This window comes from Equus caballus, chromosome 20, assembly GCF_041296265.1.
Source record: "Equus caballus isolate H_3958 breed thoroughbred chromosome 20, TB-T2T, whole genome shotgun sequence".
NCBI lineage: Eukaryota > Metazoa > Chordata > Mammalia > Perissodactyla > Equidae > Equus > Equus caballus.
In genome coordinates this window covers 54,075,640-54,146,785 of record NC_091703.1, presented here as the reverse complement: position 1 = coordinate 54,146,785, position 71,146 = coordinate 54,075,640, and the positions used below count along the sequence as shown (strand labels likewise).

The window sequence follows — 71,146 nt, the reverse complement described above, 5'->3', positions numbered from 1 at the left end:
ATCTTGCTGTCATCATCATTGTCTTCGATGCTGAAAAAAGACAGGAGGTGAATAGATTATTGGCTCAGTCTACAAACATGGAACTCAGAAACTGATTTTTCATACTACTTTCAAATCTGCTTTAGGAAAAGTCATCTAAAAGTAAACTTACTGCTTTTTTTTGGTGGGATAAAAGTTTATTCTGCTTTGCAAGTCTTTGAAGGCAAAGGCTTCAGCAATTTTAATTCCCACCCAGAAGGAATTAGAATTTTTGGATACAACTGTTGAGATTTAACTAATTAATTTTATTATAAAGTAGAGATTTCCTCAGTTAGTGAAAAAGATAATTTCAAATGACTTAAAAAAATCTTAGGTAAATATATTCTTTTAGGTGACCATAATCTCTTCAAACTGGTTAAAAAATCAAATATACAGATGTCATCTGAGGTACTTACCAAGGGGTTTCTAACAGATGTGCCTTATCATACTACCTTTAGAGAGGAAAACACGTAATTTCAAAAATCTTAGCAGGGTCCACAAATCTTCTATCAATATAAACGAATGTGCAGTTAAGAGTTCTAGAAAAATATCTGGCTTTCCATTTTGCTGAAAGTAACCTTAAGAATGATCAGACTTACAAAAAGGCTTGGATGGGGATGAAGTCAGAAAACCAGGAAGGGCTTATTTTAACACAACAAAGGGCAAGCGTGGCTGAGGTTACTCAGCCAACACTTTACAGAAGGCAAAAAACAGCACAGAAACCTCAGGGATCATTAGATCTGATAAGAAAAAAGACTGTAAGAACTTTCATAGCATCTGGGTTCATATAAAGGGATGGGAGAGAAAAAAAACGCTTCTTGAATGTTGTAGTATAAGCTTTCTTGACAGCACCTGGCATCTATTTATAAACTGGGTGAAAACTGGGTCTAAACGACTCTACTCAAATTTAAAGACGGCTTAGAAAGAGCCAAAGTGATTCCTTTTGAGTATGAACTACCTCACAGTTAAATCTAATTTGGTGAACAATACTATTAGCCTAAAAGTTCAAACGGGCAATTAATACTGTTTCACTAGGATGTTTTTAGCATGGCTTATCCAAGGCTTAAGTGGTAATACTATAAGCAGTTAAAATACACTGGCATTAAGGGGCTGGCCCAGTGGCCGAGTGGTTAAGTTCACGCGCTCCGCTGCAGGCGGCCCAGTGTTTCGTTGGTCTGGATCCTGGGCGCGGACATGGCACTGCTCATCAAACCACGCTGAGGCAGCGTCCCACATGCCACAACTAGAGGGACCCACAACAAAGAATATACAACTATGTACGGGGGGCTTTGGGGGAGAAATAGGAAAAAATAAAAAAATCTTTAAAAAAAAATACACTGGCATTAAGCATAAGTTACTAATAAAGGTAACTTCTTAATTATTTCAGGACAGAGGTAATATAATAGCTAATATAATACCTCATTACCCAAATTCTATTTTTCTATGTATTGCTCATTTTAAACGTGACATTGTCTCATGGGTACAGACTCCCTTTCCTTCTAACATCAGCAAATTGGGCGTTTGGGGATAGAGGGATTAAGCCAAAACAATTTTATAATTGTCTTGCAAATAGTTTCAAAAGTATTGGTTTAAAAATAAGTTCTCTTGCTTTTTGTCTTCAAACCATCAATGCTACTTCATGACTTTGATGCAAGTGGCATCCATACAAGAAAACATGGTTTCTTTTAGGAGTTGCTTATATCCTGAAGCTGTGCTTTTAAATAAACCATCAGAGTCTTAAACAACAAGGTCTTGTTATAGTTCAGTTATATTTTCCTAATAAAATGGAAAGTCCTTTTTTTTAAAAAAATGTAGTTTCAAACATATATAAAAGGAGAAATACTAGTGTAATGAAACCCCATGTACCCATCATCCAATTTCAACCATTATTAACATTTTTCTACTTTGGCCTATATTTTAATAGTTTTGACTTTAAATAGGTTTCAGAAAGTTGAAATGTGTCCTTTAATTTACTCCAATAATCACTGCTTTTATTAAACTCTTTCATTACTTTATTTTTATGTCTATTTAAAATATGCACGTCTATATTTTAATCTTTGCACATCTATGTTTTAATCTTAAAATTTCCCTAATTAAAAAATTTCCACAACTTCATAAACAAGTCTTTATACTAAAGACTATATAACTTAACAGAATTAGCACCATCTTCTCATCATGTTAAGAGTCAACAGGACACAGACGCTGAACTTTAACAAGCTCTATGTATTACCGTCTATCAAATTATATACTCACTAGCTGTTTCCAACGCCATCACCATCTGGAGACCGGGTATAAGTAATCTTGAACTCTATATCAGGTACAAGTTGCATAGCCCTACGATAAAACTTGATGGCTAAAAGAAGAAATAAAGCTAAATTAGCTATGACCACACATTTTTGTCATTTCCTTTGATTACCCTTAACTGTGGCTTGCTTTGGTAACTTTCTTTACAAATAGGCAAATTCCCTTTTTCTACATGCAACAGTAGTTCAGCAAACAAACATTTCCAAACCTTACTACTCAGAGATAATCTTTCTTTTTTTCTAAAGCTAACATGTTGTAAAGGTTAAGATGTTGTGTTTTACCCTTCTCGTTCAGCCCTTCCCATCGTTTTCCTCAGCCTCTTATGCATTGTCACAAGTGAGCTTATACAGTTATCTTTCTTCAGGCTTTGAAAATGCTACTGTAGCCACAACAAAAACATTTCTAGGCAAGCCTTTCTTTCCAGGACACAACTGAGGAAAATCAAATGCATCCTACTGGGTGGAATAAACAGAAGAGTTTTTTGGAATTTATCCTTCAAATCCAACTTCCTTTAGTCCCGCAGCCTCTTATTTAGCTAAATAGCCTTTAACATCATTTTTTTCCCCATAAAGCTGGCCAGGTGGTTTAGAGCCATAACATTTATTAACGTCTCCCACAGACCTCGGGGCTGCAGAGGCCCATTAGTCCTTCTGCCCCTAGATGAAGTCAAGTCAATACATTCTGCCATGTTCTATTACTCTGGTGAATTACTGTACAGTAAGTGGAGATGGGAATCTCACAAACTAAAGAAGACTGGAGGAATTTCACCATTTGGCCCCTTTCAATATCTCAGAGTAAAAATACCACCAGCAGGAACTTGCAAATAAATGCCGTTAATTCTGCAAATGTTATTTCAGGGCATTTTCAAATGATTCAAGCACAAGCATTTTTCCCATGCCCCAACTATTAGCTTCACTATCACAAAATGAAAGCCTAATTACAAACCTAATATTTTCTAAAGAGCCCCATCACCTTGTTTACGTATGCATTTCTACTGGGTTAATAAGAGACAATTAAAGCTGAAGGGTTTCCTTTTCATAAAACGTATATTAGAACTTAGAAAACATATACACGTTCCTCAATCTTTCCTTTATATTCCCCACTTCTGAAGTAATTTTCACCTATAAAAGGAGCATGCCCTATTTTTAAACTAGTAACAATATTTTTAATATTTTAACAGTGAAAAATTCATAAATACTAAACCTAAGTGTAGAAAAAGGTTATTTTACTCATCCTACTAATATGATGTTTCCCAGCAATAGTTTTTGGAAAGAGACAGGTTATACAGAAATATCATTTTTATGTTAGGTTTTTTAAAAAACAACTTCAAATATAGGGAGGCATGTTCTATTCCAAATATATTCTAGCAAAAAAAAAAAAAACAAAAAAACAACTGGTCAATAACAGAGTGGTTACTCAGAAATGTCATGACAATAGAAGCTGGGCCCTGAGTTTTTACCTTCATACAGAGCTCCATTTTGTTCTTCTTCTACCGCTTTTAGGAAGAGTTCTCGAGCCTATAAAAATAAACAATGAAAAACAATTTTTGAAAATCTGTATTAAAAACGAGTACTGGTGGTGGGAGGACAGCCTTTTCAACAAACGCCGCTAGAACAATTGGACATCCATAGCCAAAATAATCAACCTTGACCTAAACCTCACATCTCACATAAAAATTAACTCAAAGATGGATCATGGACTTAAATGTAAAATGTGAAACATAAAACTTTCAGAAAAAAAAATAAAGAAAATCTTGAAGACCTAGGACCTGGCAAAGAGTTTTTCTACCTGGCACCAAAAGCAGAATCCATGAAAGAAAAAGTTGATAAATTGGACCTCATCAAAATTAAAAACTTTTGCTCTGTGAAATACCTTGTTAAGAGGACGAAAAGACAAGCTGCAAACTGAGAGGAAGAATTTACAGGAAGAATATGAACGTACAGTCAACGAAGGGCTTGGATTTAGAGTACATAAAGAACTCTCAAAACTCAACGGTAAAACATAAGCAATTCAATTAGAGAAGAAACAAACATTTCAGAGAGGATATAAACATGAAAAGATATTCAACATCATTAGCCATTAGGGAAGAACAAATTAAAATCACAATGAAGTATCACTACACACCTATCAGAATGGCTAAAATTAAACAGTAAGGACAACACCAAATGCTGACGGGGATGTGGAGACGCTCGATCACTCATACACTGCTGGAGGGAACAGAAGATAATGTGGACGCTCTGGAAAACAGTTTGGCAGTCTCTTTTAACCACATATAAACTTACCACATAACCAGCAATTGCACTCTTAGGCCAGAAATGAAAACCTACGTTCATGCAAAAACCTGCACATGAATCTTCATAGCAGCTCTATTAACAATAGCCAAAAACTGGAAACGACCCAAATGTCCTTCAATCGGTGAATAGTTAAACCAATCGGGGTACATCCTTACCATGCAATGCTACTGAGTAATAAAAAGGACCAAACTACTGATACACACGACCACCTTGATGTATCTCAAGGTTGTTATGCAGAATGAACAAAGCCAATCTCAAAAGTTTACGTGCTTTATGATTCCATTTATACAACATCTTTGGAATAACATAATTAGAGCAACGGAGAACAGATTAGTGGTTGCCAGTGGTCAGGAACGGCCGGGGAGGGCGGAAATGGGGGAGCACAACTGTGAAGGTGCAGCAAGAGGGAGCCTCGAGGTGACACAGCAGTTGTGCATCTTGACGGTGTGGTGGTTACGTGAAGCTACACGTGAATTAAGGCTGCAGAGAACTCTTTATGTAACATACACACCAAAAAGCACTGGGAAATCTGAATAAGCTCTGTGCATTGTACCAATGTCTATTTCCTAGTTTTTAACATTGTACTACAGCTATGCAAGATGTCACCATCGAGGCAGGATGGCTGAAGGGTACACGGGACTTCCCTGTATCTGTGAATCTGTAATTGTCTCAAAATACAAATCAAGATTAAACAAAATGAATATGGAAGATTTTAGTTATCATGGTAATGTCAATTATTTAATGGGAAATTGTTTCTAAACAAAATCTTGGATCTGATGGTATAAAGAGGACCATGGAATGGGATGAATAAGGAAAAGTAAAATGGTGTGCTGTGCCTACTTCCTGTGAGAAGGAATTAGGAAAGAGGTGAACAATTGGATAGCATTCAAAATTTTTTCAGCATGAGTACTTTCAAAATTTTTCAGAGTAACAAAATGATTAATGCATCATTATAAATTTGTTCAACTCAAAATGTAACAAAACATCGCATTAAGACATTCAGAAAGGTGTTAATCCTTGAACAACTTTTTTCCTCTTTTGGGCTTCTGTTAATAAATCCAGAAGCATCAATCTTTTAGAGACCAAGTGAATCTCAAGAATCTATAAATTACCAAAGAGAGTTCCATGAAGACAGGTACCTGTAGGAAAGAAGCCCATGAGGATGGTGGTACCATCCAAAGTACCTAGAAGTAGTGAGGGATGGATAAACTGGCACACTTGTCAAAATTTTTCCAATACCACGCCCATAATACTTAACTTTTCTTCTTTTGCCAGTTCTTGCTTTCCTTTGGTGTCTGCTGCTTTCAGTAAAGAGCCCCTTGCTGGTCTGCAAGGTCGAGTTTCTAAATTGCTGGAGCCTACACCTGGGGCAAGTTCAAACATCCACTGAGCTCGGAACATCTGGAGTTGGGCCTAGGGGACAAAGTGTGTTTGGACTCATCACAGAAGAGCAGCTCAACTCTGGAACATTTATCAATAGGTCCAACATCAATTTCCATATAGATGCTTACTCTAAGACCAAAAACACTGTCTCTTAAATTACTAAATTAATATCCATTAAACACCTATTATCTTCTAAAATAATTTTCTGCTGAAAACATTAAAGAAATCATGAAAATCTGCCTAAAATAAGTTTGTCTATACAGGAAAAATCTAATGGTATTGGAAAACTAAATTTTAATTAGAGTTGAAAATATTAGCTATCAGTTAAGGACTCAACTTAGAAGCTTCCTGACATTTGTTTACTTGGAACACGTCATCCAGTGGATGTTAAGACAGCTGCTAAAAATCCTGCAGGGGAGCCCTAAGTCTTTCTTTTAATAATCATTCTCTTTTTTAAAAATATTTTTTCTAATAAACTTATTTTTTTTAAGATTTTATTTTTTCCTTTTTCTCCCAAAGCCCCCCGTACATAGTTGTGTATTTTTAGTTTTGGGTCCTTCTAGTTGTGGCATGTGGGATGCTGCCCCAGCGCAGCCTGATGAGCAGTGCTATGTCCATGCCCAGGATTGGAACCAGTGAAACCTTGGGCCTCTGAAGCAGAGCGAGCGAACTTAACTACTTGGCCGCCGGGCCGGCCCTCATAATACACATAATTTAAAAGTTATACGTATAATGAAAAAATTAATTTTTACATGTGGACAAACTGAAGTCCCCATGTGTGCTGGGCTCTGCTCTGCTGCCCAGGTTCCCTCTTCAGGAAGAGAGCACTGACCAGCCCAACTGCTGGAGTGCTGCGGAGAAACAGCCCCCAACAACTGTCAGCCAGCCGGGGCTGACCACGCCCCCTTCCCAGGCGGTCCCTATGCAAGGACTCATTGGTGACTGACAAAGGCCGCTCTGAAAGGTTACTCCACCCCCAGAATTCCCACAGGCCTGGCTAAGGCGGTCCATTCAGACTGCACAGCAGCTCGCTTTCTCCCTCTGCCCACTCCGCCTGCCTCCCTCCCTGCCTGCCTTCCCCAGATGTTGAACCCAAGAGCACACCCTAATAAACCTCCCACGTGGTAATTAATCTCCACCTTGGAGTTGGCTCTCCAGGGAACCAACCTGGGAAACCCTTCCTCCCAAAGAAGACCACTGCCAACAGGACTGTGTATATATTAGTCCTGGCTTTTTAAAAAAGGCATATGGAAAATAGTAAGTATTAAAAATAATTTTCTGTACATTTTTACACTGCTTTGGTTTCCACCCTTCTACTTCTAAAACAAAACACATATACCTCTGACATACAGAATTTTCAGCCGCTCTCAATGTCTACCAGAGGACGCACTCCAAACAAACACTCATTATAAAGCTTATAAATTCAGTAAGATGCGCTTAACTAATTACAATGAGTATTTTTCTATTTCCATGCACAAAGATCTACCTCATCCTTTTAAATGGCTGCAGCGTATTTACTGTATGGATGCACCATTATTTAATACAAGTGACAGATATTTAGGTTGAATTCCATTTTCCCATATAAATAATGCTACAACAAAGATTTTCGTACATGTATATTTATTCACTTTCCTCATTATTTCCTGAGGATTAATTTCCTGGAAGGAGAATTACTGGATCAAAGGGAACGTGTTTTTCATTTTGATCCACATTGCTAGTCTGCCCTCCAAAAAAGCTGCAGCAATTTATACTTTCAGGTACCCTGCATAGGTGTTCTTATAGCCCGGACAGCAATGGGCATCATTCACCAATTTGATTGTTTAAAAAAAAATTTCATTGTAGATTTAATTTATACTTTTTAAATTATTATTATTATTTTTTTAAAGATTTTATTTTTTCCTTTTTCTCCCCAAAGCCCCCGGTATATAGTTGTATATTCTTCGTTGTGGGTTCTTCTAGCTGTGGCATGTGGGACGCTGGCTCAGCGTGGTTTGACGAGCAGTTCCATGTCCGCGCCCAGGATTCGAACCAACGAAACACTGGGCCGCCTGCAGCGGAGCGCGCGAACCCAACCACTCGGCCACGGGGCCAGCCCTGTACTTTTTAAATTATTAATGAGGCTAATTATCTTTTCAAATGTTTAATAGCCATTTATATTATTTTTTTCCATTAGTTGTCTGTTCATATCTATCTTGTGTTCCTCTGACTAATGTATAAGAATGTCCTATATACCGAGGATCTCAATCCTCTGCCCATAGATGGTAAATAGTTTTTCCAGCTGATTATTCTCTTCATTTATGATGTCTTTTGCTATTTTTAAACTTTTAGGTGCTCAAATCTGTCGATCTTTTCCTTTAAAGTGATGGGTTTTGTGTCATGCTCAAGCCTTGGTTTGACTACTTTAAGCCCATATAGTGAACTACATAGCAGGAATTATTGATATTTCTTTTTACAGAAAAAGAAATCCATAACACAGAATTCATTATTCTATAAATAAGCATGAAAATACAGTTAAATACAATGCAAATAAAAACTTACAAATCTTCATAATTATGACCCATTTCTGCTCATGTATGGAAAGCATGGAATAGGAATTAAATATACAACTGCAGAAACCTGCCTGTAGGTCGGTCTCAGCAGGGCTTTCATTTTCAGCATCTCCTCCTGCTCTGACAGTATCAGAATGACAATCTTCCTCAGCTTCTGCCTGGGGGGAAACCCAAAATAAGGATCAGGAATATGCAAACATCAGTGTCCCACTGTAATCTACATCTCCTATTCAGCTATTTGGCCAATGAAACACATAGTTGCTTCTCTAGATATCTTCTTCACAGGTAAATTTAAGGATTTCAATCAGACAAAATTTGATACTTTAGTTTTTTAATACTGTAGAATAAACAACTTCACTGGGCTCCAGTTTAAAACGTTTGGGTAGGTTAAAAAAGAACTTTGCTTCATAAAATAACATTTAGTTGCGGTACAGAGTTCAGCAAACAGTTTTTGTTTCACAGACCACCGAAAAGATCATATATAATCCATATATGGATGTCACTCCTTTTACACAACTGGCATGTTATTAATATGCAAACAAGACTTCTGTTTAATATTTTAAATGTACTAAGAAAGCCCATAGTGAATGTTTTTGTAAAGAAGCCCCTTCTATTTGTTTCATAAGTCCAGGTTTTTATATATTCAATTGATTAAAGTGGAACACAGCTGGACTGGAATTACTGTGCCAGGCTTGGGGCTTAACAGGTCTCAGGTCAGATTCCTTCCATTTTATCCTTTTATTCTCAATAAATGTTGGCTAAATGAAACTGAATCCTACCTTCCAGTGAAATGAGATGTTGCCTCAGTTCAGTCTGTTAGCTAACAGACTTATTAGCAAATGGGACTTGCTCAACATTTAATATGTTCAGTCCTATAAAGATATGTGGCAATCAGGGAAATGACCTTGAAGGTTAGTTAGAAATAAAAATAATAAAACCTATTTAATTTTACTCATTCCAAAGATGGTAAGTTTTATAATTACAAATTTTAGTTGTAGTTTGCTTCTAGCACATAAATGTACTAACACAAATTTCTGAATGCAGCAACCAGATGCGCTTGCACCACTTTACAGCACAACATAAACAAGCCTCACTTCCTATCTTATCTCTGGCAGCCAGACTTAGAGCAGGGGTGCCTCTAAGACTTGAACTAGTTAGAAAATGCTAAAGTGCTCAGCACACTGTGGAGGCTGAATCGGTGAAGAAAGAAATGAGAGGCCAAGACTCTGGATGAATTCCCAGAAAAGTGGAAAATTTAAGCATTAGTGCATTGTCAAATACATTCCTTTTGTGAGTCTCTTTAAGCGGGTGCTTTTCCTACTAAGAACATCACTAATATGAGGATACATAATAAAGGACTATGAATTTATAGATTGCATCGAGAAGTGTATTCTTCTCTCTTCTCAAATAAAAGTCTGCTTTACACAGCAAACTCTAAGTATAGCTCATGGGAGGGACCTGAGGTCCCTAAGGTAGCCTCTTAGTGACAGCCTTCTGACTCTTGCCTGGGAGTCAGTCTATAGTGACTTCATTTAAAGAGCTGGCCCTGCTCTCTCCACCAGTGGACTCTTGCACCTGCTGCATGCTCTCTCCATCTGGAATGACTTCTTCCTCATGCGGCTACGTCTACCCATCCTTCAAGATTCAGTTCAGGGATCATCCCAGTAAGAAGCATTTTTTGATCCTTTTAATTGCTGCCTTTGTTTTCCGATAACACTTGTGCTGTGTTACAGCACTTAAGACTCTGCTGAAATTCTTTTTGTCTTCTTCGCTAGAGCTGGTGCATTGGGAACAAGGATCACATTTCAGCTATCTCTATAAACTTGGGGGGGGGGGTGACGCTCCCTGGTGGTCTAGTGGTTAGGATTCGGCGCTCTCTCTATAAACTTAGAGCCAAACACATTGCTTGATTCGTAGTAAAGAACAGTCCAGGCCTCAGCTGCCTCATCTATACCAGGGTGATGGATTTGATGACCTCTTATGTCCATTTTCATACGTGACATTCTATGATTAAGAGTGTACCATAAGTCACCTTAGAGGGTGGTTATACTGAAGCTCCAGTACTGTACCAGGGTCTAGCACTATGCCAGGATAACAGATGCTCAAAAAAAACAGGTGAATTAACAAGTAAAATGCCATGTGGATATCTAATGCATATCTCAAGGACGAGGAAAGGAAATATGAAATCTATAATACAGACAGCATCTTTCTTCTCCCCTGAGTTCCTATGTTATAAGAGTCATAACCCACTATTGCTTTGATTTTGACGGTATGATGACAAAAACAAGAGACTATCAAATTTGGGGTTTTACTACATTTTTGTCAACTCAAATACCACTTGAAATAACTAGGTCCTGGGCCGTCACCCAGAGATTTTCACTTTATTTTTCACAATTGAGTTTGACCTAAACGTCACTTTTCTTTTGTGGAGCTCATGTCATCATTTTATTCCTGTTTTACACATGGGATTAATGAAATAGAAAAAGTTAGGTGCTTAATCCCGGTCAGAGAACTACTTCTGAAAGTTTAGGGGCGTAGTCAACTAGTGCTTTCTCTATCCTCCGGATTAATTCATTCTGCGTTCATTTCTTCGATAAATATTTGAGTGTCTACTACGAGTTAATTAGTTTGGTACCATTCTACCCCTTGATTCATGCAACCCTAGCCGAAGAAAGGCGGTATAGGGCAGAGACTACACATTCCAGCATGCAATGGTCTCATGGAATTTGCGTTGTCAATGTCTGCCACTTAGCTCAGTGCCTCCATTTGGACCGCAGACGCTGCTCAGGCCCTCACTGCCGGGGAAATGAGACATAATCCCTCCAACCCCAAGCCGCCAGGACAGCCTGCCAACATCCTACCCAGGGCACTGACGCATCCCGGGGCAGGTGCGTCCTAAACCCAGGACTCCTTAAGGAGCCACAACGGCCTCTCCGTGGGCACGGCTTTCCAAAGGGGGAGCAATCAACAAGTGTCTCCGCGGGCCACGGCTCCCTCCCGATTTCACATGCTGCGACGGCTCACCTCCATCTATGCTCACTGCTTTTGATAAAATCCCTTGAGGGGGCGAGACTGGTTCAACATCCTCAGCAAGCTACGAAGAGGCATTTTTCTCCGCGCTCCTGCACACCCGCTCTCCTCCATCGAGTCCCGGCTGAGGGGTTCAGCGGGAAGGAACCCGGGGAGCGATCAAGGCTGGCACCCCTTCCACTGCCTCTCAGGCCAGGGGTCCCATAATGGGTGGCGGCCGCGCAGCTCCCACTCCTGTCTCCACTCCCCGCTCTCTCGGGGCCCCCCTGGCCTGGCCCCTCCTGCGCCCCACGCCCCCGCCTCGCAGTGTCCCCGGGCCCCCTCCCAGGTTACCATGCTGGCGGGGTGGCCGGCCGCGATCGAGGGGCTCTCCGCGCCCTCCGCACCGCCCCCCAAGGAGGTGTGCGGGTATCCGGTGTCTACTCCTGCCCGTCTGCCGCAGCGGGGCTTAGCAGAGTTCTCGGTCGGAGAAGCGCACCAGGCAGCGGCAGTAACTGCGGGCCCGGCGTACGGCGGCCATCTTCGCGGGGCAGGGGGCCAGACTGGGGCGCGCTGGAGCGGCGGCCGGGGACTCGCGGAGCGGAGGAGCGCCCGCTGCCAGCCGAGGCCGAAGACTGTGCGAACACCGGAGTATCGGCCCAGCTGGAGACCCCAGACGCCGCTGCGGAGCTGCCCCCTTCTGGCCGGGAACCTGCGCAAGCGCACCGAGCATGCGCAGTGCCGACCCCGCCGTCCGCCTGCGCACACAACTCGTCGGCTCCGGTGAGGCCCAGTGGAGGGCGAGGGGGCGTGGCCCGCTGTGTGTGTGTGGGTCGCGACGGCGGGTGAGGCCGCGGATTCGCCGAACCCTAAGCTCAGCTGACGTATTCGGCTCAGTGAACACTTATGCAAACTTGAACAAGCGTTCTCTCAAAAATGTTTGTAACACATTTAGAGTTGAGACCCTAAGGCAAGCAGTCCTAAGCAGCATCGAACTGGGCGCTCGGGACCGTCCTCGGCGACTCTGGCTAGAGTCCCAGGCCAGGAATGCAGGGAATCAGTGAAACTCCACTACAGTCACAGGATGTTATAAAGACTAAAGTTTTTTAAAGCACGGTCTAGAGGTTGAGGAAAAGATGCGTTTAGGAGAACAGCAAGAGGTAAGAAAACTCAGGTAACCCAGGGTTTGTCTCACTACAGATCCCATCATGCAACGGGGAAACCCGGACGTTGAGGCTCCCAAACCCAGAAATCCGAGTCCTTCTGAGAGGGCGGCCGCGAGGCGCTCTGGGATTTGTAGTCTACTGTTGCGCCTAGAGCGCCGGAATTTACACACGGTCCTCGCCCCACCTCTTAAAGCCCCAAACACCTGATTTCACTTTCACAGAAGGCGCTCATATTTATCGGGCGATGTGTTATTTTTCCACACTTTAGATTGTTTTGAATACTGAATTTTACATGCTCTGTGAAAACGTACAATCTTATAGCCTCATTCAGCAAACATTTACGTAGTTTCTAAAATTTCTGCTAGGTGCCAGGTACTGATAGTCATCAGGATTCCAAGACCCTACGTTCAACGAGTTTGCAGAGCTAAATCTCTCATCCATTATTTTATTCTGGAGACCTTAGAAATGCAGTACGTCTTTGGCAGGAAAATAGAGGCAAAAAAAGGGGAGTAGGGGCAGAATGGTGAGCTACAATGAGGAAGCCCAAATGCTGTCTTTTAATGTTAGGATCCACCTTCAGATGGCTGTGTTTGTTTTTGCACCCTGAATAGTTACCTATAAAAACTACCTTCGCGTTTAACGGAGGCCAAAGATTTAGCAGTTTTTAGTTTTTAAAAGGAAACTCTAGGGCTTAGGTCTTTTGAGGATGATTTTCCTCCCAATGACCTCTTTAAAATTGGATTTTGAAATGTAAATGGAGAGAAAATTTAGATGTAAGGATTTATAATAGGAGAAAATGATACATGTGACTAATGAATACAAAAGATCAGTTTTGGGGCCGGCCGGTGGTTAAGTTGGCATGCTCCACTTTGCTGGCCTGGGGTTTGTGAGTTTGGATCCAGTGGGCAGACCCAGTGCCCCTTGTTGAGCCATGTTGTGGCAGCATCCCACATACCCAGAAAACTAGAATGATATACAACTATGTACCGGGGCTTCAGGGAGAAAAAAAAGAAAGATGGGCAGGAGATGTTAGCTCAAGGCCAATCTTCCTCACCGAAAAAGAAAAGATCAGTTTTGCAAATGAAAAATGAGGTATTGAAATATTTTCAGGATTCCTCTATTGCGTTAAATATGTTGAATGCTAATTTGATATGTTGGTCAATTAGCACAGATGATTTCTATCCTAGCAAACAAGCTTAATAAAATAATAATTAGATTTGTAACGATAAATTGAGCACCTATTTTATTAAAATGCTATGTTTCATAGCTGCTAATTTTCTAATTTAGATCAGTATACACTAGACCTCTTTACAGGGTTGTATTATGTCATGTTTTATTTACAGAGTTATAATTTTCCCGAGGCTAGAGTTACTGCCCTAAGCCGTTTACCAGCTCGGTGGACCCTTGTTAAAGGTTGACCAAGACAGTCCCTCTACCGGGCCGGGTAGACTTGCTTAGACAACCAATTAAAAATCTCTTTTCTTGGGAATAGTGTAAGATTTGTTAGACTCCCTCTTGTCTCCTTATCTTTTCATTGTCAATGACTTTCAATTTTCACTTGCCATATGGTTTGAATGTTATATAGATAAACACAAAGGTAGATAAATGTTATACATTTGCCAAGTGGCCAGATGACCCTTTCCTATTTGGCACAGAAAGTCTAAGGAAGCTTGACTGTCTTGGTATGTTGCAATTTTCTTCAACAGAAGCAAGAAGAGAGAGGGATTCAGTCCTTTTGTACAGATTCTTTTAGGGAAAAACAATCTCTCTTCAGTCCTTAGAATTCAAAAATAAAAATAGTGAGAGTAAATGGATATGGTGATGAGCTGGAGAATTTAAACTCAGAGAAAGATCCAGAATGTGTAAAAAGGTTACTGCTTTATTAATTAAAATGGGGTTTCTTAGGGCAGTGGTTCCCCTGACCAGCAGCATCAGCACCAGGATTCTGAGGATGAGGCCCAGCATCTGCTTTAACAAGCCCTCCATGTGATTCTGAGGTCTCCAACCAAAGTTTGAGAACCGATGGCTTGGGGCAATTATGTAAATTCAACTCAAGGACCTTGAAGCAATTTTTGTTTAAAAGCACTTCAGAGCCAGTCTCTTCTATGGATGATTTAAGCTAATGTATAATTTGTGACACAAGTGAGTGTGTTTAAAAGGTGTTGTGTTAGATTTCGTGTAACTAGTTACACATAGAGGACAATTGTGTAGCGCATCTCTAGTCAATTTCCCACCCAGATAACAATCCAGTCTTTCAAACCAAAGTTGCCAACAATATAAAACCTCTAAGTTCAAATGGATGCTAACAGGCAATCAGTTGCGTTTTTATGTTAAATATTTTTATTGTGGTAAAATATATTTAACACAATTTGCCCTTTTTGAGCATACCACTCAGTGGCATTGATTTCATTCACAATGTCGTGCAAGCTCAGTTACATCTTCTAAACTCAGGAAAATGTTTTCACCAAGATTATCTTTAATGAAATGTTCTCAGAACCTGCATCTACGGCCTCCATTTCTAAATCCTAATCCCTGATGCAGCCGGTCTGCCATAAGGCGTGCGCTGTGGGGAGCTGGAGGTCGCCTTGGTGGTCAGCTCGGCGCAGGGATCCCTGGGCTGGGTCGCGCCTCCCGCCGAGAGCGGCGCGCGGTGGCTGGGCGCCCCCGGGAGGGCCGGCCGAGGTGCAGGGACGCGCAGGGCCAGCGAGGGGAGCTGCAGGGTAACTTTTCCCAGGGAAGGCGGCCGGTCGTCCCCGCGAGCAGCCGCCTGCCTTTTGTTTGTTTTCCTGCCGGAGGCTGGAGAGCGGCCGGGTCCCTGCTGCTCTGCCATGCGCCGCGCGGCCCGTGCGACTCGCCGGACCTCCCGGGCGTCCCTGCACGGACCCCTCGGCCTGTCCTAGCAGGGATCGTCCCGGTCCCCAGAGCCCGAGCGGGCTGCTGCGCCCCACTCGCCGAGGAGCTGAGCTCACCGCAGGGGCGGGCCCCGCCTGTGTTCGCGGCGCCAGTAAGTGGGGTTAGGGGTTTAGGGGCTTCCGCCGGGCGACCTTGTCACTCGGGGTGATGGGCTGGAGCTGCGGAGTGACCCCTGTCCGGTGGCCCCGCGAGCGATCAGAGGGGGAGGGAGAGGCTAGCGGGCTGTAGTTTCCCTTCTCAGTCATGTGGGTCTCTCCCTGTTGGCGTGAAAACTCCCGTCTCCTCGGAGTCTGGAAGATTGTGATGGCTGTTTACCTTTTAGTGTTAAAGAGGGAAAGATCCTGGCCTGATTGGAAGCCCCTGTCGTGGCATGCGGAGGACTTGCTTTTGGAATTTTCCTGACTAGGCCTTTGGCTGTCCCGCAAGGATCTGAGCAAGAATCCTCACATTTCTGTGCAACCATTTTTCACTGGGTTTCTTTCTGCCCTGATTTCTTTCTTACTGTTCCGAGTAGATGTAATGAGAGGGGTGTTGAAGCGTTTTCCAGAACAACCGTATCTTTTGTAACGTACCTTTTAAAGTTTGGCTTGGACACTAACATTGAGGGCTTTTACTTTTACTTTTAAATGTAAAAGTAGTTTAATGCCTCATTCTGCAGAAAAGAGCATTCGTTTCCACTTATAACCGAATAAAGTTCTGCTTCTCCTAAAATTGGACCATGCTGAGAGAATACCACCCTGAAGTGTGCAGGCAGGGCTGGGTTTCTCTGAGGTATTGCCTCTTGGGTCTTTGATTGGGGATTGGAGCGCTCCTTGTAGCAGTAGAAGTTTGATGGCTACAGCTTTCCTTTTTCACATTTTCCAGCAAGGGGGCTTTCCAATGTGCCTCCCAAAGTGAATCGCACCATTGCTGAGTATAAAATTAAAAATAAGCTTTAAAGATTTGTAGTTAACATGTGAATTATTAAGAATTTGTGTGTCCTCGACCATGCTAGCTGTGGCGGGAGTTAATGTATTCATAAATATGCACATTTGAAATAGTTTCTGAACAAAGCGCTGGGATCTGGTAAAGAATCTTCAAGGCCTTGCTGTCTGTTTGAGGACCAGTAACTGTAAAACGCTAGGAAGTGGGTGTAGAAATGAGAGCAGAGCTGGGAGTCTTTATTTAAAATGATTTCCTGAACCACTGCCCCCTCCCTAAGGTCCAGCGTTCGTCAGTGACCCTGCCCACTTTCTATTTCCCTCTGTCCACGTTGCCTTGTCCCCCTTCCCCGAAGTCAGAACTGGGGGCTGGGCAGGAGTGGGTAGCCACGTTTCTACATGAGATCGGTTTGGTTTTAGGTCACGGAGGGATGTGCTGGAGGGTGGATGAAGCTCTGTCCTCCCTGTCCAGGGAGCTCAGCATTTCTTCCAAGCAAGGGTTTTTCTCACTGAAGATTCTCACCTCCAGACTATATGTAAATGAGCTGCCAGGATCAAGAACAGACCTTTGGGGAGTTCATTTGTTAACTGTTCTACATCTTCAAGGCCTTTTTTTATACTTTCATTGTTTCCTTTATTCTCATTGCTTTTGAGGTTCCTGGTAAAGGTGGAAGTCAAGTCAGTCTTGGACCTTTGGAGTTATCTTTAACCATGTTCTACTTCATTTCCTTCATCCTTTCTATCAGTGAGTCATCGAGACCTTTGAAATGTGATGTGTATAGATCCTGCCCTCCACGTTCTAGTCCGGAAACTCACCCTTCCTCTCCTGCAGACTGGAGCAGCCTCTCAGCTAGCCTCCCGAGGCTGGCTCCTCGTAAGTCCTCAGGAAATGCTTGATGAATGAATGAATGAGTGAATGAATGAGCCACTTCCCCTTCTGGTCTCTTCAGCATGCCTTGCTGTCTAATCTTCTTAGACTATCACTTCCTCATGTCTCTCCTTGCCTTGCAGCCTCCACTGCATTCCATTCTCTACTATCTCAAGTCGAAAATAATTTGCCTGACCTTTTAAGGCCTTTCATAACCAGGCCTCACCTCCCCATCTGAATGCTGTTTTCAGTTGAGCTTATATCTTTGTGTTCTATGTGGTTTGGTCCCCTTGCCCTCCCGCGAAGGGGGCCAGGCTCGCGTCCACTGCAGTGTCACTGCTCAGATTGCTCTCCCACGAAACTCGCTCCCTTCTCTCCACTCTCCTGTACAGATCTTACCCGTCCTCCGAGGAGGATCCTGGGTCCTGCTTCTTTCCTAATGTCTTTTCTAACTACTCATTTCTCTCCTCCTTCTTTACCGTCTTAAGATCCTTGCTTGCTGGCCCTTCATTGTCTTGGCTGTATCGATCTCTAATTGGTTTAGGTTATTTTAAGCCTCTTTAGGGCAGGAGCCATGTTTTATGCATGGGGATGTGGTGTCGTGGGCTTTGGAGGCAGGCAGAATTGAGGTCAGGGCTGACTCCACTTATTACTCATGTGGTCTCATGGAAGCCTCCTGGCATTAGTCCTGTCACGTGTGAAATAGGGGACGTGCTTCCCCCAGCCGGTTGTGTTGTGAAGATGGTCTCCAGTGTCTAAGCAGGGCCTGGCATACCCCTGACAAAGGTCTGCTCATCCCTGGACAGTGACTCACAGGGGCCTGAACATGTAGCAGATATTTGGCAGATGTTTGTTGACTGACTTGTAGTAGGCCACAAGTCATGGCTCAGCCTGGAGGCCCAGAGGACAGGGCAACCAGGCAGTGGATCTTCAGTGAGTGTTATCCTGCCTCTACTTAAAATGGCTCGGGCTTCGGTTATTCCTGGCTACAGCTCTGCTTCTGGGATCTGTTGCTGTTTTTCCATCTGAACCTTGCCAGGAACAGTACTGCCTTTTAATTTTTTTTTTTTCACTGCTTCTCTTGCGGCGAGCTCCTCCATTTCATTCTGCAGGATCTTGCTGAGTTGGAGCTGTACCTAACCCTTCTATTTTTCTGCTTGTGGGGTGTGTGTGAATGTGTGTATTTATGGCAGGACTACTTGCCTAGCAGTTTCTTGGCAGAATTCCGGGTACAGTGACCTTTCTGTGTGTGATGATCTGTCAGCCTGTGAAGAGTGTCTCACTTCACTCTTGGTTCTCTCATCAGCAGTCTTTGATGACCACGGTGTTCTGAGAAGGGCCTATGACTTGAGTGTCAGAAATCTGTGGACCTCAGTGTTTGTGGTTGATTGGGAGAATGTGCAAACAGAGGTGTGTGCTGGGTGACTTATGGGGGTTATAGTGTAACCGTGTCTGAGGCTGTGGTCGTGCTTACCTTGGAACACAGTTTTAACCTCCTTATCAATACAGTCAACCATTGCTTAACGGCGGGGATATATTCTGAGAAATGCATCATTCGGCGACTTCATCGTTGTGCGAACATCATCGAGTGACTTACACAAACCTAGACGGTGTAGCCTACGTAAAGTATATGGGACCACCGTTGTATATGCAGCCCGTCATTGACCAAAATGTCGTTATGCAATGCATGACTATATACGTGTTCTAGAAAATTACCTTAAAAAGGATTTTGGTAAAGCAAATCATTTTCTGGGCAAATTGCGTTAAAATGCTAAGAAAGTGTTGTGGCAGGAAGAAATCAGAGATGCCTTTATTCGCAGCCAAAGAAGAATGAAAAGAAGCGGTGCAGGTTCCCCTCGAGATGGTAATGAAGGTTGATGTGGGCATTCACGCTCAGTCTCTGCTCCCCATGAGGTGCTCTCTGATGTTAGGAAAGTGTTACTGCTCAACAGATCCTAGAGAAATGCTCAATCCGAGCGGAAAGCTTCCACTCCTTATTTCCTTCCAAGGAAACAGAAGCGTCCTTACACCTTGAGTAAGTGCCTGACTCTTTGCACTTTGAAAGTTGAAACCTTCATAGAAAGAGTGTCTTGTGGTCACGCTCACCTGTGTAGTGGGAATCAATCCTAAAGGCATTGGCTTGTAAAGTGGTCTCAAGAGTTTGAAGAAAGCACGTCTTTAGTGATCTGCTCCTTTTTTTTTTGTATATGTGTTCAGGATTAGCGATATGTTCATATACTTTTTGCCAAAGGGCAAGAGGGGAGCATGTGACACATATTTTCTAGACTTTTAAAACATTTCTTATAATAGACTATTAAAACATTTCTTAAATTCACACATTAAAAAATATACTACTCTGGGGCCACCCAGTGTCACAGCGGTTAAGTTTGCACGTTCTGCTTCAGTGGCCTGGGGTGCACCAGTTTGGATCCCAGGTGTGGACCTACACACGGCTTGTCCAGCCATGCTGTGGCAGGCGTCCCACGTATAAAGTAGAGGAAGATGGGCATGGATGTTAGCTCAGGGCCAGTCTTCCTCAGCAAAAAAGAGGAGGATTGGCAGCAAATGTTAGCTCAGGGCTAATCTTCCTCAAACAAAAGAAAAAAGCTACTCTGAAGATAACAAGGATCCTGTTCCTACTAGTTGGGTCTCTGGATCTCATTTGTAAAGTGAGGGTGTTGGATAATCATTAAGGTCCTTTACAGGAAAAAAAAAATCTAATTCTGTAGTCTGAATTCAACATTAACATTAAGCTATGCCTATGTTGAAACTGGGTCCTGCTGAACTTAGCATTCAATCTGTACTAATTAGCATTAGGTTATATATTATCTTACTTTAAATTTTTCCTAGATTTTAACTTTGTCATCCTAACTCAGTTTTTTAAAATGAAAGGGCCACAGTACTGCCTCCTGTTTCCTTTGGTGCATTTTCCACTGTGCTGGGGGCTCTTACTAGCCACTTGATAAATGTACGGTGACAGCCAGGAGCTTGTGAGAGCCACGTATTTTTGAGGAAAGATCAATGTGAATCATTTTTCACCTTTCTATAGGTGTAGTATGACCTGTGATAAAGGGCTGATGATGTATGACTGCCCTTGTGGTGACTATAAAAGATAATGGCCCAGAACCAGAAAGATAAAGTATTAGGGTGTAACGTCCAACTACATATTTGACAATATCATGGAAGGTCTTATCCACTTGAGCTTATAGTTCTCAGCAGAACATAATGAATGGTTTGTCTTCTTGGATACTGCCTTCGCTTTGGAAGTAAATTTATTACGATTGATTTAACTCAGACAAAAATGAGTGAGAAAGAAGTAAGAGATATATTCCTACATGTTACCTTTGCTGTTAAAAAACAAATGTTTTCCTAAATTAGTGTAAACGTTTTAGAAGGATCATAATTTCTGTATCCTAGTCTCCAAATAGTTGGCCAATTTTGCAAAGAAGGTGGGGGGGGGGGATGAGGGGATGGGATGGCAGTGGGAGTGGGGTTGAGGGTACAGGAAAATCACCTGTAGTCAAAATTACCCTCGAGAAAGCCATAAGCTGCTTGCTCATTAATTTGCTCACTCAGCAAATCTTTATTACGAGCACCTGTTTGTGCCAACTGTCTGCAGGTACTCTTCTCAGTGCTGGGAATCCAGTTGTGAATACGACAAAGTTTCTGCCCTCCAAGAGTGTATATTCTAGACAGAAGTGCAATTTGTGTATGCAACCCTGTAACCTTGGGGTAAATGGGGGTTATGGGGAGGGGGCTGCAGGGCATCTGCTGACTTGCAGGGTTTCCTCTGTTTCAGGGGGTCGACACTGTGCCCTGCGTGGCTTCCTGCCTGCTGCCTGTTTGGTAAATAGGCTGTATGGGCACACAGCCATGCCCATGTATTTGTGTGTCGTCTGTGACCGCTTTGGTGCTACAGCGGCACAAAGAGTTGAGCAGTTGTGACAGAGACGTTTAGCCCTCAAAGCCTAAGATATTTACTGACCCTTCACAGAAAAAGTTTACTGACCCCTGTTCTATTTTATTTTTATATTAAGCCTTCACTTCCTGGATACATTTATTGATTTGTTTGCTGTTATGCCTGGTGGTGAATCATCTTACATTGGGTGAGATCAGCTCCTGAGTTAAATGTGCTGCTGTAATATTTGCATTGCACTTGATATATATGTCCTTCTTCACTCCTCCATCTTCGCCTCACCCTACCTTGCACACTTTTAAAGCATGGGGTGGCAATCGAGAAGCACCTGGACCCTCGACAGCCGTCAGTAAGCGCAGGACTGTCTCCCCAGCGCACCCACAGTTTCACACAAATCAGGGTAAATTATTCTTCCTCTAGCTGTTTAACATTTTGCTCTCCCTTCGGTTCTTCACAGTCCACAAAAGCCACATGGAATGGTGGGTCCGAGCTTAGCAATAATCTGCAAGAGATTGAAGACTTTTTTTTAGGTTCAGGACATGAGCACCCTTTGGTGTTGCAGGAGAAGCGACAGGAAGTTGTGGAGCCTTCTGGTGGGATTAAGGACCCTGGCATGTGCGGGTTCTTTGCTCAGAAGCTGCGGTTGAAGGAGGGGAGGCAGGTAAACACGTGGGACAGTTTCTGGAAATAGAAGAAGGCACACAGAGAACTGATTTTCTTCTCCCATCACTCCAGTTGATGCAGTAGCCAAGAGCATCTTTAATGCACTCCTTTGTCAATGTAAAGGCAAAGCAAGTTCCACATAAAGAAGGTTCTTCTGGCCCTGTAGCTGCTGTCCCCAATGCAGAAAAAAGCACTAGTCTAAGAGGGGTAATACTTAAAGGACATTTTTGCTAAAATGTGTATGGGCAGAAGAATTAAGCCCCAGAGAGGAAAATATAAACACGGAGGTACTATTTTTAGTACCCTTTTAAAAGAAATTAACAGTATTAACTTAGTCACGTGAAGTTCTGGCACGTTTGAACCTAGAATACGATGTGTAATTACGTGCCGGCTAAGGTGAAATGGAAGTCAGAAGTGTTGTGAGAAGGGTCATGGAAAGATTTTGCACATAATCCAGTTTTCCTGTGAAGACAGATGAAAGTACTGGGATCTTTTCAGTGGAAAACCATGAAGGCCGAGGGAGACACGCTCCTGCTACAGATCCGGATGGTGTAAGTGGGGCTGGTAAACTACCACTGCTGGGCAGCCCACCCTTGCATACAATTTTCTGTCTCCTATCTTAAAAAATGAGTAAATGCAGCATTTCTTCAATGACTGTCAAGGTTCTGAAATTAAGAGCAGACTGCGTCGTCCCTGTGCCCAGTCTCTGTTCCAGGCTGTGAATGAGCAGGGCGCCCATGTGAGCCGCTGGCCTCGAGCAGGTGTTCTTCTCCTCCACTGAGGGTTGAAGCCGAGGGGAGGGAATTGGGGCAGGTCGCAGGAGGTTTTCCCCAATGTCAGCCAGCCAGAAAAACCATAACATTTATTTCAAAGACTGGCTGGAACTCTTTGAAAGCAAAATAAAGCTGTGTTTCTCTGTTAGTTGGGTACAGCCGTACACAAAGGTCAAAGGCCTCATCTGAGGACCGTGAGAGGGCCCTTCTGTGATTCTCTGAGGCTCGGTGATTCCAGCTGTGTGCAGGGAGGGCCCAGGCAGCTTGCCTACTGCCACCATTCTCTGGTATTTACTGTCCTTCCATTTCAGAACTTCACAACATTTCTGGTCAGGTCCAACAATTTGGTTATCATTATTTTGCACATGAAGAAAATAGATCACTGAGTTTTGGTATAGAAAATCAATAGCAAGATTAAAGTTCAAATTTTGACCATTCAGACAATCTTTGAGTACCTGCCATGTGCAATTGGAGTGTGAGGTGTGAGAACATGTCTCCGATCCCCAGGGCAGGGCTGGCAGTGAGGTGGGACAGGGCGCTGTTGGCGTCTCAGGGAGAGAGCTGGTGGCTGTGACTGTCTCTGCAGGCCAGGGCAAGTGGCTCCCAAGAGGGGATGTTTGAGCTGGTCTATGAGGGAAGTGAAGGGGTAGATCCTGAACTTGGGGGCCTGGCTGAGGCCTGGGGCACTTGTCCCTCTCCAAAAGAGAGATGACGTATAGCATATGGGGTCCATCTGGGGCGCTGTCTTCTGTTTGCCAGCTTTGTGTATGTGATGGGAAAAGTGGAAACATTCATCCATTTTGTTTCTTAGACAAATGCTGGCTTGATTCCTGACACAGAGAGTCACAGAGTCACATAACGTCAGAGCAGGCGATCACCTCACTTCATCAAGTCCAACGCCCTAATTTCACAGAAAGTAAACCCGAGCACCCAGAGACGCTCTGAGTTGAAACCACTCCCTCTTTGTCTGCATTCGCTTTGCCTCCACCACAGGCAGTCAGGGCTGGCGAGGTCCCCACTGGGTTCGCTGATGTCTCCTTGCAGAATGAGGCCATCTAGAGCCAGGCTACATCACCGGCTTCCATATTTGGACTTTGACCTACAAAATACTTCTTCTGATTCCTCTCATTCTCAGATCCTCAAAAGATTTCGTGGTCTTTGGATCTTTTGCAGCCTCTCCCTTGAGTTGGGTGCCCTTGGCCTGGCTTCCTGTCTCAAGGCCACCAATTACTAGCTGTATAACCTTGGACAAGTTAACTTGTGTCTCAGTTTCCTTATCTAAAAAGTGAGATTGATGATGAGAATGGTACTATGGACAAGTTGCTTGTGCCTCAGTTTCCTTATCTGTAAAATAGGGATAATAATAATCGTACCTCCTTGGTACAGTTGTGAGGTTTAAATGGATTAATATATGCAAAGCACTTATAACAGTCCTGTACACATAGTAAGTACTAAAATTATTACTATTATCATCTTTTTGGCGTATTTGATATATTAGGAAGCAAAGTGTGGACTAGTTACAGTGACTGGTTTATCTGAGTTAATTCTTGGTGTCAGAGCAGGATTTAGAAGTACTGCCCATTAGCATGTTAATGGTTAACATTAACATCCCAAGTTAGTGGCTGGCCTGCTGCATTCCATTCCCTTCTCAGACAGTGTTGACTTGTCTATCTCAGGAGCTGTGAATTCAGATGCTGTGGGGGAAGGAGGAAATGTGAAAGACTCAAGGAAGCTGGGTGTGTGCCCCTTAAACAGGAAGGAATTGCTCTTCTCTTGTAAAAAAGAACAATTTTTCTTCAAACATAAGGTTTTTTTCAGGCTTTTACTTTCTTGGTTTTGATAGGGGCGTAAGAACAAAGAAATATTTTTCTTCCAGTAAAACAAGTGGCCATGAGGATGCAAAAATAAATGGCACCTGAAAAAAAAATTGGCACCTGACAAGGAGACCATTTTAGGGACAACAGTGAGGACGGGGACTGTGATGAGCTGAAGAGAGCCCATGCTCCTTCCAGCGGGCTGGTGACAACCTTTTTCTGGCTTCATATTAGCAGAGAGGGCTAAGGATCCCATGTTGTTAGCTCCTCAGTTTTTCCAGAGAAGCCCCAAATCTCAATTTTTATATGAAAGTTCCTTTTTTTAAATATAGACTCAAAACATACCTCTGAATTCAGTCTTTGGGCTGCCAGTTTGCAACTTCTGGTTCCCCCAGTGTGGAATCTCCCTGTGCTAATGTCATACTCAGAGGTTTCAGCCAGATTTGTGAAGTTTTCTCCACTGTGCAAAATTGAAGAGAAATGTTCTCTATATTTCCAGGAGGAATGCCCTTCACCGGATAAGTAAGCATAGACTTCTGATTTCATTCCTAAAACATTCAACTTTGAATGAATGGAAACCATGCTGCCATAGTTCTGATGACTGTATGAAAGTCTTTGGGAGATTTTATTGGAGAGGGGTGGGCGAAATAATATCCCCCAAAGATATCAGGTCCTAGTCCCTGGAACCTGTGAGTGTTTGCTACATGGCAAAATAGACTTTGCAGATGTGATTAAATTTCGGACTTTGAGATGGGGAGGTAAACCTGCATTATCTGGTTAGGCTCTAAATGCAAACGCAAGCCCTTAGAAGGGAAAAGTGGAGGGAGATTTGACGCACACAAAAGATGAGGCAGTGTGACCACAGAGGCAGAGATTGGAGTGATGTGGCTACAAGCCAAGGAATGCCAGCAGCCACCAGAAGGTGGAAGAGACAAGGAGTGGGTTCCTCCTAACGCTCTGGAGGAAGTGCCTACACCTTGATCTCAGCCTGGTGATACTGGTTTTGGACTCTGGTGTCCAGAAACATGAGAGAATAAATTTCTGTTGTTTGAAGCCACCACATTTGTGGTAATTTGTTACAGCAGCCATGGGAAACTAATACCATTGGTAAGGAGAACTTTTTACATTAAAAAAAAATTATTTTTTTGTCAGTGATATATGGAACAGCATATGGGTAAATGACATGTCCTTAATGAGAGAAATTAGCCATCATTTAGAGATTAGTGACCCAAAGCCTTCCTTGAGATTGCCGGCCATTGATCCACAAAGTGACTTCTCCTGGCTGTGCACCTGTGGCTCTCTTGTCGTCTTCATCTCTCTCCAGGAACTCACCCCAAATGCCATGTCTTCTGGTCATTGTGTGTGTTCTACCCACCCAGCTAGATACATGGGAAGTTCCTAGAGGCCAGATCCAGTGCCCATAGGTTTTTGGATCTTATATGTCAGTACTGAGCATAGTCTCGTGCATAATTTCTCACTTGACTCAGACTTTGTTGATGCTTTGACTTCTTGAGCATAGTTCAGATATTCCTGTGTATCTGAAATAAATATTTGTATACTTCTAGAAAAATATGTACCTCACTTATTTCTATATCATGCATCGTAAATGTGGGTACACCTCACAACTGTAGAAAAGACAAGAGTTGGCCTTTTTACCAAACTGTAAAGAATCCAGCAGTGGACAGTGTCTTCTACTTATGGACTGAGGTCTTAATGGAATGACTTCCAGACAAAATGTTGTGGTAAGGAGCAGACACGATGTACTTGAGAGGAACCAGAATGATATGTGGTGATTTGTTTTTATACTGAGTCGAGACTTGAGTTAGCGACAATTGAAGACATAGGATAGCTTAGTGACTGTTCTAAATGAGCATTCTAAAACACTGAGTTAATAAAATGCGTTGAAGTACCCAACTTTTTACAAAGGAATAGCTATTTCACATATGCGTTTTACACCTGTGATATTTGTCTGCTTCTTTCTTTGAAGAACTGACTCTGAGGAGGTAGATATCTCTCACTGAGTATCAAAGAAGAATGTACAATAAAAATAGTCATTACTGTGCTGAAACGTTTTTCCTGCAAAACCTCAGACTGAGAGTTCTGAAATTTCCATGGTTGCCTTTAAATTAAGCTCTGTTGCTACATGTGGTAAGTTACACACGTGGTAAGTTTTGTGAATTGGTGGAATTCACAAAATTCTACCAGGTCACACAGCATGAGTTAAGGAATAGGCTCTTTTGGGGAAACTTCCAAATCAAGGGAACAAACAAGAGAGGCATGAATGTTCCAGTTTCTCGCCTTCTCTGTGGAAGCCATGCTGGGCCACGGTGCTCTGTTGAACATACAGTGTGGGTACGAGAGTCGTCTTGTCTGTGGGCGCATAATCAGGCCGTTTGCAGAGTTTGGTTTTATTGCCAGCTGTAGATAGTAGGTATCTGGAAAGCCATCTGCCCAGCATGTGGGGACCTTCAAGGCCCAAGAGAAGTGGGGTTTGGATAAACCCTGGGGAGAAGAGGGAAGCCCCTGTCCTGGCTGGTTAGTTGTCCAGGCAACTTTTGGACACTCATCCTTGTTGGTCCTCAATAGATTTGTAGTCATATGTTCTTCCAAAATGGAAGCAGATAATGGTGGATGGAAAATGAACCTTAGGCTAATAGAGAATTACTTTTTTTAATTTGTCTTCAGCTACACACCTCTTTCAGTCTTCAAAACTATGTTAACTACAAAAGAACTATCTATCTATCTATCTATCTCGCCTCCTATAGAGAATTTTGTATTTAATCTCTTGAGTCAACGTAGCCTTAGTCCACTGTATCAGGAATGCTTTCAGTTGTACTTGATAGAATATCTAACAGTGGCTTCAGCAACAAAGACCTTTATTTAGGTCATATAAAAAGAAATCTAAGGCAGATATTTTCGGGGATCATGCAGCAGCCCAGTGATGTCATCAAGGACTCAGCCTCTTTCTTTCTTTTTGTCCATCCTCAGCACGTGGGATTCTCATCTTTAGAGTTGACATTTCATAGTCATCAGAAGGCTGTCTCCGCCCTAAATAGTGCAGCTTTATACAATTATGTTCAAGGCAGAAACACAGGGCAGCCTCTTCGTCAGCTGCCTTCTTCAGGGAGTAGATTCCTTCTCAGAGGCCTTTCTCCTCGCTCACCAGCTCACTTTTCTCTCCATCTCATAAGTTGGAGCCGTATTCCCACTCCTAAACAGCTTTAGTAGGAAGTGGAATTGCTTTGCTTGGCTTGTACTGATCCTAGTTCATGCCCTGGGGCTGTAGTAGGTGGCTGTCATCCCAGATTATATTGAATCCTGAATAAAATCAGAGTTCTGTAAATAAAGCAAGAAGAAGAGCATTGCTATTGGTAGACCAACAATGGCCTGTCGTATCTCCCTTCCTTTTTCTAGTGTGTTGCCTGCCAGCCACCCTGTTGTTTTCCCTGAGCAACAGGGAGTTTTTGTTCTTCGCTTTCGGATTGTGACATGAGTCATCATATTCAGGCCACCAGAAAAATGATGAACAACTGAGCAATACTGATCTCAAATGTATTTAACCACTTCCTGCTGGGATATGCTCAGAATTGACTGTGGGTTGAATGATACTTCTTGTCTAATGCTAAATTGAATAATACCACTTTATTTTTTTAGTGTAGGAAATAATTTAGTAGAGTTGAGAATAGAAAGCTCAGACAGTGGTCCTGGTTCTGTTCTCTGGATCCCTACATGGAGTAACTAATCCTTCTCCCTGGTACCCCTTTGTACACTTGAAACAATTACCACAGCTTCTTAAGTCTCCTTGACTTCATCTAGTCTGTATTTTTTCAGCTACTCTTCTTTTGCTTTCATTTAGGCTCCTCGTTATGTTCTTTAATCTCTCTCTTCAAGTTTCTCATCCAAAGTTGAACAGTAATTCAGGCGTGTGCTGAGACTATAATATCCCTTGTTCTGGACCCATGGCCACACTTGGAGCTGCAACACTCCAGCGGGCATTGTTCACACGGTGTTCCTGTGAATGGAGTACCCCAGAGTTGTGCAATGGATCAACCTTGTCTGAATGCTGTGCTCCTAATAAGAACTCCAGTAATGTACTGTCTTTGGGATAAAAAATAGAACAAGGTTAGAAATACTTGTAGCTGCTAATGAGCATCTCCAATGAGAGATTTTATACAAACCTCAAATTCAACACCTTAGAAGACAGAATCCACTGTCTCTGCACATTGTGCAAATAATACATGCCCACACATTCCCTGTTCCAAACCTGTGTCTCATATCCAGGAGCCATCCAGTCCAGTGCCTTTGTATTGCAATACTCTCCTAACTAGTCTCTCTGCCTCTAGTCTCTCTATTCTAACATCTCTTTGGGCTTCAGAGGAATCTTCCTCATGTCATCTCCTGCTTAAAAACCCTGGAGAGCTCCTCTCTGCAGGGTAAAGACCAGACTCCTGCATGACAAATCTACTCCTTCACCGTCAGGCCCACCCTAAGTTTCTAGCCATTTCCTGCCTGCCCTCCATGGGTTCTGTGCCCTAGCCCTGTACTTTACAACTCTGGTTGGACATTAGAGTCACTTGGAGAGCTTTCAAAACTACTGAAACTCATTCCCCATGTCTGACCTGACTCTTAGAGATGAAGCCTGGGCATCAGTATTTGTTAAAAGTTCCCCAGGTGATTCTTTTTCTTTTCTTTCTTTCTTTTTTTTTTGTTGAGGAAGATTCGCACTGAGTTAACACCTGTGCCAGTCTTCCTCTGTTTGGTATGTGGGTTGCCACCACTGCGTGGCTGCTGATGAGTGGTGTAGATCCACACCTGGGAACCGAACCTGGGCCGCTGAAGCGGAGCAAGCTGAACTTAACCACTAGACCACAGGGCCAGCCCCCCAGGTGATTCTAATGTTCAGGTACTGAGTACAGGGAACCACTAGGCTTTTGCCCTCTTTTGAACATACCAAGCTCTTGTACCTGCCAACCTTTTGCACTCAGTTTCCTCCATCTCTAAATACTTTCTCTCCCTTTTCAGTATACTAAAGCTTTGCTCATTCTTCAGTACCTCAATGCTGCCTCTTCTCTGAAGGACTGTCAGATCTCTCACTTCTCCCAAGAGTTGGTTGCTCTCTCTACCATGTTCTCATACGACTTTCTACATTTTTCACATACCAGTCAATTGTGAGTTATTTCAAGGAAGGACCCTTACCTTATCCATAATGTACCCTCAAAGCCTTGCATAAGACTTAGCATCTCAGTAAAGGTTGAATAAAATTATTCAACCTGACAGCAAGGCCTGAATAGACACTAGTCTGATCCATTGTACAGTTGTTATGCAATGACCTGAAATGACAGGACTAAGAAGCGACTACCGTGTGTGGTGAGAGTCAAATCTTGCCAGAATAATTGAATTTTGTTCTATGATGTTAGGACAAACTATAACAAGGAGGAATTGTTACGGACTGTTTGTTGAATGAATGACCCGCTCTATCTTTATTTCAATAACGTTCTTAATTCTTTCACAAATAGCTTTGTCAATGATAATCTAGGAAAGCATTGTCCCAATTATACAATTTAAGTAGATGAGGAAGTAGTGGGACATTAATTATCAAAGAAAGACTTCTATGATGAATAATTAGTATATATGGATCAGTAGTATAATACCATTGCAAAAAAAAAAAAAAAGTAAGGGACAGCCCACATGCTACTGGGAGGCAGATGATGATTAAGTTTTAGTCGTCACAATTCATCAAGGAGATGGAGAACTGTGAGGATTCTGAGCTGAATGCCAAAGATACTGGAAGGAGCGGAAATAAGGAAAGCTTGTGTAATTAAAGCAAGAGAAGGCACGCACGTGATTGCTAATTTCATGTGGACACACATTTTTGTGAGATAGTTTCTTTATATTGACAAAAAACTAAGCATGAAGAGAATTAGCTTAAATTAGAACAGGCAAGTTTTGGTTGGACCTTAAGAAAAATATTCTAACTCACTGGATTACAAAATGCAAATCTGATCATGTTATTCTCTAGTTTAAAAACCATAATTTAATCCTCACTCCCCATTGTCTCTAGGTCAAAGTTTGTTTATTTATTTTTTAATAAAGCATGTAATTTATTAGTTAGCTGCCTTTGACAAATCACAATCCAGTGGTTTTTAGGAAGATGACATACAACAATGGTTTGGGAATTTTAATTTGCTGGAAAATGAAATTATGAGTGACATAGGCATCATATATGGCCTATCAAAAGTAGATGGGGATAGGGGCTGGCCCCGTGGCCGAGTGGTTAAGTTCGCGCGCTCCGCTGCAGGCGGCCCAGTGTTTCGTTAGTTTGAATCCTGGGCACGGACATGGCACTGCTCATCAAACCACGCTGAGGCAGCGTCCCACATGCCACAACTAGAAGAACCCACAACGAAGAATACACAACTATGTACCGGGGGGCTTTGGGGAGAAAAAGGAAAAAATAAAAAATCTTTAAAAAAAAAAAAAAAGTAGATGGGGATAAAGATGAAAAATAAGAAAAAGAGAGGAAAACTAGCAGTCAAAATTGCTTATGTTGTGGCCCAAATTCTCTTTCTGTATTGAGGCGCAGCTGGAATCCAAAACAGTCCACAATGTAGTAATCCTACAGTGGGGGAGCCATGATGTAGGATAGTGTTCTGTCTTACAAACAAGTTATTAGTAGGTTTTGTTAAGTAAATCTACATTTGCATGTTTTAAGCTGAAATAAAATGTTTAGGATATGTATCTTTTTAAAGATTGCCTTCCTTTACCATTTTGAGAAGAATTTTAAAAGCTTTTAATCTAGAATAATTTCAAACATTCAGGAAATTTGCAAGAATAATACCAAGAATACCCATATACCTTTTCCCAGATTTACCTATTGTTAACATTTTACCTTATTTGTGTGCACACTTTCTCTCTCTCAACGCACACACACACACACACAAAATTGTTTTCTACCCACTTGAGAATAAATTGCACACATCATGGTCCTTTACTTATAAATCCTTCAGAGTGTATTTTCTAAGAATAAGACTATGGTCTTACAGAGCCATAGGACAGACATCAACTTCAGTAAATTCAATACAGGTACAATACTTTTATCTTGTCTGCCATCCATATTCCAATTGTTTCCATTGACCCAATAATGTCCTTTGTAGCATTTTCTTCTTCTTTAGTATAGGATCCAGTCAAAACCTGTATTTTCCAAAATGTCATCTGAAGCCCTCGGCAAACAAAACTCTTGGGTTATCTCTTTTTATTTCCAAGCTCCCCACCTTTGCCTCCACTCCAGTTTCAAGCCCCTGTGCCTTGTTTCTGCTCCTTGGAATTTGAGAACTCCATACCTTACAAAACACCTACTTTTCTTTTTCTTTCAAGACTCCATCTTTTCTGAAGACTTTTCTTATGCTCTCCTGAGCCCAGATGGAATTGACGCAGCTGGAAACCCAGGGGGCTTTCTCCTTAACCCCTCCCCACATCCTGTGCCCTCAGTGTACTTGAAATATCTTAATTCATATTCATATCTGGGCCCCCATCCCACCCCCCACCTTCATGCCCTGCCATGAGAAGCTAAGATCTTTGAAAAAAGGGACCATATTTTATTCGTCTTTATATCCCCAGATGTTAACATAGGGTCTGTTGCACGGGAGGTGCTTTATAAATATTTATTAGTCAGCAATGGAATACATCCCTGCAAAGAGCTGCTGAAGGAAGTTGTAGGCAGTCTGATCCTGTGGAGCTTCAAAAGGAAGGAAAATACCCCCTAACCAGGGGCCTTAAAATGCTTCTAGGGGCCCGGGGAATGAGTGTGTGTGTGTGTCAAGGGTGAGGGGAGCTTGATCTCTAAAAGCTCTTGCAGTTACATGATAGAGTATGGTGAAATCAGCCATAACCTTACATTTAAGATTTCTCAAGGTCACGCACACCTTCACAAGAGCATAGACGGGATTTATTTTTTAATTTTTAATTTTGGGCTAATTTTAGACTTAGAGAGAATTTGCAAAGATAGTACAGAAAATTCCTAGAAATGCTCTACCCAGCTTCTCCTAATATTAACATCTTATAACCATAGAACAATGGTCAAAACCAGGAGGTTAGCACTGGCACAATGCTGTTAACTCAACTACAGACCTTATTCACATCTCACCAACTCTTCCACTAACGTCTTTCTTCTGTTCCAGGATCCTATTCAGGATCTCACGTTGCATCGAGTTGTCATGTCTCCTTAATTGCCTCCAGTCTGTGACAGCTTCTCAGTCTGTCCTTGCCTTTTATGATCATGACACTTTTGAAGAATATTGGTCAGTTGTTTGTAGGATGTCCCTCATTTTGGGTTTGTCTGAAGTTTTCTCATGAATAGATTGAGGTTCTCTATTTTTGATAAGAGCACCACAGCAGTGATGATGTGCCCTTTCTCAGAGCATCATATCCAGGGTTCATGATGTCCTATGTCTTATTAATGGTGACGTTGAACTTGATCATTTGGGTAAGGAGGTTTCTGCTAGATTTTTCCACGTGTAGTTACCATCTTTCCCTTTGAAGTTAATAAACACCTTAGGGGCCAGCCTGGTGGTGCAGCAGTTAAGTGCTCACATTCCCCTTTGGCGGCCCAGAGTTCGCTGTTTCCGATCCCGGGTGCAGACATGGCAACACTTGGCAAGCCGTGCTGTGGTAGGTGTCCCACATATAAAGTAGAGGAAGATAGCCACGGATGTTAGCTCAGGGCCTGTCTTCCTCAGCAAAAAGAGGAAGATGGGCAGCAGATGTTAGCTCAGAGCTAATCTTTCTCAAAAAAAAAAAAAAGAGAGATACTTTGAAACTATGCAAATATCTGTATCTCGTCAATCTTTCATCCACAAATATTTGCATCCATCAGTGAATCTACAACAAATCTTACTGTGATATGTGCCTAATAGTGGATTTCTTTTTTCTTTTTTAAGATTGGCACCTGAGTTAACTGTTGCCAATCTTTTGGTTTTTTTTCCTGCTTTTTCTCCCCAAATCCCCCGAGTACATAGTTGTATATTTTAGTTGTGGGTCCTTCTATTTGTGGCATGTGGGATGCCACCTCAGCACGGCCTGACGAGTGGTGCCATGTCTGTGCCCAGGATCTGAACCAGGGAAACCCTGGGCCACCAAAGCAGAGCATGCAAACTTAACCACTTGGCCACAGGGCTGGCCCCTAATAGTGGATTTCTTATTTCCCTCTTTACTTGTGCATTCATTGATTGGAATTATTCTGGAAGGAGAAGCTGCATAGACTGGATTTAGATGCAGAATATCACATACTTTCAATCATTATTTTCTGATCTTTTGGTTCTTCAGATAATTAGTTTGGCACCTGTATTTTTAAAATATGCCTTTATTTTTATTTAAGGATTTACATTTCATTTTATTATTTTTTTAAAAATTATTATTATTATTTTTTGAGGAAGATTAGCCCTGGGCTAACATCTGCCGCCAATCCTTTTTGGTGAGGAAGACTGGCCCTGAGCTAACATCCGTGCCCATCTTCCTCTGCTTTATATGTGGGACGCCTGCCACAGCATGGCTTGCCCAGCAGTGCGTAGGTCTGCACCTGGGATCCGGACTGGCAAAGCCCGGGCCACTGAAGCGGAATGTGCGAACTTAACAGCTGCGCCACTGGGCCGGCTCCCATTTACATTTTATTAATGTTTGCTAAAGGCATCGCAATCACTGAAGTTATTACTATATTTTCTTTATTATAGGCAGACTGAGTCTTTCAATTTATGAATAAAAAATCAATAAGTTATTATTAGAAAAAAACACACATAACTGAGTAACTTTAAAAGGGATCCTATATGCAGTCCTTAAAAAATGACTAGTTCTTCGTTTCGCTTCCCTATGCCTAGCAATAAAAGTAGTTCTGTTGATGCCTTGCCACAGATAGTTCATGGAGCATGTGTAAGCTCTCTATCAGGAGAACTTGAATTTTAGCATTTCTTGGCTTTTGTATATTTACGTTGTTAATCGTAGCTGAATTACACAGAACACAGTATATTTAGCAGAGATTCTTGCAGCTCTGCAGTTTTCATCAACCATAGTTATTATGGGTTCGCCCATAATCGTTAGTCAGCAGAAAAGCTTGAATTACAGCTGATTCATTTCTGAATCAGTCACAAATTCACTTTCCAAGAACGTTATCTCTGGTTTTACAAAAATGTTAGAATAGAGCATTATTTAGACCACGGGTTGACAAACTTTTTCTGTAAAGGGCCAGAAAATACATACTTTAGGCTTCGTAAGCCACACTGTCTTTGTCACAGCTACTCAGCTCTGCCATTGTGCTGTGAACGCAGCCGTACACCATATGCAAGTGAGTGGGCATGGCTGTGTTCCAATAAAGCTTTATTTACAAGAACAAGCAGCAGGCTGGGGGTTGCAGTTTGCCAGTCCCTGATTTAGACTATAAAAATACACAAACTTAAAATGTACGTTAGCATTTATCCTCGTCTCTCGTTTTTCTTTATAGGCAGAAGACTGATCTTGGAAAATATGTATTTGGGAGATAGTCACGTTCTGTTGAATACCTTGTGCTGGTGCTGCCATCGAAAAATCTGGTTACACTCCGGGGAGGCCTGCTGCCGCTGCAGGACTGGACCGCCTCGGCCCTGAGATGAGTGTCCGGCCTGAGCGGGCACACCATGAATAGATACACAACGATCAAGCAGCTCGGGGATGGGACCTATGGTTCCGTCCTGCTGGGAAGAAGCATTGAGTCTGGGGAGCTGATTGCTATTAAAAAGTAAGTTTTATCCGTCACTCCCATGAATTCATCCTCACCTGCAGATCGTCAACATAGTTTTAACTCTACCCTCTCCATTCCTCGTCTTTGAAAAAATTTGAGGGGTGTGGGTGGGAGACATGGAGGAGAATGTTTCGCATTGATTTCTGGGGGTTAGATGATTGTTAACTCTGGAACGCTCATGTTAGAGATCTTAAACACATTCCCACTTAGGATTTATTATATTACTTACAGCGCTAGTACTTTTTCAAATTGTTTCCTCATGTTGTGAGGCAGTAATGAGCAAGTTAAGAAACATTATTTTCTAGGAAAGGAAACTGAAACTCTGAGAAATTAAGTGACTTAATGTGGATTATTTACATGTGTAGTGGTCTGGTGAATACTGGCTCGTTCTCCCCACCCCATGTGCCCTTTGTAAACTGATCCAGACTCATTGTATTAGTTATCTTTTGCTGTGTAACAATTTACCCCCAAGAATTAGCGGTTTAAAACAACAGACACTTATTATCTCACAGTTTCTGTGGGTTGGGAGTCTAGACGTGGATTAGCTGAGTTCTCTGCTATTGAGTCTCTCATGAGGCTGCAGTCAAGGAGTCTTGGCCAGTGCTGGGGTCTCATCTGCAGGCTGGACTGGGGAAGGATCCACGTCCGAGCTCACATGATCGTGGGCAGCACTCAGTACCTCATTGTTGGACTAAGGGCCTCACTTCCCTGCTAGCTGTTGGGTGGAGGCTGCCTTCAGTGCCTTGCTCTGTGGACCTCTCCAAAGAGCAGCTCACAATGTGGCAACTTGCTTCCTCAAGACGTGGGAGCCAAGAAGGCAATGAGAGAGTCTTCTACCAAGATGGAAGTCACATCTTTTCTGCTTTTGTAAACTAATCACAGAAGTGACATCCTCTCAAATTGCTGTATTCTGTGGGTTAGAAGCAAGTCATTGAAAGAGGGCGATTATACCAGGTTGTGGGTACCAAGAGATGGGGGTCTTTGGGGGCCATTTTAGAGTCTGCCTGCCACACCCGTCTATGTTCAGTTTCCATCTCAGCATCTCCATTTGGATGCCCTGCAGACACTTCTGATTCATCCTATCCAAAACTGAACTTATGTCCAACATGTCCTCCCTCTCCTGCTCCAAACCTGTTTCTCCTTCAGTGTTCCCTATCTTGATAAATGATGCTACCGTCCCTTCAAAACATGGGAGTCCTCCTGACTTCCTCATGTATGCTCCAGCGTTGGTCATCTACCTGTAGATTCTAATGACTGAACAGTTATCTGATCCGCCTACTTCTCTATATTCCCACTGCTAGCTTCCCAATCAATTCATTCTTGTTTACCACCTCTACCACTGGAATAATGTCTTCTGTAGGGCTCCTGGCTTCCGTTCTAACCCCTATCCAGTCCAGTCTGAAGGGATTATTGTAAACCCACAGATCTAATTGTCTAAAACCATTTGTGCTAAACACTGTGCCTCTGCTGCCCCATCTTGTCCCCCTGTCCCACCTGACTTCAGTGTGCTGTGTGCACAATTCTGTGCCCACCACCAGCATCGCACCTCAAGTATACACAGGAGACTCCCCAGAAGGCCCCAGCAGGATGGAGTCCCGGTTGCCCCCCTCAGTATCAGCTCAGTAATGCACCCTTTACTGGGTTTCCCACCTCTCTGTTCCCATTTTACCTCTCCTTACCCTGGTTTCCTGGAGTCACCTCCCAGATTAACTACCTTGCATTCAGGTCTTTGCCTCAGGCTCTGCTTTCGGGGAAACCGGACAGCTTTCAGTGTCTTCCTCTCAGTTTTAGGATCAAACCCCCAATTTTTAAGGTGACCTACAAATTGCTGCCGCATTTGGCCCTCACCTGTTTTCTTCAGCCGGATCGCCTGTCCTACTTTGTTCCGGCCACTCTGGCCTTTCGGCTTCTTGAACTCACCACATACCTTTGTGCCCTGAGACTTCACACGATGTTCCCTACCCCACACCCCGAATTGGGCTAAATTCTACTCGTCCTTCAGGTCTTGGTTGAAGTATCACTTCACTAGAGGAGTGTTCCCTGATTACCCCTGACCAGATGAGGTCGCTCTGAGGATCACTCTCATAATGCCCCGTGCTTTCCTTCCTAGCACTTAGCACAGAGGAGGGTTAATTGCCTGCCTTCCTGCTATGATGTCAGTTCCATGAGGGATGTCTCTCGTCGTTGTGTCTCCAGTGACCGACAAAGCCTCTGCCACATAGGAGGGACTAAATAATATTTGGGGCATAAATAAAGGCATTGGTCTCTCAGCCAGGAGATGGTGCAACATCGGGGACAGAGTGAGGTGGAGAGATGGAAGTTGGTCTGTTATTAGCCAGCAGCAAGACCTTGGGGAAATCACAGAACTTCTCTGTTTCCTGGTTTCCCACCTGTCCCATCTATTTCATGGGGCTGCTGTATGACTCGAATGAGACACTGTGGTTGAAGTGCGATGAAAGACATAACCTTGAAACTTGGGTTTCTGGCTGGCTGATAGGGTTCTCTTTCTCGCCCCTCAGGCTCTAGACCAGAGGTTGGCACCCTTTTCTGTAAAGGGCAGACAGTAAAGATTTTAGGCTTTGCAGCCCATATGGTCTCTGTCACAACTCAATTCTGCTGTCGTAGTGTGAAAGCAGCCGTAGACCGTCTCTAAATGAATGAGTGTGGTTGTATTCCAATAAAGCTTCATTTATGGAAACTGAAATTTGAATTTCATATAATTTTTACATGTCACGAAATAGTCTTCTTCTTTTGACTTACTTTTCCCAGCGATTTAAAAATATAAACGCCATTCTTAGCTCGTGAGCTCTACGAAAACAGATGGTGGGGTGGAGTTGGCCCATGAACCGTAGTTTGCCAACTCTCATACCAGACGGTCTGGAACTGTGCTGTCCAACATGGTAGTGAGTAACCGTATGTGGCATTTAAATAGAAATTTAATTAGAAATTCAGTTCCCATGTTGCACCAGCCGCATTTCAAGTGCTCAGTAGCCACATGTGTCTCGTGGCTGCCATAATGGACAGCACAGAACCTTTCCATCAATGTGAAAAGTTCTGTTGGGCAGCTCTGGTCTAGATAAAATAAGCCTGAGGGATTTCCCTCCAGGGCAGATTAGTGACAGAGCAAGACAGCAGACCAGGCCTTTTGCACTGAACCCCCTCTGCCGGGAAATTTTGTGACGTAGGATTGATTGCACTGCCAAGTTTTAAAATCTTGTTTTGGACAGTCTAATATTTGGTAGAAAGCAAGACCGACCTTAAATACTGTTCATTAGGTTCAGAACGAAAACATTTTTGAGAAATCAAGTTTAGCCTGTTGCTGGGAATAAGCATGCTATTTGTTTCTTTCTTCTCTTTTAGAATGAAAAGAAAGTTTTATTCCTGGGAGGAATGCATGAACCTTCGGGAGGTGAAGGTATTTATGAATACACCAGGGACCGATTTACGTTTGGTTGATAAAATCGCTTCATACATGCTTAGAGTTATAGTTGATGGAGTCATTCTGTTTGAACGGTTCCGCTGATGCTGAAAAAAGGGGAAAATGATAACATTATGCAGCTAATAACTGAAAGAGGATTGCTACGCTATGTTAGTGAATATACTTATTTTTTAACATTGGTAGTACTCTTGACTAAACCAAAGATTTATTCAGATTTCATTAGTTTCAAACTACTGTCCTTTTTCTTTCAAATTGTGATGAAATACACATAACAAAATTTACCATTTTTTAGCCTACAGTTCAGTGGTATTAAGTACGTTCATAATGTCATACAACCATCACCACCATTCATGAAGAGAGATGAACTATTTTCATCTTGCAAAACTGAAATTCGGTACCTGTTAAACTATAACTCCCCATGCTCCCTTCCCCCAGCCCCTGGCAACCACTATTCTGTTTTCTGTCCCTATGAAATTGACTACTCTAGGTACCTCATACAAGTGGAATCATACAGTATTTGTCCTTTTGTGACTGGCTTACTTCCCTTAGCTTAAGGCCTCAAGGTTCATCCATGTTGTAGCGTGTGTCAGAATTTCTTTCCTTTTTAAGGCTGAATAATATTCCATTGTAGGCATAGACCACATTTTGTTTATCCATTCATCCATCAAGTGGACACATGGGTTGCTCCCACCTTTGGGCTCTTGTGAACCTTTCCATTTCTTTAAACGCTTCCTTTCCACTGGCTCCTTCTCTGCAGTCTATAAATGTGCTCACCATTCCCTCTCAGCTAGGGAAGCCTCCGCCCTCTCTCCTCTTGAGCTTCCAACCTTCCCTTTCCATACCTTACCTTCCAAACTTCTCCCTTCGCCATCACTTCCCCACGTACTCCTGACTTTCCACTGGTTTGCATCAGGCATCTGCCTCTGCAGCTCTGCTGAAGCTGCTCTCCTACAAGCCACCAGTTCCCGAGTCCTGGATCATTTTCTCAGGCACTTTCTTGCCTGCACTGTTGGGTGCTGTTGACCACTTCTTCCTCTCCTCTCCCAGGGCTGTGCGACTCTGCTTTTGCCCAGCTGTCCTATCTTTTTCTTGTCTTTCACCAATTGTCCTATAGTTCACCTCTTGAATATTGATGATTTCTTGCATTCTGTTCTTAGCAATTTTTTTCTTTGCTCTGACTTCTCCTCCTGAGTGATTCCATTCATCCCCCTTCCTTCAGCAGTCACATCGGATCTTTTTTCTTTCTTATGCATTAGACCAGGGGTCAACACACAGCTTGCTGACTGTTTTTGCAAAAAAAAAAAAGGTTATTGGAACACAGCCACGCCTATGTGTTTACATATTGTCCGTGGCTGATTTCACGCTACAAAGGCAAAGTTGAGTAGTTGCGGCAGGGACCATATGGCCTCGAAACACTGAAATATTTACTCTCTGTCCCTTTACAGAAAAGTTTGCTGACCCCTGCTTCAGGCCCATATATCCAACTGCTTAGTGGACATCAGTGCCTGAATTTTCTAGAATGTCTGTCTCCCCCAATGCTCATGTTTTTTCCCCCTTCTGTGAATTATCATTCACCCAGGAACCACACTCATTCCAGGTGGCATGTGTGACTCCACTTCCTACCCATCTCACACATCCTGTGTGCTGCTGCCAGATGATAGGTGACCTCCATAACACTCAGCTGTTCACACGCTGTCTGCCATTCGTTGGGAAGCATTATGGGCCAGGCAGCATCTAAGATGCTTCACGTGCACTATCTGCTTTCGTCCCCACAACTACCTGATGGGGAAAGGGTTAGTATCTTGAGTTTGCTGATGTGAACAGCTGAGGCCCAGAGACTCAGTAGTTTGTTTGGTTTCAGACCTGGGTTGGTCAGAAGGCTTCGGTGGGTAGACACCTGGTGTCCAAACAGTGTCCTCCCTGTCTGCTTCTCCAGTTCAAGTCTTCCATATGAGCTTCCTGCGGGTGATTCTCATCCCTCAGACACAGAGTGTGCCGGTCCACTCCCACACCCATGCCTGTGGAGGGCTTCCCTCCTGACACACCCTCTCCCTCCCCTGAGCTGGTCTAGGTGTCACTCTGCCTTCAAGTCACATTTCAGGTGAAACTCTCACTGGCTGCTCAGTTTGCCTCTTCCTCCTCCTTGAGACATCTCTGATGTTCCTTGTCTCTCTCATTCCTTTAACACATAATAGGATCGTCGTTATTCTGTTGCACATATTATATATTCATTCATGTCCTCTCTTCCCAAGTAGGTTGTTTGCCTCTTATGGGCAGGCATCGTGTCTTATGTCCCGCGGTATCCTTGGGGCCCAGGATGTTGTAGTTTTGCTAATAGTTAAGAACCTTCATGCATGGGGATAAACAGTCCCCATTTGGACTGCTGACCCAGGTTTAATTTGCTGCTTCTGCTGCTCTGCTCTGATCCAAATGTCCTGCCTCTACTTCTCCTTGGAAACCTTTCCTGAGCCAAAATTAGATACCTTCTTTCTAGATGTGTATCTCTGTAAAATGAGTCACATGAAGTCCCCCACACAAAATCAATTCTTTTTATATTAAACTAATATAGACTTTAACTTGCCCATGAGCCTCACTTTGAAGCAAGAGCTGAGCCCCTCTTAGACTTGGGTTAGTAAGTCATGTTCAAAACACTCTTCAGGCTGAGAGCAATGGCACCCTACTCCTTGCCTAGAATTCTCTTCTGGAAAAGCTTTGAGGGGCCAGCCCCGTGGCCAAGTGGTTATGTTCATGTGCTCCGCTTGGGCGGCCTAGGGTTTCACCAGTTTGAATCCTGGGTGATGACATGGCACTGCTCATCAAGCCATGCTGAGGTGGTGTCCCACAGGCCACAACTAGAAGGACCCACAACTAAAAATATACAACTATGTACTGGGGGGCTTTGGGGAGAAAGAGGAAAAATAAAATCTTAAAAAAAAAAGCTTTGAAACCTACTTCATTTTCCTCTGAATGAATTTGCCCCGTTCATTCTGCTGCTCATCTACTGGATGTCTCTGCCATTGCTTATGATGCATTTTAAGCAGAAAAGATGGCTGCAGTCCGTGAGAGTCCAATGAATACTTACAAGCTAAGTGATATTTGTTTGTTACTCATGGAGAACCAGGAATCCAACCCAACTAAAAGAAATTATCAGCCTGGTTGGGTCATTCTAGAAGGATCTGGCCAGTTGGCCGAAACAGCTGAGGATTTCCTGCCAGAGAAGTTTCTTAGCAGCAGCTTGTCTTTGGGAAAGAGGCTCCACAAGGGTCTTATTTTGTTCTCCTTCACTGACCCTGTTTCTTCTCTCTTCCCAGCTGCTTGAAGTAACTTGATCACATTACACATTCCCAGGCTTCGATCCCTCGGGTAACTTATTACTGAGTGTCCTTCCAGATTTGGATATTCATGTTAACATTGTCATCTTCAGACATTGTGTTTGTTGGTTTTATAAAGGAGATGTGCTTTTTAAGGAAATTCAAAGATAAAGAGGGCTTTACAACTTATTATTATTGGACTCTCTTCTCTGTGAGGAAAAGGCTTTCTGCATTAAAGGGTTCATCCCACTGGCCAAAATGACCCTTTGAGGCACCCTTCATGGAGACAGTCTGTCAGATTCTGATTCTCTGGGGAGTGGACCAGTAGTTGGGTGTCTCTGGCTGTCGTACGTGAACAAGATTGCTGCTCACTAACACAAAAATGTGTTTGTTCACCATCAGCAGAACTAATGATGCAAACAGGAAATAGCTTGCAGATGGCCGTACTCACCTATAAGTTCCAGGAAAACGGAAATTGCATTTGCACAGGAATGAATCATCACATTCATGCCCCATGTTCTGAGCCACCCTCTTGTTCCCCATCCCATGCCTGCCTTTTTTGCCTTTGCTATTCTTGGAAGCAGAGGTATTTCTCCCATCTCACTTCAGGCTCCTTCCAATGAGGTTTCGCCTCCTTTTCCCTTCCTTCTTCTCCTTCTCTTTTAAAACTTATGTTGTGAGGAGTGCTGTGCATCTCATGGACACACAAGAGTCAGACAAAAGTTGAGAGAATCAGGCCGTCCGTGTCTGTCTGTTTGAATAAGTTCTTGTTCAAAGTGTCTGCAGACTGTTGGCTGGGGATCTCAGCCCAAAGCAGCTCCCTTCTCCGATACTAGAACATTCAAAGCCTCAGCATCCAATCGATTCCCCCTGGCCCCTTTCATGGTGTGAATTCCATCATCTGGAGGGAGGCCACCTAGAATCGCTCTGGCCCACTGCCTGGTGCTGGGGGCAGCCAGAAATACAGTTACCGTCTCGTACGTACCTTCTAGTCAGTTCGTCGAATACATTTTTCTGTGTAAAGTTACTATTGACTTCAGAGAAATACTGTTTATTACATTGTCGCTAAAATCGGAATTGTGGCATTTCTGTGGTTCTAAAATTAGGTGTTCTAAGTATACATGGTATTACTTTTCTTTTTCAACAACAGATTTTTCTCTAATTTTTTGTGTTTTTCTTTCTCTCCTTCCAGTCCTTAAAGAAGCTCAACCATGCCAATGTAGTAAAATTAAAAGAAGTTATCAGGGAAAATGATCATCTTTATTTTATCTTTGAGTACATGAAGGAGAATCTTTACCAGCTCATTAAAGAAAGGTACAGTTTGGTCATCATGATCTTAGAAATAAATGTTGCAGTGTGGCTGCGTCTCCTCTCTGCTTTTGGGTAGGCTCCACTGTTGAAAGCTGCCCATAAGATGAGGGGCCAACCCGCCTTCCTACTTTGCAGGCTTGTAATAGCTTCATAGAAGCTGCTTTCAATGCACCCTTTTTCATGTTTTAATGGGTTATTCTTCCAAACGAGCTCAGAGATTTGACAGATACTCTGCAGCTCTCCGTTCCCATGAGAACGTATGGGAAGAGCAACTCCAAGTCAGGGGTGTAACAGCTTCATTCATTTTGAGACCGCCATTGAAAATTTCTGGGTTTATTTCAGTTCCTTTCTTGCTACCTTGCTCAGGGGTCTGCATGCTGGGAAGAAGAGACTGATAAAAAACTTAACCTGCTGTGGCCATTTTGAACTTTAAAAGTGAGCCGTGTGGAACCTCTTGGGCACCTTTTCTTGGTGGCAGACGAATGCCATTCACAGCATCCCTCTAGGTGATTTTAGTGAGCAATTATCATCTTCATTGTCAATAACAGCTGTGAAGCTGTGTGGTTTGCCCATCCAACAGGAAATGTCACTGTCCATTGGTTGCATCTCCAAGGTCCCTCCTCTGGAAGACCTCAAATTTTCCCCAGTGAAACTTTTTGAAGTTCTAGTTTATATTATGGAGAGAGGAGATTTTTATATGATATAGTGGATGGAATTTATTCTTTTTTGTTTTGTTATAAAGTGTTTAATCTTTTCTTCTTTGTATCATAACTGAATATATTTGGTATTTATAAGGTAAGCTCTCTTGTACGGATAAATGGTTGTTTTTCTTTGGTCTTTATTATCAAAGGATCTAGTTAAATTAGCAGGAAAGCAAATGTTTTCTTAAATTCTTACTATATAAATCAAAAGCACATGAAAATGGAATTCATTTTCATATGTAAATCTAGATTTATAACTTTTTTTCCTCTGCCCCATGCAGAAATAAGTTGTTTCCTGAGTCTGCTATAAGGAATATCATGTATCAGATATTGCAAGGACTTGCATTCATTCACAAACATGGTAAGTGATGTGGAGTTTATGCTTTTCAATAGCAGTGACAGGTGTCATCAGGTAGATGTGGGAAGCATCTTTTGTAATTGACTCCCAGAAAAGGTTGAAGAGAGGCTGACAGTGAATTTAGGAATATGTTATCCTCTGTAACTTGATTTCTGAATTTCCCTCGTTGTTTATCATATCTGCGTCTTCTTCCTCTTTAGGCTTTAACATTAAGCTTGTTAGTTATGGATCTAAGAATGACTCCTGACCCTTAACTGGTGTATTAATGAGAAACCTAAGATTAGAATTCAGAGAAGTTTCACATATTATGTTTAACCCACTAAGTGACGCTGCTTTGCTGTGACTTCTCATTTTCCTAATGTATTTATATTTCAGTTTGTTCAAAAGGGTTCAAAAATGATCTAACAATATTTATGCAACACAGGAAAATAAAATAAATTGAAAATAAGCAAAGAAAAAGGCAAAGCCAAACAAGGCATGGATATAGCCAGGGGTGAGGTCCATCCGTAAAGGGCACATCGGCAAGTTTTATTTAAGTGGAAGAACCAGGCAGAGACGTGATTCTGAGCTTGTGTCAGACAGTGCAAAACGTGAAACCTGAGCACTTACAACCTGCATAGTTTCCCCGAGGTAAAAACAGACCAGCTGCCCAAGCGAAGCACAGCTCTTCCTGCTGCTGAGACCAGAGAGGTTTCTTTCCTGGATCCTTGTAGAGGGGACAGTATATAACAGGACTGCACGGTAAACACAGTAACAGGTTACACAGGGCAGTTCCGTGTCGTGTCGCTCACTGTAGGCCAGTTACATCGCCTGATCAGAGAAAACAGTTCTACTGGGGCCCAGTGTGATTCACTCTAGGGGTGATTTATTTGGTTGGTCCAAGGAGAGATTTAGACAATCCAGAGGATGACCATGTGCCCTTCAGGAAATCCTCCATCAGTATCGTTCTCCTTAGCTGAGCTTTTGAAAGATATTGAGTAACAATGAATTTGAGGTTATATTTTCTAGCAGTTATCTTGGGCATTACTAGTCTTTGTTGCTAATGGGATGCAGACGCAGCTAGGGTTGGATCCTACCTCCTTGTGAACACACAGCCACGGGATGGACGTGTCCACCTGTGGAGCCAGGGGTGCCCTCAGGAGGTCATTTGAGGCCACTTTAACACACAGACAAATGGGCAAAGTGGCTGATCTTGCACAGGCAGAAATCCTTTCATCCCTAGTCTAAGGGTATCATGGCCATTGCAAACATTGCACCAATGAATGAGTTCGTTATCCAATAAGGAAACTGAGTGGAAGCCCTTTGATAATACAGTCAGTTCAGATTGGACACAAATTGGCAGTGAGTAGAAAAGACATTGTGCCACAGTTGGTGGCACAGTACACCTGGGGCCATTCCCAGCCTGCCCTTTAACTCCTGAGCAGCCCCTCACAGGTAGACTAAATGAAACGCAACTAACAGACCGACAAGGGCTCTCTGTGCAGGTCCGTGGCAGCCTCAGGCATGTGCTGCATAAGCAGCAAGTAATATGCAAGACTGAGTCATTTGTGAACCAATTCCAGTAAAAAGATTTTAGTCAAAGTTATCTCTGATTCCACTGACATGGAGACAACCAGCACTTTAGCTTGTATTCACGAGAATTCACAAGGGATGGCATGAGTTTGCAAAACACTGAAAACTTCCGGTGTCTTAGGGACAAACAGGAAGAGAAGGATCATGTACTAGATTTAAGAGCCCAGGAAAAAGAAATGATGAGAAATCAAAGGGATTCTCAACCGAGAAGGGTCAACCAGAAGGTTTTCAGATGGGGGCCAGTGTTCGCATCTCAGTTAATGGAGCTCTCTCAGTACTGGAAAGTGAGCAGTGGACCTGTGAGAAAGTTAGTGTTCTTTAGCATTCTCTTCTTTTCCTTTTTGTGGCTTTTCATGAAACTCAGATATTTGTTGCCAGAAAGAACTTGTGGCCTTTTATCCAGGTCTCTCCCTAATCCTATTATATGAATACACATACATGTGCATACACATGCACACACCTGCATGTACACATACCCACATGCACGTGTACCTACACATACACTCCTCCCCCCACACACAGGCACACACCCACACCCACAAATGCACATGTGTGTGCATACACACAATACCTGTTTGTATCTAATAATTTAGTATCCGTATATTGTTGTGTCAGAACAGCTCTTCGGAACTCTGCACTGTCTGTTTCCCTCACATGCCTTACACACTCGGATTGTGTGTGGAAACACTGCAAGGGAAGGCTCAGTATGTGGAGAAGCTCAGACCCTCTTTGCTTTTATAACCCCAGCACCATCGCTATTGCCAGAGATTCTTCTTGACGTTTTTCCCAGCTGTTAAGTGCCCAGTTCTAGTTTGAGCTTCATAAGGTTTCATCTGTCACTTTATTTCTTTCCTTGCCAACTTCTCAGGTAGAAAGGACAGATGGTATCTGTTCCTTTCAAAGAGGAAACTAGGGTTCAGAGAGGTTTAGAGACCTGCCAAAGGCCCCACTACAGTAAAGTGGTAAAGTGGAACTTAGCTCAGGTTTTCTGTGCCCATTTGTCACTCTTTGCTGGGAAAACCTGTCTGTTCTCAAAGAGCACAGAGAATAAGAGCTGAAGAAAAGAGCGATAATAATGAGGTGTGATGGATATTAATTTTGCAGGTCCTATCTCATTTTCATTGATAAATGATTTTTGGAAACTTTTTAATGGTTTTCATAGGCTTGACCTTGGTTAAGTGCACATGCGGCTCCATACGTTCCTTTCCTCCAGTAATGGAAGAAAGCTAAAGCACTTCCCAGATGTGTCTTGTGCATTTCAGGCTCTTCCTGTTAGCTGGCTGTCACTGTGAGGAGGTGCTTTTTGTCCCCGGGGAGCAGACTCCTTTGAGAGGGGAGAAGAGCGCTGGAGGTAGTTGCCATGGCCGTAGTTCGTGTCACTGAGTACTTTCCCCCACAGGGAATGAAAATACGGCTCCAGTTGGTGCTGATTGAGCCATGCCAAAGCATATGTACTTTGCAGGAATTAAACAATTAATACAAACCGTGTTTCATCCTTGACCTGCCCTTACCAACATCCAGGTCGTGCTTAGCGGTGCAGGTAACGAGAAATGCCGTCAGTGGCTTGGAGGACAATGCTTTGGCCCCAGAGGTGGTTCTCTGGTTCTCTGCTTCCCCGCTGTCTTGCTCTGCATGACCTTGAGTCAGCCCTTGGCCTTTCTGTGTGTTGCTGTCCTCATGGCCTTCGTGATGAAAACATTGTAGGTTAAAATTCAGTAATGTTTGTAGAATTACGACTTCCATAGCAGGAAGGTATGCTACATAAATTCATAGTGGCTACATAAATTCAAGTTTAAGTATTCTGTGGTTATTTCTATATATTCATATCAGGTTCATCATTAACAGAATGTGGTGGAGGGAAGAAAGCCTTCTTTGTGGCTTGATGTTTTCCTTGCCCCAGGGTTGTTAATGAGAAGTAAGCACAACACATTTTCTGCCTGGATGAAAGAGAAAATCCCTCTGTTATTTGACTGGCTGGGGTACCCTGAAATTAAATTGAAAGTCTGTTCCTGTATTCTGAAAGCCAAACAGTTTTGAACAGGAAGATTCTTATCAACGGTACTTTGCTGTTGCATGATCTCTGAATGACCCAGCTGTGAGGGTTTCCATTGTGAATCGGAAGCCCAGAGGAAGAAACGGGCTCATTGTTAGAAGCCCGGGTGCACACAGCAGAGCTCGAACCCAGCCAGGAATCGAAGCAGAGCTTAGCACGTCCTCCGCACAGGTGGTGGAGCACATCACTAGCCTTGTGAGTCTGAATTCTTATCTGCACAGAATGGAGCCGTGTCTGCCTGCCCCCTTTACCAGGTTGTGGGGAAGATGAAATGAGAGGATTCGTGTTGCTAATAATGACAAGCTCTCGCAAGGTGCCGACGCCAGGCACTGCTCTAAACACTTTACAAATATTAACAAATATTGAATCCTGCAAAACCACACCACGAGGTAGATTCTGTTTTATCTCCATTTTGCGGATGAGGAAAGGGAGGCACAGAGAGGTTAAGTAATTTACCAGTCAGTGAACAGAACTGGGGTTTGAAACTGGGTCACTTGATTGGTCTGCACACTTGACCACAATGCAGTCTTGCCTCTCATATAGAAACAGTAATGTGTTGTTAAATAGGGATGAAAAGTCGATGTACATGACAAGACGGTCTTATACTTTTAATTACCAAGAACTCATGGGTATAAGACTAATAATAGCTGTTGCTATTATTCAGTAATGAGAAGGACAGAGGGCTGGGTGTCCTACAGGCATATTCATGCATGCTTCCTGGTTATAAAGGCTTATACTCGAGTACAGTCTAACAGACAACATATGTCGAGTGACAAATACAGTTTGCATTACTCATTTTTAAGAGTCTGTTTGCAATTAATTTTTTTCCCTAGCCATTTTCCCTCTGGTAGTTTATTTTGGGCCTGAAGTATGATCCCTAGAAAGGAAAGCCGCCTACAGGGATCCATGAGGAACCAGAATCTTCATTCTCCTCATTTCGTTAGAGCACTTGTTCTCTGTGGAAGTAGGATTACAGACAAGTTAGCAGCTAAGGAAAGAACAAAGCTTGACCGACGGGAGGAGTGATTGCTGTTTATGGGAGCATGACCCAGTGGAAGCAAGGCACAAGGTCTGGAGCACAAGACGGATACTTGTATCTGATCTGTTAGGATGACCTGAATGGAGGAGGATGCAGGTTTGTTGAGGCAGGTGTTGTAGATGGTGGCAGAGGTAGTTGCAATGGGTTTTGGGGGCTGGAGGACAAATGATTGATTCATTATAAGAGAAATACTACATACATTTAGAAATAATAATTTGGCCCAACTAGAGGAGAAAAAGGAAGTCTAAGAGGAGAAACAGCGTTAGTCTGGACTTGAGAGGACCAGAACCACAAATCAAGATTTAGTCATATGGATTGAGAGGGACAGAGGACAGGTCCGTAGTACAACAGCTCAGATGCATCTCTTGGTAGGATTGTGAATAACTCAGCCCTCTCCTTGCTTTTCCCATCTGTTCAGTAAGAAAATGATGGCTGCCATTCCTTTATCACTGGGACGTTTTTAATGCCCTGAGCTTTTAGGAAGAGAGACCACGGTCTCACAGTTCATATATTCTCAGGGGCCACAGGAGTCATCCTGGATGCCCTGAAGATACAACACTCTCTAATAACTGCTTGTGTATTTACACATTCTTAAGTCAATTCCTAGATGGGCACATACAGTCAGGCTTTCTGGGAGCTGGACGGTGTTCTGAAGAACAGAGCGTCCAAACATGATGACGCAGTAATGCCAAGTCTTAGAACAGACATTGCCCACTCTGGTGGGCGTCGATAATCTCTATTTAATTAGGATGATGATAAGCCATCCAAACTTGTCCCCATCAGACATTCTTTTCTTTCATTTTAAAGGCCATTCTTGACTAATACTGAATTACTGTTTGAATTTGTTGAATTGACAACCTCAAGTTTGGTTCTTACTATAGTTTATAATTTAGTAAATAATAGAGTAAATATATAATTTACTATAATTTAATTTACTGTGAATTTGGTTAGGATACTTAAGGAATTGGTATGAGGAAGACCATTAGGTATATATTGGTACAGTGGCAGGGTAAAGAATGATCAATGGAATATATACATATTTTTTCTTCCCACACCCACTTGTACATACAAACACTCATACATGTACGTACACATACAGACACATAGCTACATATACATATGCTATACAAATAGAAAACTTGCTGTGCCTGTCTCTGGTCTAACCCAGGTCTGACTCGTTTAATCTTCTCAATCCCTCAGTTTATGGAAAATAGAAGCAGCGTGTTGGTGGGGAGGAAGGACTTCCCTTCTCACTGTGGCCCTCTTGAATGTATGTGATCATGTCTGTACCTTCTATGTGTGCGGGCTTCTAGGCTCTGTAGTTATCTTCACTTTGTCCATCTTAGCCAGCCGTTCACCTTGCTGACCCATCATTTTGCCATAATATTCTCCATTTAGAACCTCATCCAGTAGCAAGCCCTGGTGTCTTCAGAATGATGGACAGAAAGGAGTGTCCTTTTATTAAAACTCTTGCTTTCCACCATACACGACATCTAGTGCATTTTCACATATGACCACGTCACAGCCACCCTCCTGTTCCTCTAGAGCAGACACAGTTTTTGGAAAATACCCTTGACCAGTAGATTTAGTCCTGCTGGGACTCCCTCTGTGAAGAGGACTTCCCGCACTGAGCCCTCAGTGTCTCCCACGCTGCTTCAGGGTTGTTGCTCGTCTTTCTCAGTTCTCAGTTGCTGTCTTGTGAGGCTTCCTTCCTCCTGCCCTCCCAATAGCCCTAGTCTGCTCTCTATTGCCCCTGCCTCCTTGGCCCAGGTAGATTTATCACCTTCATGTTCTCTACAAACCTATTCAAGTCCTTTGTTCAATCACCAAGAATATATTATGAGGCCACCATGCTCCTGCCACTGTGCTAGGCGTTCAGAAGAAATATGAATGTGGCGTCTGCATTCAAAGTGCTCCATCTAATTAGTGAGAGATTGTTAGCATACCTGACAATGACAGGGCTCTGTTCAGTTCAGAGGACGTGTTAGGTCCACCGGGCCAGACCTATGCCCGTTTGGGTTGCTTCTGAATCCACAGAGCCTAACCCAGTGCCTGGCGTGGAATGGGCCCTCAGTGAATATTTATTGGTAGAAGGAAGGAGGGCAGGCAGGAAGGAGGAAAGAAAGGAAGGAAGAAGGCTAGCATCTTAGGATGTCTTCATGCAGGAAGGGAAACTCAAAACAGGTCTTGGAAGATAACAAAGATTAGAGTAGATATAGACGAAAAGGAACAAGAGTACAACATTGTTATTGGGAATAAATACAATGAACCTAAAGAAAATGAGGAATTTTAACTGATTAGAACACACTTTACACATATTGATGGTAAGTATTGGAAAATAATTTTCTCTCTTCAGGTAGACTGAAAGGAGTTCAGGCTTGTTAAATAATTTAAAAAGGAGCCATGGAAATTTGTGTGTGTGTGTGTGTATGGGACACTGACAAGACAAAGATAGTGTTTAAATTATCAGGATATGTGAGAATCCAGAGAAGCTGGAGTGAGAAAGTCCTGCTGGAAAGTGGCAGTTCAGGGATAGACAATGAGAGTGAGGATTTGGGAGGGGGAAGTGGGAAAGGGCAGAGGGGCAGATATGAGATATTTTGATGAAAAATGTGACACCATTCCATGACTGTCTGGGGAAGGATGGATCCAACATAACTACAAGGCACCCGTGTCTCTTCTCACAGGTTTGAGAAGGAGAGATGATTTGGGAGAGGAGAAAAGTGGCTTGGGACAGGTTGATGTGGGGATGACAGTGACATCCAGCTGCCACCCTATGAGAGACATAGTTCTAGCGAAGAGTGGAGAAGGCACGTCAGAGGTGTGGATTAGAGCGTTATCAGCAAAGAAGTTGTCGAGGAATAGTGTAGATCTTCAGTGACGGCTGTGAATTTCTCCCATAATGTGCTGGTTAAAATCCAACTTTCACAACATTGGTAATGAGAGCAGATAACAAATATCACCAGCAGCAGCATTAACAGAGTTCATTTACAGTTTTGGTGTCCCACTGAGATCTAGAGTCGTGGGGAATGATGCCTGTGTCAGTGATCCCCCCCACAAGTGGAAGGGTTCAAGTTTTCAGAGGCATACATTGCTGGTCAGTGGGCGTTTGAGTGCACCCAGAAGGTTGGCGTGTTGACTCCTGCGTGCACCCCCACAGCTCTGCGGTAGCTGAGTCAGGCCTCCCATTTGACGAGTTATCTTTGTGCTTCACACTGTGAGCGGCAGATGTTCCTCTGTGCTTCATTAGGCACAGTAATAAGTATTTAACATCTAAACGTTTGTTGCAACACACACCAGAATCTCAGATATAAGTAGGTCATATTCGTAAATCCCTTGTCTCTTAAACAAAAACTTGTCGTTGTGTTTCTGCTGTGGTATAAACTCTCAGTACCCATAAGACTTGTCTTTTGAAATGGTTTTAGTTTCAAATTCTTTCTGGCTGACTGGGGCAGGGTAGGCATGATATTTTTTCCTTGAGCGACAGTTTCTTTTTGCAAAGTCATCTCGGCCCATAACTGAGTTTTAATGTTTTAAAAGAAGTTTTCTCTCTTGGGAAAAAAATATGAAGATCAACTTTTGAATGATTTTCCATTTTGAATTCATCAAGGGGAAATGAATGAAGTCCTTTGAGAGGTCCAAAGGACTCTACTTTATCAGTGGGATGAATGTATAGAGCCTTCAGTGTCATACCAGACTACTTTTCAAATTATAGCTGTTATGGAAAGAGCAATGCAGCTGCAAAGAGGAATGCAGAAGCAGGCTTGCATTCGGATTCCTTCTCCACTGCCTCCACAGGCTTCTTCCATCGGGACTTAAAGCCTGAGAACCTCCTCTGCATGGGACCAGAGCTGGTGAAAATTGCAGACTTTGGACTTGCCCGAGAAATCCGATCGAGACCTCCGTACACAGACTATGTATCCACCAGATGGTGAATACCATTTTCCTCAAAGTTATCTAATTGTGCTTCTTTAAAAAGATACCATTATACTGAGGACAATATTAATGTTACAAATATTAACTTTTTACTAAGAGGAACAGTGCAGTTTAAAGCATGTACTTGTCGGTATGTTGGCATTGTACAAGGTTTAAAAGTTGGTGTTGTAAATAATTTTAAAAGGAAGTCCAGAGCTGGCCCTGATGGCCTAGTGGTAAAAGTTTGGTGCTCTCCACTTCGGTGGAACTGGGTTTGCTTCCCGGTCACAGGACCACACCACCCGTCTGTCAGTTGCCATGCTGTGGTGGTGGCTCACATAGAAGAGCTAGAAGGACTTACAGCTAGAATATACAATGGTACACTGGGGCTTTGGGGAGGGAAAAAAAAAGGAGGAAGATTGGCCACAGACGTTAGCTCAAGGAAAATCTTTTCCTGCCAAAAAAAAAAGGAAGTCCGTTATGCTTTTCCATAATATAAATAATATTTGGCATTTAGACTTTCCTGAAGACCATTTCCTAAAAGAGTTGTGTACAAGATTCTCCAAAGTCCTGGCTGAAAAAAACAGCTAATTGCTGTTGGTAAAACTTTCAGACCCTAAGAATTTGACTCATGCAGTTGGCCGTGACCAAGAAGTTGCCTACAGACAACAAGCTTTATGTACTCTCTCTCCCCATTTTCCCCTTCTCTCTCACTCTCTTTTCCTAACTCTCACTCCCTGTGTTTCTCAAAGATGCTGTAGAGAAGAGTCCTGTAGAGGAACGCTCAATAGAAATACCCTGAAGTGGAGAAGCGCTGCTTTACGACAGCAGCCACTGCAGTTGCCAGGGCTTCAGGAGTCCCCGTACCACACTGAGCTAGACAGAAAATAGAAATACGTAAACTCTCGCAGTGAGAATGGTTTACATATTTGCTTTGCTCCTGACCGGTGGATGCAGTAACTAGCAGCTCACCTTTGTCCCTCCAGGTATAGGGCTCCAGAAGTGCTCCTGAGGTCCACCAACTACAGCTCCCCCATTGACATCTGGGCCGTGGGCTGCATCATGGCCGAAGTGTACACCCTCAGGCCGCTCTTTCCTGGCGCCAGTGAAATTGACACCATCTTCAAAATTTGCCAGGTGTTGGGGACACCGAAAAAGGTAACGACACGGAACAAAGGCCTGTGGGCCGAAGCTGGCAGCTTCCTGTGCTCCCTCTCCTCCCTCCTGTGCCGCACTGCATGCTGGTCACCTGCCATTCTGGAATCTTTCTGGAATCCTCCATTGCCCACATTCGCAGCCATGGCCGCTTCACTCCTTCCTTCTGCTCTTAAGTGGAAGACATATTTGTCACAGCCCCCTCTGCTTTTGTCTCTACCTCATCCCACCTCCCTTGAGAGCTTCTCTGTTCTCATGGGTACAACCCTTATATGTATTCACAAGTGTCCTGACTGTCAGCTGTAGCCCTCACCACCCTCGCCTTTATTACTCCAGTCACATATTGACAGCTATCTGTGAGATTTTCTCCAGACCCCACCCTCATCACCTCAGACTCATGGTTGCTTTTTGTTTCCCCCGCAGCTCACTTCCTTCTTTCATTGCCCGTTTCTGTGGTCCTGTGGTAATCCGGAGCCCCAGCCTGAGGCTGAGTTCCAGTTTCACCTTCTCTCTTCCCCTCACTCCCCTTCCCCCCCACCGACCAAGCAGCTGGCCCGTAGATGCTGTTGAATATCGCAATGTGGTGTCTGTCACCGGTGCCGTCAGACTCCATCACAGACTGGGCCTGATCGCCCTGCTGTGTCTGGGGGTGTCTTCTCAGTCTTTCTGCCTTCAAGTCTTTTCCCTCCAGCTTATCTTTCACTCTGCGGCCAGATCCATCGTCCTAAAGAACAGATCTGGTACGGTCCTCCCCTCCTAAAATATTCGCTGACTCCCCATCGCCCAGCCCCCTCAATCCTCCTCTTTGTCCTTGCACCCCTCCTGGCTGTGTGCCCTGAACTGTCCCTTCTTCTGTGCTTTGCGTATACACACTGTGCCGCAGTGACAGTCCCTCACATGCCCAAATCCTGCTCCCTTCTGAGGCCCCTCGGGAATCTTTCTCCTCACCCATCCTGTAATCTCCTCTCCATCTTCAGCTATGATCTGTGTTATTAATATAATTATATGTGTACATATCTGTTTCTTGGACCATAAACTCACTCGGTGCAAGGATTTGTCTTATGTTTATTTGTGTTTATTTCCAGGTCCTAGCACCATTGCTGGTACAAACCAGACCCTCAAAATGTTTTTAAATCATTTGAATGAATCTTTAATGCCACTTCTTCAAGAAGATTTCCATAATTCTCTGCTGGAATCTCTCCCTTCTCTGGATAAGTGTGTCTCTCTCTCTCTTGTGACCTTTGTTATTTTTTATTCTGTATTATTGTGTTTTTAAATAAATGTCTTATTTTCTCTTTTGGACAGTAATGTCGTTAAGGGCGGGATTCATACTGGATTGTCTTTGGATCCCTAACACGCTAAGCATATAGTAGGAAGTCTGTAACTAAGCGAATGAATGATGTCAGCTATGTACCTGCTGCTTCACTTTAAAAACATAGAAAGCAATTACATCAGAATATGTCTTGTAAAATAGTGGTATGTTGGAACCAGAAGGGACCTTAAAGACTATTTGTTCATCATTTTTCACTCACTCCAGCTTTTGGGTTCCGTGGGCATCATGCATGGAAAGCGGAGAGCTGAGACTGGGTGGAACAGCTTTCTTTACTGCTGCACTTCTCAGCATGTGTATTTTGAATCAAGACGGGGACAAAGTAGGGGCTGGCCTGGTGGTGTGATGGTTAAGTTCACACACTCCACTTTGGTGGCCTGGGGTTTGTGTATTCAGATCCCAGGTCTGGACCTACACACTACTCATCAAGCCATGGTGGGGCAGCATTCCACTTAACGAAATAGAGGAAGATTGGCACAGTTCTTAGCTCAGGGACAATCTTCCTTAAGCGAAAAGAGCAAGATTGGCAACAGATGTTAGCTCAGGGCCAATCCTCCTCACCAAAAATAAAGAAGAAGAAGAAGAAGAAGAAGAAGAAGAAGAAGTTGGTGACAACGTAATATGTAGGGTCTCACAAATTTCTTTGACTGGGAGCAAGGTGTTTTGTTTTATTTTTTTCCCCCAAAAAATATCTCATTAGCAGTTTCTAAAACCTCTGTCTCACGGAACCCAATTGGGAAGATACTAATTTTGTTCAACTCCCAAATCTCAAGAGATTAACTATCTTGTGTTTAGGTTGTAAAACAAGTTGGTGGCAAATCCATTGTCTTCTCCACTGTTCCCCAGATTTCATGTTCTTTGTAGTCTTTCCATTAGTGTCCTCCTACGTTTCATCACTCATGGTGCCACCGTAGTCAATACGGGCATGGTAGTGACGTGATTGCCTTTCCATTGTGGGCACAGGTGCCAGCATATAAACTCCTATCACAGTGATGGGCTGAGCACGATTTTCTCCCTTTTCCTTCTTTCAGACTGACTGGCCTGAAGGCTACCAACTTTCAAGTGCAATGAACTTCCGCTGGCCCCAGTGTGTACCCAATAACTTAAAGACCCTGATTCCAAACGCTAGCAGCGAAGCAATTCAGCTCCTCAGAGACATGCTCCAGTGGGACCCCAAGAAGCGGCCAACCGCCAGTCAGGTTTTCTTCCACTTTCTTCTCTTGATGCATTTCTTATGAAGTTCATCTCTGACTCTGAATAATTCCTTTAAGTCTCACAGGAAGTATTTTATTTGGTATTATGGGTGAAAAATAATATTGACTACCACTAATGGTGAACTATAAAAGGTATAAGAACTTAAAATAGTTTGAAACTCACTGTGTATCGTTAAAGTAGTTCAGATTTACACAATATAGTCACTTTGAAAATTGGCATATGCTTCATGTGCTATATCACCACCTGTGTGGAAATGAAAACAAACAGATATATCTACCTGCCTTTGGAGAATGTTTTCAGAAACATTCTCTTTGAGTTAAGATTATGAAGCAGTTTGTTTATAAGGCTGTACTGGTGTTGAAAGGCAATTTGAAAATACCTTGTTAAATCCAATTTACTCATCTTACAGATGACAGAGAGTGACAGATGAGAGAGCTAGCATAATAACTGTAATTAGCATTTTATAGCACTTTACAGTTTGCAAATGCTTTAGTATGTTTTTATGTGATTTTAACCCCACGAAGACTCCGTGAGATAGTGTTATTGTTTTCATTTCATAAATGAGGAAACGGAATCTCAGCAAGTTTAAGTGATTTGCCTTAATCACTTATCCAGTGACTAGTAAAGAGAGTGCAAAGCAGCGCAGTTCATTCACGTGGGTGGCAGGTCCTCTGACTCCATACCTCCTGTTTTCTTAAGCTGCCTCCCCCGGGCCACTTTGACTTAGATTATACAGTGCTCCCCAAAGCAGTGTGCTGGTGCCTCCTGCCAGCTGCCTTTTGCATTAGTTGTTTCTGGCACCTTCTCAGCTCATCTCATTGACAATTACATTGCTCAGAGGATCAAAAAGGTGACCAGTTCTAATCGGAGATAATAATTGGCTAAGGGAAAGTGACAGACATTTGAAGACAGTCCCGATGTGATGGTAAAATTTGTGAAGGCTGGAGAGATGACAGTTGGAGGAGTTAAGGAACTGTAGAAAAGCAGCTTTCCAAAGGTCCAAAGAAGGATGAGCCATAATTTGGTACCAGAAGACTGGGGATGGCTCAAGAGGATTGGAAAGCTCTCAGAAATGCACTTCTGGTGGTGAAGTTCACAAATGTCAGGGCAGGAAGGGAGCCTTCTCATGAACCCACTTTTTTAAAGGACACGCACAAGAGGTGAAAAGAAATAGATTCTGTAACAAGGAACCAAGAGAGGAATGTGTACTTTTAAGAATAGTGTCAGAAAAGCTAAAAACACCCCCAAATCAGTTGAGACTTGCAAAATGCCTAGGTCTACAGAGAGACTTTTCAGGTTAGACGTCAGGGTCGGCGACGTCTACAGGAGGAGCCACATTATTTGCCTCTGTGTCCACACTTACGTGTAATCATTACAGATGTTTATAGCTGTCCCAGAGTCATTAAGAAAGGTTAGGTTATATTCAACGACTTCTACTCAGAAAGACTAGGGAATTCAGGGAATATTTCGGGTAGAATTGTAAACTCCAGCACTTTAATATTTATCCCTGGGCTATCCAGAAAACTCGATTATCTTGATAGCAAGGCTTAACTATATCATGTATTACTCTCTCGGCATTTCTGGGGCAAAAGTGGATATATCTGCTTATTTTATGTCTGATTCTTCAGAGTCCTGGATCATTATGTTTGGCTCTCTCACTTTTCTAATGTTTTTTTCTTTCAGTTGAACAAAGAAATGAGCTTAGAAAGGTGAAATATGTTTTAAACACATAGCAAATAAGTTTCGAAGCCAGGATCTGTGTTGACCCTGAATACTTTTCAGAAGTGGCAAAAGTAACAGCAGTGTAACTGACTGCTTTATCCAAATAATTTTAAGTGTTGAAACCAGTACATTTATTTTGCAATATTTTAAATAAGGAAAATCACAAGGGGCGTTACAGCTCCAGGATGATGTTTTATAGTTGGTTTGGGCTAACGAACTGTAGTAAACTAGTCACGTGAAATCGCGCCCAGTGATCCTGAATGGTGTTAACCCTCCTGGCCAGATTCTTCTACTAAAGAAGCCTCATGTGTCATTCCAGGCGCTTCGCTATCCTTACTTCCAGATTGGGCACCCCTTGGGCAGCACCACACAGAGCCTTCAGGATTCAGGAAAACCACAGAAGGAAGTCCTGGAAAAGGCAGGCCCACCTCCTTACATGAAGCCTGTCCCTCCGGCCCAGCCCCCAAACAAGCCACACACGCGGATTTCTTCCAGGCAACATCAAGCCAGCCAGCCTCTTCAGCATGTCCTGTACCCCTACAAAGTCGAGGCTTCCAGGACAGATCACCCGAGCCATCTTCCGGAGGACAAGCCAAGCCCGTTGCTCTTCCCATCCCTGCACACCAAGAATCCTCAGGCAGTAAGCAGTAAAGATTTGCTCGTGAGCCTTGTGTCTGGCCTGTTGCTCTTCTGACCCAACTTATTGTGAGAAAGATTTTCTTTTTCAGCATAGAAGATCCAATTATAATAAATTTATCTTTGCAATATCATGGAATTATAAAAAGAGCCATGACTTTTAGAGTTAAAGGTCCAGATTCAAGTTCGGCCTCTGCCTGTTCATAACGGAGCCGTGCATGGGCGGCAGCTGTGGTGTGGCGGAGAGCTGGACGCAGCAGCCACATTGCCAGGGGCTCAAATCTCAGCTCTGCTATTGCATAGCTCGATGGCCCTGGGCTGGTCCCCCGGCCTCTCTGCTCCTTGTTTCCTCATCTGTAAAGTAGAGATAATAATAGCATCTACCTGGTGCAGTTCTTTTGAGGACAAAATGAGTTAATACTGGAAAGAATTTAGAACAGTACCTAGTTAGAACTCGATAAATGTCAGTCATTGTTATTATTAACGCCGGTGGACTCAGTTTCCTCATCTGAAAAGGAAAATCCTAATACCTGTCTGGCCCACCAGGAAGGGCTGTTCATGAGGATCCAAGGTCACAATCTTGTCAAGATGTTTTGAAAATCATAAAAGTGCCATACGAATATTTGTAGATTGTTGGTCCTATTAATGCCTTCAGGTGATGCTGTTAATTGAGCCCAGATCTTTCTTCTACTCTTGGGCTGGTGGTCAAAAGGAAACAATGAGTGTTCGTCAATAAAATGATAATCTGACAAGGGAATCTAGTTACCAATAGCTTTGTAACGCTGTCTCAAGAGCCCGATTTTCTAACACCTTTGTGCCAAAGTAATACTTTTTCTGTCAACTAGCGTTGACTCCCTGAGTGCTGGGCCCAAGTAGTACGATGTGAGATCCTGCACGAGGTCACACAGATGGCATCTCTAGACCGATCGCTTTGCCCCGGCCTGCAACTTAGAAGCACTGTGTGTTTAGAAATGTCCTCTTGTAGTAGTTAATTCTATGGTTAAGAGAGAGGGGTCAAGGTCTAGTGGGCAGGGAAGGCATTATTTGCATTGTTTTCTGTAAAGAAGCAGGATGCCTGACATCTTAGCTGTGTTCTCTTCTGTCTCTTATTTGTGACGGTATAAATCATGTAACTCTTTCAAGGCTGAGGCCTGAATGAGAATCCAGCCATCTTCCTAGTCTATAAGAAGTACCTCGAATTTCTTTTTTTTTTTTGGTGAGGAAGATTGTCCCTGAGTTAACATCTGTTGCCAATCTTCCTCTCTTTTTGCTTGAGGAAGATTGTTGCTGAGCTAACATCTGTGCCAATCTTCTTCTGTTTTATGTGGGCTGCTGCCACAGCATGGCTTGACAAGTGGTGCTAGGTCCGTGCCTGGGATCTGAACTTGCGAACCCTGGGCCACCAAAGCAGAGTGCACAAACTTAACCACTATGCCACCCAGCCGGCCCCTCAAATTTCTTTTTTAAAATCCTTGTCTTATACCCATTGGATGTAAACCGATGTAGTTTGTGCAGGACAGATGAGAGACAGGTCTGGGAATGTGTTTTCCACCGTTGCCCTTTCAGGTAACAGTGCATATTGGGGAATCATGTGCCCCAGGGTCCTCCTTTTCGTAACTGAGAAAGTTCAGAATGGGCCGTACTCGTGGGGAAGCTCCATTAATGCCAAGTGTTGCTTTTTCCCCCCTCTCCTTGTATACTCAGAAAATCCTCACTGGCCTGGAGCACAAAAATGGTGAGATCAAGCCAAAGAGTAGGAGGCGGTGGGGTCTCGTTTCCAGGTCCACAAAGGATTCTGATGATTGGGCCGACCTGGATGACTTGGACTTCAGTCCCTCCCTCACCAGGATTGACCTGAAAAACAAGAAAAGACAGAGTGATGAGACCCTCTGCAGGCAAGTGTGCGGCTCCTATCTCTAAATGGATGGATCTGGGCTTTGCGAGATGATCTTTCCTACCTGATGATGCTTTCTGGCTCGTGCTAACCTGAGCCTCGTTCTCTCCCTTCAGATTTGAGAGTGTTTTGGACCTGAAGCCCTCTGAGCCTGTGGGAACAGGAAACAGCGCCCCTACCCAGACTTCGTATCAGAGGCGAGACACGCCAACCCTGCGATCTGCCGCCAAGCAGCTCTACTTGAAGCACTCGCGATACCTGCCTGGTAGTGTAAACACTTGCCTTTACTTTGACCATTGATATGAAGTCGTGTACCCGCAATCACGTGCTCACAGAGAGTCTGTTTGGGAATGCAAGTGCTTGGGGCTTCTCTTTGGAACTGATGGGAACATCAGAAAAATATTTGCTGAAGCCCGGGCCTCCTATTTTTGTTTTATATAGTTGGCTCAGATAAGAAATTGGGTAGAGGAAACTGGGTCCAGCCTCCAGGGAGGGAGCAACTGGAAAGAGCTGGGCAGCATGCCTGAGGCCCCTGCACCTGACCGGGTTTAGGAGAAACTGCCAGTTCTCTCAGGAAACCAGCGGGGAGCTTAGTCTCACCATCTGGCAGTACTACAGGGTTAAGTGTAAACACTATAGTGTGGATGGCCTCTCTCCAGATTCTCCGGATTCCAAGCTTACAGCATTAGCCAACCGTTCATTCACAAGTGCATTCAATCAGCAAATACGTTTGAGTATCTACTGTGTGCTGGGCACTGGGAATATTAGGGAGAACAAAATGGCCGAGCGGGGCCCCTGGGCTGCCCAACCCCAGGGGGCTCCATTCACATCACAAAGTCTGCAGCCCTGCAAACGATACTCTAATGCAGCGTATTTTCTAGTGCTGGGAGACAGACCTGAACAAACAGATACACGGTAGTGCAGGTGGTGATAAGTGACATTCAGGGTGATCTACTGGGGAGGAGGCACTCCTTTAGACGGAATGGTCAGGAAGGGCCTCTCTGAGCAGGTGACTCCCAGGTGGGCCCCAAAGAATGGGAAGGAACTCAGTGCAGAGATCCGAGGGAAGAGCACAGTAGGCAGAGGAAGCAGCCAGTGCAGAAGCCCGGAGGCAGGAAAGGGCTTGTGAGGAATGGCCAAGAGGCCAGTGTGGCCAGAGCATCGTGAGGGTGATGTAATATATAGTATGGGGCATCTTTTTGGGTCCTGTAAGAAATTTGGACTTTATTTTGTAAGCAATGGAAGCTCTTGAAGGCTGTTAATTGGAGAGTGTCATGGTTTTATCTACTTCTATGTGCTGAGTGGGTGAGGGGCCAGCAAGCTGTAGTTGTCGTCCAGCTGAGGGGGGTGGTGGTCAGACTAGGGCTGGGGTCCCAGGGGAAGGAATGAAAACGGGAAGGGCTGGCCTGCTGATGCATCGATTCCTCACCCTTCAGTGGGGACTAGGGTTCTTCAGGGTTGGCACTGTGGTCTTAGAAGACTGGCCTGACAGTTCCCGGGGTGACCTGGCAGGAGAGAGACCAGATGACAGGTATAGCCGTGACCCAGGTGTGAGGGACAAAGACTCCAGTGACAGTGACCACAGGCAAAAGGGAGCAGGCAGGGAGTTGGAGAGTTGTTCCTTTTTGGCTCTAGCGGAAGAAGGAGAAGGAACGAGATGAATTCAGTCCTTCAGTTCTGAAAAATAGCTGCAGTGTCTGACGTAAGTGGGAAAGTGGGCGGTCCAGAGGGAAAGTGGTTTGGCTTGAGGTTGAGGTCAAGTCAGCCTTTGACGTGAGGGAGTCAGTGAGGATCCTTGGTACAGACCAGAGTCATCAGTTTGTGATAGTGATGGTGGTCCTTGTCAGGTGAGAAGATGGGATCTTGGGGGACAGAAGGCAGAAAGAGGAGAGCAGAGGGATGCAGATGTGGGGGGTGGCGTGGGGGTTGGAGAAGAACTTGCAAAGGTGACAGAAAGGCAGAGGAGGAATATCCAGGAGCCCTGAAGCCCAGGACAGCGCCAGAGGGGGTCAAGACATGGGACAGACAGATCTGTTGGTAGAAGTTGAAGAGACCTCTCAGGCTGCTCACCAGTGAGACAACATGCTAAACCCGAAGACGGCATCTTTCCTCTGCCATCTATCAGATGACATCAGCACAGTCAGTTTTTGCTTAGATCCTTGAACCGCAGGACGGTTTTGACAAATTGGGTCTGCATTAATTTCATCTCTGAAGTCTCGTGCAAGACTAAATATGTATTTTGCATCTTAAAATCATTTCTTCCCTATTAGGAATAAATATGAGAAATGGCGTACTCCCGAATCCAGGCAAGGATTTTATTCCATCTAATCCATGGTCTAGTTCTGGTGTGTCTGGAAAATCTTCAGGAACGGTATCGGTAATCAGCAAAATAAATTCAGGTGAGTAATGATTCTTAACTCCTAAATGACAAGAAGCGAATTCTCTGGATGCTGCAGGGTGGGTCCAGAGAGATGAGGGTGTAAGCTGTAGAACCACGGGGGCCTTTCTGGTGCGGAAACCCTGGGCCTCTTTTCCAGGCCTGTGCCCCTCTCCTTCTCTCAGCAGCAGGCCCTGGGGACTCAGCTCCCACGAGGTCTGCTCTCGAGAGTAGCTGGGGAGGAGAGCAGAGTCTTACCTGCCTCATGGGAAAAACAGAAATAACTTCACGGGGTCTTACAAACGCTGACATCTGAGGCCCTGCTCTGTGGTGGGCGACCTCCTTCTGACTCAGCTCTAGCTGCCTTGCTCCAACTCGTCCCCTGTGTCTGATGACACAGACTTAGCCCAGGGCATCAGAACCCCTTCTGGTTGGAAGGTGGACGGTTTGGAAGTCCCTCCCCACTTTTTTTGAAGAGATGAATGAATTTCGGAAGCCTTCAGGCTGACTAAGCCCATTGCCAGCAGACCAGTTTCCCACATCGTTTTTTCCCTCATACAGGGAGCCCCTGCTGGGAGCTGCATCCCCTTCCACATTGCCAAGGAAACTTCTGGGCCTCACTTCTCCCTGCCTTTATCCATTATGTGTTCATTTATTGTAAGGAATACAAAAAAGAAGGAAGTAATACATCAACACCCACTTACCCACCAGCAGGTTAAGGCATCAGACTGCCAGTACACGTGAAGTCCTCACCTTCCCTCCTCCCCCGCCTCCCTCAACCCCCACCTGATCTGAGCGTTTATTATTTCCATGCATTTAAAAAAATATACATGAGGGACCAGCCCCGTGGCCAAGTGGTTAAGTTCGCACACTCCACTTCGGCAGCCCAGGGTTTCGCCAGTTCGGATCCTGGGTGCAGACATGGCATTGCTCATCAGGCCACGCTGAGGCAGTGTCCCACATGCCACAACTAGAAGGACCCAGAACTAAAATATACAACTGTGTACTGGGGGGCATTTGGGGAGGGAAAAAGCAAAAAAAAAAAAATACATGAAATACATAGTATGTTTTGCATGTTTTAAAATTTATATGCATATAATCCTGGATCTCCACTTCATTCGTTTTATTAATTACATTACGTATGTAACAATTGTACATATGTAGAATATTATATTATATAAAATATACAATATATAATTATACAATACTATAATTTATTACTTCTACTAGGCTATAATTTATCCCTTCTCTTCTGGACGAACTTGTAAGTTGTTTACGGGTTTTGCTGTTAGAGTGCTGAAATAAACATTGTCGGACCTACTGTATTGCACCGTGTGAGGGGTTCTCTGGGGATGGTGCAGTTAAAGTTAAGTTAAAGGGTCTGCTCATCTCCGACTTCACAGATATTGCCAAATTGCGCTCTGGCAGGGTATGGGAGTTGTGCTGCATCCTTGATGCCACTTGGTACTGTCAAGATTGTAAAATTTGTGCTAATCTGATGGGTGTGAAATGGCATCTTATTATGGCTTAAATTTGCATGTCCTGTTTACTAATGAGGTTGAGCATCTTTTCCTGTTTATTGACTGTATGTTTTTTCCCTTTTGTGACTTACCTGTTCAAGTTCTCTTCCCGTTTTTCTTCATATCTATCTGTTCACCAGAACTGCAAAACGTGCTCCAGCTGACCGACACAACGCCTCACACCAGGCCATTTTTCCCACTCTGCCTTAAGCAGTTGCCAAGGATGCTCTGTGCTGTAAAGACAGAGCAACTGTACCACTCATTAACCCTCTTCCTAACAGATGTAACTTCCAATTGGATAATGGCACATAGTAACATTGTTCATCATCCCATGTGTGCTGTTAAGCCTTCAAAATAAGGCTGATTATAGATATTCATTCACCCACCCAATATATGTTGATTACTTATGATCTGTAAGGCATTCCATTAATGTCCTAGAATACTAAGACGAGTACATACAGTTTTGACCCTTGAAGCACTCTCAAGATAGAAATGACATAAAAAGTGAATTATGTAATAATAATTTCATAGTTGTTAGTTTTTTGATTATGGACAAGAATATTTAGTGTAGAATTACTTGTAATAGCTAAATAATTAAGATAATGTGTGTGCTGATCAATAAGAGAATCATTAAATAAATTATGGTTTAGCCATACTCTAGAATTTGTATATATTGACTTGGAAGGATAGCTATTCTATATTATGGAATGGAAAAAGCAAATTTCGGAAGAGGCTAAACCTATTACTCCAAAAAGAAAGAAAATTCCAAATTTCCCTTTACTTCGATGAACCAACCAACCAGGCTCCGCTGGGGCGTGGCCTACAGGAGCAGCACAGTCTTTGCCCTGCGAGTCTTTCCGACAGCGTGGTGTGGTGGAATGCTCTGCTCAGAATTCCCTGTTTCTATCATAATTCTTTTTTCCTTCCTAACAGTCAGAACCTACTCTTTGTTGTTCTGCACTGCTGTCCTTTAACCCTGTGGTGTCATGTGCATGTGTCCTTGTAGTAATGAGCTTTCCCCTTTGCACATCAGTGGGTTCCGGCTCTGCAAGTTCTAGAGGACTGACTGGAAACTACATCCCTTCCTTTCTGAAAAAAGAAATCGGTTCTGCTATGCAGAGGGTACACCTGGCCCCTATCCCAGACCCTTCCCCTGGTAAGTTCTATTTCGGATCCTTCACGACTTGATTCAACAAATAGTTATTGAACAACTGCCTGGTGACAGGCAGGTTGTAGGCCTAGGGTCCGCCAAGGAAGGAGGCAGACAAAACTCCATGTCCTTGTGGAACTTGTACTCTCTAAACAATAAGCAAATCGAATAAGACGCTCCTAAGTGCTCAGGAGAAAAATAAAGCAGGCAGGCAGTAGGGAGTGTGGGGGTTGGAGTGTGGGGTGCAGATTGCAGTTTTAGACAGGGTAGCCAAAGAAGACGTCACCGCAAGGTGGAGTGAGGATGAAGACATTGAGTAAAGATCTGAAGATGGTGAGTGAGCGAGCCATGCAATATGGGGGAGACTATTCTAGATGGGATTCTTAGTGCGTGGGTGTCAAGGCTGGACAGGCCTGGCATCTTCAAGGGATAGCGAGGGGTGCAGGAGTGGCGTGAGTGAGAGGAGGCAAGGAGGAAGAGGAAGTCAGAGAGGCAAGAAGAGGCCTGACAGTATGAGGCCCTGCAGGCCACCATAAGCACGTTGTCATTGACTCTGAGCGACCTGGGAGCCACCGGAGGGTTTTGAGCAGAGGAGTAAGGTGATCTGACTTCCATCTTCCAGGCTCACTCAGGTTGCTGCTTGTCACTAGATGGAAAGCGGGGAGCAAGGTTGGAAGCAGGAAACCAATTGGGAGGCTGTTGTAATTATCCAGCAAAGAATGATGCTGGCCTGGGCCGGGGTGGTCATAGTTGGTTTGTGCCAGATTCTGGATATATTTGGAAGGTAGAGCCAATAGGATTTGCTGACAAATTTTAATTAAGTAGGATAAGAGAAAAAGAGAGAGGTCAGGAATGACACCAGTATTTTTGGCCTTACAACTATAGCATGGGGTTGTCCTGACTATGAGTAGGAGGCAAAAGCTGCTCTTGAACTCTCATTTTCTGATATCTTTGTCATCAAGATGCATTTATCTGCACTGTGTTTGCATGCGTCCCATATCAGTCAGACCCACCTTTCTCTTTCACTGCAGGTTATTCTTCCCTGAAGGCTGTGAGACCTCATCCCGGGCGACCTTTTTTCCATACCCAGCCTAGAAGCACTCCTGGGTTGATGCCCCGGCCTCCGGCCGCCCAGCCTGTGCACGGCCGGACCGACTGGGCCGCCAAGTACGCGTCTCGGCGATGACTGTCACAAAGCCCTTTGTAGGGGAAAGCAGGACACTATCCCTCATCCCACTGGTGTTCTAGCTGCAAGAACCTGTCGAGTGGTGTAAAAGCAAACAAACGCTTCATAGTTATCTTCTGAACTAAGACATTTCAATATTCTTTTTAGAATTTTTTTTTAAATATTGGTTTGAATGCAATACCCTTTTTTTGTACAAAATTATTTTATTCTAAAACTGGGTCCCGTTATTTTCTTAAGCAGCAACATTTTGTATATATGGATTATGTTTTAGCATTTTATACAGTCAACTTTGTAATGAACTTTTTAAAGATTAATTGGTTTTCCTTTGGGGTTCCAGATAATATTTTATACAGATTTTTAAAAATGTAATAATATTGATGCAGTATTGCAACAGGCGTGCAATTTAAAGCTACATGATAAAGGGTTATTTACTCAACATGTGGGGATAATTGTGAAGTGCTGAAATTTCACATGTGGCGCATCAGGTACTTCCGGCTCATTGGACTGCCATCTAGATCACTAGAAAAATGATCTGCTTTCCTCAATGTCATGTTATTGGTTTGATTTTTTGATACCGCTGTGCTGTTCAGAAAGTACTGTTGTATAATTCACTTTGTTTTGATCTTGTTCCCCAGATGAAGGAACTCTAAGTAAATATATTTTGAAATTTTGACCACAGCCCTCATGGTGGTTGGTAACATCCAGAAGAAACCCAGCTTTATACGCTATGCCATCCCCTTCTGCTTTCTTCCATTTTTGAAAGCAAATGGTATAAGTACCCACCAAAGGGAAGCCTTTCAGCCAGAAGGTTCTCCACATAAAGGTTAACACAGTCACTTAAACATGTCCCTGCCAGGACACATTGACACATGCTAAGTTTCAAAGCAGCAGCAGATTTTTTTGTTATAATAACTGATAGAATTTTGCATTCAGCTCAGTTCTCCAGGCCTGGCTGGGAACAGACAATGAATACTCTTTTGTCCTAGCCAAATTCTCAGGGCAGTTTGGGGAGCAGAAAAGATGTATGGCAGAGGTTCCACTTATCTGGGAAGTCACGGTGACCGCGATGTTCGTGTCCGTCGGGTGCCACATTTGAACTCTTAACCCTTGTGTAGTTTCAACAGTGAGAACTCTCTCTGTCGGGCAGAGGCTGTTCTGTTGAGAGGAATGTTTACAGCAATTTTGAAAAGGACAAAGCTAGTTTGGAGACAGAAAAAGACAAAAGGTCCACTCTCATCCATCTCTTTGGGGCACATTTGCCTCCACTCATGGTTACCTGAAAGGCAAGAGCGAAGGTCACCACCGGTGAACATGATAGCATCTCAGTAGTGTGTTGACTCATATTCTCTCAGGGCACAAACTACTCTCGTTTGCTTCCAGGTTCCAGGATAGAGCAAGTTGACCCGTATGAAATTGTCATTTTTGTAGGTTAAAATGAATATTGGCACTTTGATATGCTTCAACCTAGTAAGTTGATAAAATATTGCTTTGATGTGTTAATAATACATTGCAGCCTGAACAAATTACCATGGCTCCCAGAGAGCCCTAACCTAAAATCAGGGAGTAATTTCTGCTTTGGAGAATCTGGCTCAAAAAGATACTTGACCAAGCACTATGGCCACTAGAGGCATAAGAAAAGCACATAATGGATATGGATTTGATGGGTAATGTTTTCCTGTTAACAAACTGGCGGCAAAGCTTCAGAAAATAAATATGTACATGTACGCACAACTTGAAGCTGAATTGATTTCTGTATTATATTCACAACTCATTATCTAAAGCAACAGAAAATGTGTTTTCAGAGATGACTCTTTACTGAGGTTAAAATATTTATTTTCCCTTTCTGTATTGTGTATAAAAAGTAATTTAATCTGTAACCTTACCCAGCTTGCTGGAAAGCTGGTTTTAAATTGTAAATACCCCATAGACAAGCAAATAGATTGTGAATACCATATTCTTGGCGCTCTAGCTTATGTTAAGGTCATTACACTTCTTTTTAAATTGAAAAACCTAGTTACCTGGTTATTACACATTATAAAATTGTTTTTGAATACTTGTGTAGGGCCCAAATTTGGAAAATATTTCACTTTTCTTTCTCTTCTTTCCTTTGTTTATTAGCAAACAACTTCCCTTGGGAAGCCAAACACATTTATTCATGTGAAAGTCAAGAAGCTGATGCACAGTTGAGAAAACTAGAAGACTGGAAAAGCAATGTAAATTCTTGAGAACTAACCCAAATCCTGAAATACTCTTTTTTCCCCCCTAAATGGGTAAAGGACAAATTGTATATACAAGCTGTTTCCTATAGAAGGGAATAGTGACCATCTTTTGTTATGTGAAAATAAAATGCTACCTGTTGCATATATTTTTCAGTTACTATAGAATTATAAAATGTACTGTAAGATGCCAAGAGGAATGATGAGTTTCACTGTACCTGTCCATGACTAGCTCATTTCAGAGTCGGGGAGCTTTCTGGGATGTCAGGAGATGGTGCAGGGATGGCTCTCATTCAGTGCCAGTGGCGTGCTGGGGGGTCCCTGTGTAAACTGCAGGGAAACTGCATGAGCATCAAAGCTACTCTTGGTGTGATTGTTCGTTTTACAAGAAAATTCCAGTCATTTCTAAGCCCTCCCTCAGCTCATGTATGATAGGATTTAAGTAGGAAGAAAATTGATTTTCAAACAATTTTTAGAGACATCTCTTGCCTAAAGAACCATATACAGCTAATAAATTGACACTATGTCATCTCCCGGAGTTATCAAAAATTGAGTACAATCAAGGCAACACACGGAAAACAAAACAAGAATCCAAATACCGGTACTGTTGGAGTTCATGGGCACCATGATTTCTCATTTCCCTACCATCAAGCCATTGTTTTGTGCCATTTAGGAGAGAAGGAACGCAGGTGTATGTTTCAGCTCCGTGTATAACCAAAAGCAATATGTTTATAAGAAAATGTTTGACATACTAATTATTTTATCTCATTTAAAGCATACTGTAGCAACTGGTTTGTTTAATATATGTGGTTAATTTTTAGAATTATTTTTACAATTTCCAACCAAAGTACTGTATTTTATATAATTTATTGGGAAGACCTCTTCATGGAAACCATTAAGAAGACAAACTGGAGGCAAATATCACATTAATCTGTATTATCAGTTTCTTATAGACACTGTGCTAATGTGAATTTAAAATCACCGGAACAGTCTTCTGATCTCAGATGTCTCACTGCTGAGAGCAGATTATCCCCTGATTTGATTACAAGGGAGTAACTGAGAAAATACTTATTTATAAAGCAAATATTCATAATGATGAGAAGATAGGAGGACAGAAAACCACTTACTCAAGCCCCTTCTGAAATGAAATGTTGCTTCTTGAACAGTTTGTCCTGAGGTGTTTAAAAAAGTTCATTTTACATAAGAAAATTCTGCTCCAAATAAAGTTACAGTTTAAGAAAAATTGATTTGCGTGTTCTGTTTTTGCTTTCATGTTCTTCCATCAAAAGATAACAGCACAACTAGAATGACCTGGAACTAGAATATACAACTGTGTACTTTGGGGCTTTGGGGAGAAGAAGAAAAGGAAAGATTGGCAACAGATGTTAGCTCAGGTGCCAATCTTTAAAAAAAAAAGATCACTAGTATTTTCTAATTTGAAGTTTTGAGATTTTATGGCTCCTCCTTAATGCTTACTACAGTGTGACTGCTGTGGCATTGGAAGCATACACTTAGAGAAGCAGCATTGTTTTCCTGCAAAGTGGAGGTTTTTTTAAATTTAGCTTTTAGCAAGTTAGGTGACTAGGGATGTTAAAAAAAAAAGAGGTCGAAACAATTTCTTGTTGCTGACGTCATCATGATTAATACGTATATGTTTTCATCATGATTAATACGTATATGTTTTTAGCTTT

At 43.1% G+C, this 71,146-nt stretch overlaps 3 protein-coding genes across 7 annotated transcripts in view; 2 read left to right on the top strand and 1 right to left on the bottom strand.

The window, feature by feature from the left end:
• FBXO9 (F-box protein 9) overlaps positions 1–12,315 on the bottom strand; it is a 22,004-nt gene extending 9,689 nt beyond the window's left edge. Inside the window, exons 1-7 of one of the 3 annotated variants that reach the window (XM_070243995.1) lie at positions 11,912–12,241; positions 9,328–9,420; positions 8,620–8,706; positions 5,876–6,029; positions 3,782–3,841; positions 2,272–2,371; positions 1–30 (exon numbers count right to left, since the gene is read on the bottom strand). The exon at positions 1–30 is cut by the window's left edge and continues 101 nt beyond it. In XM_070243995.1, the coding sequence (XP_070100096.1) occupies positions 1–30; positions 2,272–2,371; positions 3,782–3,841; positions 5,876–6,017 (332 nt within the window). In that variant the 5' untranslated portion in view covers positions 6,018–6,029; positions 8,620–8,706; positions 9,328–9,420; positions 11,912–12,241. 3 annotated transcript variants of the gene reach the window in all.
• A 22,787-nt stretch (positions 12,316–35,102) lies between these two features.
• Positions 35,103–35,352, top strand: LOC138919565 (uncharacterized). Its single transcript, XM_070244732.1, has one exon. It carries the CDS (start codon positions 35,103–35,105, stop codon positions 35,220–35,222), a length of 120 nt encoding a protein of 39 aa, XP_070100833.1. The 3' UTR covers positions 35,223–35,352.
• Positions 35,214–70,702, top strand: CILK1 (ciliogenesis associated kinase 1). Of its 3 annotated transcripts, none has more exons than XR_011429810.1 (13): positions 35,214–35,352; positions 38,716–38,770; positions 43,298–43,419; positions 44,399–44,478; positions 52,938–53,070; positions 54,041–54,212; positions 56,571–56,738; positions 58,796–59,116; positions 60,817–61,007; positions 61,123–61,271; positions 63,277–63,405; positions 64,614–66,059; positions 67,085–70,702. XR_011429810.1 is itself a non-coding variant. In XM_001918274.5 (13 exons), exons 1-13 carry the CDS (start codon positions 35,252–35,254, stop codon positions 67,237–67,239), a joined length of 1,899 nt encoding a protein of 632 aa, XP_001918309.1. In that variant the 5' UTR covers positions 35,214–35,251; the 3' UTR covers positions 67,240–70,702. The 3 variants fall into 3 exon arrangements, 2 of the variants coding, with proteins under 2 accessions (XP_001918309.1, XP_023480862.1); XM_001918274.5 differs by having other exon boundaries at positions 65,937–66,059; XM_023625094.2 differs by lacking the exon at positions 38,716–38,770 and having other exon boundaries at positions 35,215–35,352; positions 65,937–66,059.
• The last annotated feature ends 444 nt before the right edge of the window (positions 70,703–71,146 follow it).

What these genes read in the sequence shown, in the direction of transcription:
- LOC138919565 (XM_070244732.1), top strand. Translation starts at nt 35,103, where the DNA reads ATGTATTTGGGAGATAGTCACGTTCTGTTGAATACCTTGTGCTGGTGC.
- CILK1 (XM_001918274.5), top strand. Translation starts at nt 35,252, where the DNA reads ATGAATAGATACACAACGATCAAGCAGCTCGGGGATGGGACCTATGGT. An exon ending in GAGCTGATTGCTATTAAAAA is followed by an intron (nt 35,353 to 38,715) that starts GTAAGTTTTATC and finishes CTTCTCTTTTAG; the next exon opens with AATGAAAAGAAAGTTTTATT. An exon ending in GCACTCGCGATACCTGCCTG is followed by an intron (nt 61,272 to 63,276) that starts GTAGTGTAAACA and finishes CTTCCCTATTAG; the next exon opens with GAATAAATATGAGAAATGGC.